General features: G+C 40.7%; 4 protein-coding genes across 6 annotated transcripts; 1 reads left to right on the plus strand and 3 right to left on the minus strand.

The window, feature by feature from the left end:
• The first annotated feature begins 2,212 nt into the window (after positions 1-2,212).
• On the plus strand, positions 2,213-10,311 carry LOC104437801. The gene is made up of 5 exons (XM_010050832.3): positions 2,213-3,256; positions 6,705-7,620; positions 7,759-9,097; positions 9,183-9,266; positions 9,495-10,311. The coding sequence occupies exons 1-5, from the start codon at positions 2,725-2,727 to the stop codon at positions 10,170-10,172; spliced, it is 3,549 nt and encodes a 1,182-aa protein (XP_010049134.2). The 5' UTR covers positions 2,213-2,724; the 3' UTR covers positions 10,173-10,311.
• Positions 10,312-28,757: 18,446 nt separating this feature from the next.
• LOC104437790 (histone-lysine N-methyltransferase ATX4) lies at positions 28,758-38,214 on the minus strand. Of its 2 annotated transcripts, XM_010050822.3 has the most exons (23): positions 36,603-38,213; positions 36,431-36,486; positions 36,126-36,339; positions 35,574-35,702; positions 35,344-35,412; positions 35,180-35,248; positions 34,998-35,089; positions 34,709-34,801; positions 34,418-34,553; positions 33,185-33,290; positions 33,007-33,106; positions 32,578-32,702; positions 32,074-32,219; positions 31,601-31,705; positions 31,317-31,381; positions 30,580-30,790; positions 30,390-30,476; positions 30,228-30,284; positions 30,045-30,134; positions 29,642-29,728; positions 29,436-29,510; positions 29,251-29,351; positions 28,758-29,124 (listed from the first exon to the last, which is right to left on the minus strand). In XM_010050822.3, exons 1-23 carry the CDS (start codon positions 37,563-37,565, stop codon positions 29,034-29,036), a joined length of 3,267 nt encoding a protein of 1,088 aa, XP_010049124.1. In that variant the 5' UTR covers positions 37,566-38,213; the 3' UTR covers positions 28,758-29,033. The 2 variants fall into 2 exon arrangements, with proteins under 2 accessions (XP_010049124.1, XP_039168278.1); XM_039312344.1 differs by having other exon boundaries at positions 33,007-33,290; positions 36,603-38,214.
• Positions 38,215-41,338: 3,124 nt separating this feature from the next.
• Positions 41,339-44,737, minus strand: LOC104437775 (zinc finger protein CONSTANS-LIKE 10). Of its 2 annotated transcripts, none has more exons than XM_010050812.3 (4): positions 44,427-44,737; positions 42,678-43,160; positions 41,942-42,070; positions 41,339-41,693 (listed from the first exon to the last, which is right to left on the minus strand). In XM_010050812.3, the coding sequence occupies exons 1-4, from the start codon at positions 44,529-44,531 to the stop codon at positions 41,601-41,603; spliced, it is 810 nt and encodes a 269-aa protein (XP_010049114.1). In that variant the 5' UTR covers positions 44,532-44,737; the 3' UTR covers positions 41,339-41,600. The 2 variants fall into 2 exon arrangements, with proteins under 2 accessions (XP_010049114.1, XP_010049106.1); XM_010050804.3 differs by having other exon boundaries at positions 42,678-43,175; positions 44,427-44,736.
• A 6,353-nt stretch (positions 44,738-51,090) lies between these two features.
• Positions 51,091-54,022, minus strand: LOC104437764 (protein BOBBER 1). Its single transcript, XM_010050793.3, has 6 exons — positions 53,469-54,022; positions 52,253-52,425; positions 52,124-52,172; positions 51,814-51,980; positions 51,566-51,649; positions 51,091-51,474 (listed from the first exon to the last, which is right to left on the minus strand). Exons 1-6 carry the CDS (start codon positions 53,896-53,898, stop codon positions 51,436-51,438), a joined length of 942 nt encoding a protein of 313 aa, XP_010049095.2. The 5' UTR covers positions 53,899-54,022; the 3' UTR covers positions 51,091-51,435.
• Between the last annotated feature and the right edge of the window lie 6,839 nt (positions 54,023-60,861).

Genomic DNA, 60,861 nt, shown 5'->3' on the forward strand with positions numbered 1-60,861 from the left:
TTCTCGGTTAATGACTTTTCCTTTAAGCCTTAGTGGTGAGCTCCTTCTATCTCAAAATCCTATATCCAACATGTGACTTGTCCTTTAAGTTTTGGTAGTGAACTTCGCTAATCCCAATCTTCATCTTTAGTCGCTAACGTGTCTCTTAGATCTTGATTGTGGTCGTATTCTATCATATATTCACATTTGGCCAATCGACAACCATTCCTACACGCACCTAGCCATAAACATTGCCCAAAAGATTCCTCAATCTCAAAATCACATGCCCCCGCATGCATCAAAGGTTTTTCGCTCACTCACAATAATAAAATTTACCTTTTTGAAAGATTAAATAGCAGATTTAAAAAGCATCATTTCATAAAATTTTCAAATATTTTCGAAAAAGTTATTTTTTTTCGAAAAAGTTATTTTTTTCGGATAACTTGTCATGGCAAAATTAGAATGAAAAACATGGCTTCCTACAATCTCCTTTATGGATTTGTCTAGCTTAATACCATTTTAATAACGTTCATTGCCATTTCAATATTTTTTCTAGTGATAAAAATAAATTTTATGTAGTGATTACTATATTCTATTTTCATCCTACCAAAGAAAAGTGACAAATATGATTTATTTTTTTTTTCGATTTCTTCTATCACGTAGTCATTAAATTTTTAATGTGTCATGGCAACGTTTCGTTGACTAAACATTGAAGTGGAAAAATCTCTGTTTATGCTTTTTTTTCTTGGGGAAGATCGAACAGGAAACTCAATGAAATTAATTAATTTAATCATAACAAAAAGGGCTATAATATGGATTTCTTAATTCATATTTAGGAAGACGGAAATGCAAAGTCACTTTTTCTCATTTCCATATTTCACAACAATAAATAAACCACCGTGAAAATTGTAATGTCCACTTCTTGCTATAATGAATTTTTCTATATAGTGGAAAATAGACACATATTTTCTTTATTCTAAAACATAAATTTATATCACTACAGGAATCTAAGACTAATGTGCAATTAAAATGTGACATCCTGAATTAAAATTTATATCTTAACTTGTTTTCTACTGAATTAATCGGGCATAAGAGGGATTCTTTGATGAGGAAAGTAATCAATAGGAATATCCTCATTCCTAATATGCCCGATTAATTCAATAGAAAATAGGTTGAGAAATTCAGGATATCACATAAAATGTAGAACTGTTGATTCGACATGTCGTGATAGATTAAACCGTATGCTCCACTTTGATGTTTGCAAATGAGTTCATGATCTTGATAATGCAGATTTTATACTAAAACGGAACAAAAAGAAGGTTTTGAAGCCATTATCAATAAGTAATTCGATACGGTGATTGTATATACTCCTTTCAAATATTACCGTAGTTGAGATAATTGCAATTTTTGAAATCCAAAAAAGTAATTATATGTTAAATCAGCCTTGGTTGCAATTATTATAACTCGCGACCATATTATCGTGACAACAAAGTTTACGATGACTCACCCATCACAAATCATTGAAATAATATCCGGCAAAGAAGGAAAATTATATATATGAAGTGCTATTTTTGTTTTGTTTGCTTGAATCGTTAGTAAAATTATAATTATTGCAACTAATAAAGAACGGATATGATAATATTGAATTGCTGTAGAAATTATCCTCCGAAAATGATATTTCACGCACTAGATAAAATCACACTTGCCCCTGACTTTTTTGTTTTTTTTTTTTTGGCTCAATCACTATTTATTTTACTTTTCCAAGATCGATCCTTTTCTTAAAAAGAAAAAAATCCAAAACATGTCGAAACTGGCTCACGAACAGCTGTCTCCCCGCGGTCAACTTTAAGACACAACACAAGAACAGCAACCCCCCGACCCACGCCCCCGACGAGTCTCTCTTGGTCCCAAAAACACAAAACACACACGATCCCCAAGAGTTCCGCCAACGTCAGCATGCCGCGGCGCCCCCCACGTGTCGAGATCTAACTGGACATGCCGCCCCCGGCAGCAATCTCGAATCACCACCGTCGAACCCCTCGAGCCACGATCGACCGTTGCGTCGGCTCGTGCTTCCCCCCTCCCCAAGTCTTTCTAGGTCTTCATTTCCCTCTTATTTTATTTATTCAAATAAAAAACCAAAAAAAAAAACAAAAATAGAAATGAACGCTAATTTCCCGTCGAGCTCCCATAATCCTCAGGAAATCACGAAAATACCTCGCCTATCTTTCAACCCCAATCGAGTTTCAGAACACGCGCACCCCTTCTCTCTCTATCTTTCTCTCTCTCTCTCTCTCTCTTCTCCTCGTGCTGCTTCGACTTTAATCCCTAGAGAACCGCCGTGCCGAACTTCCCCCCCTCGCGGTGGTTCTCTCGCAATCCCGGCCCCCCGTGGTCCCCCGAATCTCCGGCGATCTGTCCGTCTCCGGTCGCCGCCGCCGTCCGTCCGGCTAGGTTTCCGGCCCTCGCATTTGGTCGGGGCCTCGATCTCCTATTCCCCCTACCGCGCGGTTTTGATTCCGTAGTTTTGCTCCGGTCCGCGATTCGGCTAAGCTCGTGTTTCAGTTCGGGACGTTCTGTAGAGTTTAATTATACAGTTCCGGCCGGAGTTTTGTCGGAGCGATTTGAGGAAGTAGGGTTTTTTTTTTTGTTCGGGTTCGGGGGCGGCCGGATCTTAGTCTGTGTCCGGAGTGTTGTTTGGGGATTTGAGGTTAGGGTTAGGGGTTTTTTTGAATCGATTACCAGATGCCGAGGAGTTCGCGACACAAGTCGAGCAAGCACAGCTCGAGGGACGCGAGGGATTATTCCGACTCGGAGGATGACTCGAGCTTGAAGGAGCGGAAGGGGAACGAGGAGGGCAATGCTAGGGTGCTGAAGGATGCGGGCCCGAGCGAGAAGCGGAAGGTCGATTCGAAGGATGGCAAGGAGCTGTACGGTTCCGGGAATGGCGAGTACTTGGATGACTATGGTTCTTCGAAGAGGCGGAAGGAGAAGGTGGTGGATGGAGCGGGTGACAGGTGGAACGGCGGCGGTGGTGGCGAAGCGGATGAAAGAGGCGGTGACAGCTCGAAGAAGGCAAAGGGGGCGAGCGAATCAAAGAGTAGGCGAAGGGACGATGAGATTGAGGAGATGAAGAGGAGTGGTGGAAAGAGTGAAAAGCACAGGGAGACGAGTCGGAAGGAGGGGAGAGAGAGCGAAAGGAGAGGGAGAGAAGCCAAAGGCGAAAAATCAGGTGATAACGAAGAAGGAAGGAGCTCTAAACGTGAAATTACTACTGGTAAGGTAACTTATTCCTTGTAAATTAGTAAGTCTTTGTTTGGCCAAAATGCAGGGATCATATTAAGCATGTGTCCAATATATCCTGGAAGTCATTTTGTGAAAAGCATATGATGGTTGAATCGTGTGTTGATTTGCTTGTTGATACGGTGTAGAAGAGTTTATGGGAAGTGGTGATTAGTTGAATTTTTAAGTGAAAAGATCTTCTTAGTTGAAATGCCTCGGATTTTAATGGGGCTCTGGTCTGCTTGTCTAGGTCCTCAGATGCTAGTTGGTAAAAATAAAAAAGATGTTAGTGCCCTTGTAATTCGAATTTTGTGATGGGCTATTTTTTATGTATAAACAGTTTGTTACTGGCTTAAGGGCTTCTATCTATGCCTTTTGGGGTGTAGATATTGCTTTTTGGAGGCTTTGATAGTCGATGTCAATTTAATTTGAGAGTGCATTATTGAAGATTTTAGGAATACTTGTGTGGGTTGTTAATAGAAGCAGGTGCCCCTTCAGCCTCTCTGGGAAGTTATTTAGAAATGGACCTTATAAGTGTTTTCGATAATTGACTGATCTGAGTTTTATATCACTTGAGGGCTTTTGCTTGCATATTTGTCCTATGACGTTTGTCCTTTTCCACAAGACAATTTTTTTGTTTTTCTGAAAAGTGAAGAATTAGGAGAAAGTAAGGAAGAAAGAATAATTGTAGACAAGGACGTCTGCTGGCCAGGATAAGTCTTCTTGTCAAGTGATTGCTCAAAGCTTAAGCCTTCGATAATTCCTTTTTGTTATCTCAAGGTTATTTTGCTGGTAGTGCTCAAGTCTGAATCTAGTGCTACTAGTAGACCTGATTTAATATAAGTTTTCTTGATCTGATTCGTCCGACTTTCATATTCCTCTGGTAAAACTGAAATTACGTTTATTTTAAAGTTTTTTGTCTGAAAAACTATTTTGCAGAGTAAATACAACAGGTCGCTTAGTGCGACATGCACTTGTTTGTGGTGTTAAGTTCCATCTGAATAATGATAGCGGACCAGTCTCTTTGCATTTTGTTGGGGAAATTTTGACTAAGGGAGTGCAATAAAAAGTTTTCTTAAGAAAAGCCATTCTGGCTGGTTCTTGTAGTGGTACTTCTTCTGTAATGGCTTGCAGCTTTGATTTGTAAGTTTGTTGTTGCAGGCATTCTCTGCTGCTTTTTTGTCTTCTTGTGTCAAAGAGGACGTTGATTGCACCTTTTTCGAGCTTCCTGATTTTAGATATCCCAGGGCCCAACATCCATGACAGTGCAATAGATTCTGTGTGATGCTTAAAATATGAAATATTATGTAATTCTGTTCTTTTGATTCTGCTGACTGAAAATTGGAAAGTGAAGACAATCTAAGTCTTTGGATTTGACTTCCTCTGGAGTCAATTCTGCAACAACTTTGCTATTCAGGTTGTTAGATTAGACATTTTACTCATAATGTCTGAAGGGATCGGATTGCTGGCGTGTAACATCCCACTTAGTCAAATTTGATAGGAATGTAATATACTTGCCGAAATTAATGGCTTAAATTTCCTTTTTCGCGCTCAAGTGATGGGTCAATGTCCCACCACTGTACTTATGCTGGAGCTCAATTGAGGAAAGCTGAGCGTCATTTTAGTAAAGTGTATGTTGGGTGAGAGGCTGTACTTTTACATTATTTGAGCCAAGGTTGGCTGTCATACATTTTATCGGGGAAGTTGGATTTGTTTACTTAAGGGGGCAACTTCCACGTCACCAATAAGCAGAATAAGTACCTCTGATGTAGAGTCTTCTGGGATTTATATTCTCTTGATAATACAGTGGGCATAGAAAAGAATCAGGATATGAAGAATTTCAAAATTTCTAGGCGGCGTCGGAGAGGTCCTCCCTCCCTCCCTCTCTCTCTCTCTCTCTCTGTGTGGGAGTCTGGTTTGCTTTCTCTGTGCCTTGATTTCATAATCTTATTGATATAATTTTACGATCTTGTTGGAAAATCGAATTTGTGATTTCGTGATTTAGATTCTGCAATTTGTGATCTTATCTAATAATTATGCTTCTTCCTTTCATAGCCTTTGCTGCTTTGAGGGGTTCTGTTTGTTGTACATCTGATCTCTTGCTTGTTTAATTTAGTTGATGTAAATGTTGCTTAAGGTTAATAGTAGCAAAACTTGCTTGGGTACAAAGTGTAAAAGCATGTTGTTGAATGTCCTGCTCATAGCAGGGAGCATTTTGATGGTTTAGAATGCCAAATCCCGAAGGCATATAACTTGTCTTGTGCATATTAAAGTTCCCAAATAATTTTCTGGTTTTGTGGCTCTCTATCAGCTTTTGTCTGTGGTTTATATGCAGTAGGGTGTTAAGATTCTTTTCCCTACATTTTAGAATATCTCTTGAACATTTATTATGGGACATTAACCTTCTAGAATACTAATGATCTACTTATGATGATGCCCTATCTGAATAGACTGTTTCTTGTAATATAGCACTTGCAACCATGATTGGGCCTCATCTGCTTCATTTTGGATTTATAGAGCTTGGATCTCCTACTCCTCCCTGTCCTCTTTCCATTTTACATGTATTTGCTTTCAAGGTCCAGCTGAATTTGTCATGACCTTTTAAGTGTTGTGGATTAGCCTATGTGGCTTGGATACTAACTTCAAGCAATCTATTTTTTTGTCTGATTCTCTTGTGACAATAACTTAGATTTTTTAAACCTTTATTTGGTGTCAATCATGCAGTTTTGCTTTTGCCATCTACTGGTACTTTTGCGACACCATACACTTTGTGGCTTGGATACTAGGTTTCAAGCAATTTATTGTTATGTCTTAGTCTCTTGTGATGGTCACTTGGATTTTTTGAGCCTTTATTTGGTGTCAAGCATGCAGTTTTGCTTTTGCCATTTGCTGGTTACTTCTGTGACACTATACAATTTGAACTATTGTAACTACTATTTATTATGTATAAACAGGTATGGTTAATAAATGGAGAAGGGAGGATGGAGTTTTTTTTTCAGTGCGACTTTTCATTTCTTTTTACTTCCTAAGGTTTTAGTGTTCTTCTAGGTGATTCATTGGTGTCAGAGTAATTGCTTTTGCATGTGCATTAATTTGATTTGCCAATTAAGAAGGTTTTTGGTTTTAGCCAAGCTAACAAATATTGTTCAATTCCCTTGCCATCCACAGGCAATATGCAGTCTAAGAGCAAGCGTGGGGACAGGATAGATTATTTAATGCTAGACTAAGCATACCTGTCCACTAAGTACCTATTTTTTGGTTTGTGTGGCTACATCTATCATGTCTTGCAAGCTATGCATGACTTTTAGTGAAATTATTTGTTCCATCCTTCACTTTTATCCTCTTTCTTGAGAGGTTATTTAATCATCTGGTTGTGTTAAACAGGGTGATTCTCTGATTTAGTACCATGAAAAGATTAAGCTTATTGTTTGTCTTACTTTCAGAGTCAAGAGCAGAGGCAGCGGTGCATAATCCTGACTCATTATCGGAAAACCTCCTTGAAGGACGAAGTAAGAGGAGGAGAGATGACTCTGTTGATTGGAGCAAGTATCAAGATGACATTGGCGATGGAAAGAATAGGCATACTTCTTCTGTGGAGGATGCTGCGAAGGATGTGAGACGGAAAGATGAAAAGCAGAGGGATGATAGATACAGGGATCGGTACCGGGAAGAGGTTGACAGGGACAGCAAGAACCGTGTTGAAAAGAAGAAAGATGAGTTTCCTGCAAAAGATCGCACTGGAAGCAAATCCAATGATAAGTACTTGAAGGATGATCGAGATAATACTGAGGCTCGACAGAAGAAATCTAAAGCCCATGATGGACTCCGTGAGCATGACATCGATTCTGCCCGTGATTATGACCATGACAGGGACCAGGACAGGGACAGGGAGAGGGACAGGGACAGGGACAGGGAACATGATCAGGATGGATACCGAAATCGAGATCGAATTCGGAGTGGTGAGCGTGATCGTAATCCTGCTCGGGATAAGGAGAGGGATCGTGATTGGGAGCATGATCATGATCGAGACCGAGACCGAGACCGAGACCGTGACCGTGACCGTGACCGTGAATGGGAGGTTGAGCTTGCTCATCATGATGATAGGAGTATTAAGTACAAAGATCGCAGAGGAAGGAAAAGATCTCCAGATGATCACGATGATTATGGTGATAGTAAACTTAGAGGTAGTAAAGCTCATAATTCTGATTCAGAAAAGAGGTCTTTGAGTGGAAGCAAAGTTGAGGTAGATGGTAGAGTTGGATCTCAATCTCGTCAAGCCCATGCCGAGATCACTGTGAACAGCAGTAGACGCCGAGCCTCCCCGACTTTAAGTTCACATGGCGGCACCGATGAACATAGGTACTAAAGCAGTCTGTTTGCTATCAAGTTGGTTTAGAAGTTTGCGTATCAAATTATTGTCTTTCTATGCCCTTAAGCAACTTTTTTTTTTTTATCTGATTTTGTTGATAGCGACATGTTATGTTTTGTTAAATTCAGGAATGTTAGGCAAGATGACCTAAAGTACAGGGATCCGCCTAACGAGACTCGGCTGAAAGCAACAGAGAGGGGTTCAAAATACAGATCTCTGGAAAAGCCAGGTAAAATGGATGAGGGTCACTATGTGGAGTTGTCAGGTGAAAGATCTTCAAGCTCCAAGGCGTCACCCATGGGTTTGGTGGAAAGATCTCCTTCATCACCTGGTCTAGAGCGTAGACATGTGCATAGAACTGGTGTTAGGAGAAGTCTTGATGTGGAAGAAGGACGAAGTAGCCGTGGTTCTGCTGATGCTAGAGATGTGTCTGTTGGCGAGGGAAGATTCACTCGTGATATACCTTCAGACAAACCAGTATTAGATGAGTCTCCTCAAGCAGATTCGTCTTTCTACAATAGACCTGGTCAGAGGGGTTCTTCAATACCTCCACCACCTTTCAGGGTTGGAGTGGAAAGCCCTACCTTCATGGGATTGGAAGAAGACGGCAGGAATAACCTAAATGCCCGTTACAAGCGTAGTGGGGATCTGAACTTGGGGAGAGGACCCATGAATAATTGGAGGAGTGTTCCAAATTGGCCTTCTCCGGTACCAAATGGTTTCATGCCTTTCCAACATGGACCACCTCATGGAAACTTCCAAGGATTGATGCCACATTTTCCTTCTCCTCCATTATTTGGTGTTAGACCTCCAATAGATATTAATCAGTCTGGAATACCTTATCAAATGCCTGATACTGACAGATTTCCTGGCCATATGCGCCCACTTGGATGGCCAAATATGATCGATGCATCTGGCCCTCCTCGCTTGCCTGGATGGGATGTGAACAGTGGTGCTTTGAGGAATGAACCTCCGATTTATGCTGGACCTGATTGGGATCATAGTAGGCATCCGGTGAATAGTCGAGGATGGGAAAGTAGTGCAGACATGTGGAAGGGGCATTCCGGGGGTGCTAATGTGGACTTGCCATCCACATCCCATAAAGAGTCCGTTCCGGCGCTCGTACCTGTGAATGAAGGTCCTGCCGGGCAGGGAACTCAAAAGGCTAATAATGAGGATATCCATGAGGTTGTTCAGGCAAAAGCTGCTGAAACCAAGGCTAGTGTTGCTTCTTCTGAGAAAGAAACCTTCAAGTCTTCTACAGAGATAGCCGGTGAAAGCAAACCCGATTCTTCCAAGTTATCAGAAAGCAATAAGCCAATAAATATTAGCGGGTTCTATCTTTCTAAGCTTGACATCTCAGCAGAGCTTGTTCATTCGGAGGTGTATCAGTGCTGCTTGAACTTATTGGATGGGGAACCAAATTCTACTGCTGATGAAGACCCCATAACGCGTGTCATTCTTAAGGTAAAAGCTCTCACGCGCGCACCTCTAAGTGCACATACACATCTTATATGCACTCTTTTAATTATTTTTGGTTTTTGTGCAATAGAATCGCCCAAGATTGGAGCCGAAGGCATCTGGTGGTTCATTGAGCAGTTCGCTGTTTCCTGCTATAGATGATTCTGTTTTTCAGGTGAGTCAAAATGGGTGAAGATGTGAATTGCTTGTTTTATGTACATATTCATTTGTTACAGTGCTGTTTGTTGGTTTGATCTCACATGGAACTGCTTATTCAATAAATTACTTGTCATTCATTACTAGTGGTATTCAAGAAATTACTTGTTATTCATTGCCAGTGGTATTGAATGTGATAGGATTTGTGCAGTCATGACTCATGAATACTGAAATTGTTGTCTTGCAGAAAGCAATGGACCTGTACAAAAAGGAGAGGCTGGAAACTAGGGATGTTGCCATGTCTAAAGGTGGATTGCTTGATTTTGTATTGTCAACTACCCTTAATAAGGTAAAAGTGCAAGATGGAGTCTGCCATGAGGTTGAGAAGCAAGAGCCAGCTCACACAGTTGATGAAAGGGTACAATCACCTACTTTGGCTGCTGATCAAATGGGAGTAAAAGCAATGTTAAGTGCTGCGGGGGAGGAAAAGCTTGGGGACTTGGTTGTGATTTCTAGAAAGGATGTTCCAGAACCTATCCTCGTTTCTTCTTCCCAGAAATCAGGACAAGTTTTGAACGGTCAGGATCTGGGGGAAGATCTGAATGGATTATCTCCTGGGGAGGAGGGAGATTTGGTACACAAGTCCGTAATTCTGGATGATGCACGTGCAGATCACATTTTATCGAGTGATCATGCTTCACAAGCTGCTGCTGTTTTGCCCATTGATGACAGTGGCATAGAGTTGGCGGTCAAGACTGCAAGTGATCTTGTTTCTGAGGAAACCGGGCATTTTGGTAATAAAGTAGGTGATTCTTTAGTTGTTGATGGTCCTTCCAGTACCCACGAGGCATCAATGCCTGGGTCAAATGAGTCTCCCCTGGTAAATTTAAGTCGGATACATCATTCTCCTGAAAGTACACATTAGACGATTTCTATATCCATGCATTTGTATGTGCTTTAGTTTCAAAGTTTATCTGCCTTCTCCTTATCATGTTTCTCTCCCCTTTCGGCAAGGAAATAAAAGAAATCTTGTCTCTGGCCCCCCAGAGAGGAGGTTTTTGGCATATCGCCTATGTTTTTCTCTTGACCTCTTTCTTTACCTTCTCTCGTCTTTAGTTTTGGCCGTCCGCTGCTTAGTTTTTTTGCATATCTGAGATATCTCCTAATGACGAGAATTTTGGTTGCCTTTATATATATTCGCACTGCTTGAGGAGAAACAATTTTGCAATTGTGGCATCTCTCAGAGAGAGCCCAAGTGCATTGCGTTGTTGCCTCACGGCACTTTGCATGAACATAATCGATCCCTTGGCTGTTAAACTAGGAGTCTAGTGCACGATTATCTTTGTTTGCTATTATTAGGATTTCGTCGATCATCTTGGTTCATTTCGAAAGGAGTAGGTTCTTGGGTTTTTTTTATTCTTTTTTTTCGGTCATAGTTCTCGGATTTAAGGCGGCCATTTTTTGGAGTCGGGTTCGATCATTGATTGGTCAATTTGGAGGGTTCGAGCACACCGATACCCGGGTCGAGCTTAAGTTTCATTCTGAGTAAAAACGAGTGTCTCATGCTACGTAACTGTCTTACTTGGGTACGCCGGATGTGCAATTTGTGCACTTTAACGAGTTCTGAGCCGATGTAGGAATTGATGGGCCTGTTCCCAAAAGGCCCATTTCTCCCCGCAAGGTTATTTCTTCCCCTTTTTTATGGACTGACTGTAAAAATTAGTATACGACTTCCAAATGCCATCATTAAATTAAAAAAAAACAAAAGACTTCAGTTAACTATCTTATTTATAGATAGCTTGACACGCTTCAACCTTGCTGATAACGTGAGTTTTCCGATACAACCCAGGTGTTTGGAATTTTTTATTGTCAGATCATGAAATTGGGATTAAAATCCAAATAGAGAAAGAGTAAATATAATAAAAAGGGTTGATTGAAACAATAGGATATACATGATGAAGATTATTTTCCATTACTTCAGAATTAATGTAAGTAATATCCAATACCATATACAAACTAGCAAGGCCTTCCTAGCACTCAATGGGAATCATGTTGTAATTTTTATCAAGGTGCGTACTTTGGGTTTTTTTTTATTTATTTATTGATACATGATTTGTTCTTATTGACAAATTCAAAAATTAAAACAGAACCTTTATAACACGTGTTAAGCAGTGCCAGCTAGCGCCATCAAACAAGTTTTGCATAAATCATGTCATATATGAAAGATGACATGAATAATCCCAAAAGTTCAGCCCATTGTGCAGCATCATCCTTCTTTGACTTTTAATTATATGATTCTTGAACTATTCTAAATGTTCAATTTATATAATCTATTCTCTCAATCTTCCGTAACAAAGTCAAATTAGTTAGCATTATTCACAGGTTTTCATAATTACAATACTACCTAGATTTAGATATCTTTTCATTTCAATCTATTTCCCAAATCAACATAAAATTGCCATCCTTTGATTAAATTTTTAATTAATTAAGTATTAAAATATTTGAGTATATTTTAAATATGATCTTTATAATAGTAAAAAGATGAGCTCATTTAGAGTTATATTGAATTTACATTCCTTCTATTTTAGAAACAAGTGTTCCTCATAAGGATATTTGATAATGATATTTAGTTATCAATAGGTTTCTCATAAATATATTAATCTAATTCTTGTGCATAATTTTTTATATAGAAAAACTTTTAATTTTTTTTATGTCCCGTGTTTTCTCGATTAAGTTTAATTAAATATTTGATTTAAAAATTAAAACAGCGGCATATCAACTTCATACTACTTTGACTAAGGTTCTACTTTCAATATTATGAACTACCTTAATATTTATAAAGACCAAAATGGTAAACAAAGTAAGAAAAAGACAATATATTATTTTTATTGATTTAGGAAATGGACCGAAATGAAAAGAAATCGTAAAATCCGGGCACTAGTGTAATTATGAGAACTTTTGACTTTTTCCAATAGAAAGTTAACGGACTAGATTGGATAAATTGAAAGTTTTATAATTGGATTGAACATTTAGGTATAATTCAAGGACCTCATTGAACGAATTAAAAGTTTAAGGATGATATTGCACAGTAGGTCAAAATTTAGGATTTTTCCTTCTCTTAATTGGCTCAACACATTTCCTCGAAGCTATCACATCTTAATTAGCCCTTTCTTTCAAACAAATTTCAATGAAGTAACTATCTTAATGAATAAAGTAAATATTATTCCTAAAATGAGAGAGCACAGGTGGGAAAAAGAAAAGAAATTTAGAATGTAAATATTTTCATTAAAATTTTTTACGAAATGATTTTTTAGACTCACTTATATGGTTCGTTGAAAGTGGATAATCGGCAAAAAATATTTTACGGTCAAGGAAAACCCCTATAGTAAAAGTTGAGGAAAATAATTTCTTAATCTTAAAAATAAGAAATCGTTTTTCCCAGCCTCCAGTTCCACATGAATTCTTACACAATGTAGCATATCATTATCATGTGAAGTTTTAAGAGCAATAAGAGACTAAGTTTGTTAATCATTTGCATATTCTATTTTTCTTGGCATCCGTTCTTTAGTGGCTTCAGTTTGATAATAGAAAAAAATTAAAATATATACTTCATGAATTAGAGACTAGACCAAGATTTTGGTATCATCTTAATATCTTATATCAATAACAAGATTAAATTATAACGGAGAAAATAGTTATGAAAATAAAATCTAAACTTCAAAAAGCTTTTTCCATACATCACCAAACAACTAAAAATTGATTATTTACCTTAAAAATAATTTTCACAAAAAATATTTTCCTGCCTCCAGAAATTTTCTGCGGAAAAAAAAAACAGAATTAATCAACTTTATTTCCACTAGTTACACGAGACTTGCTAATTTTACAATTTTTCCAAGTAGATAAAATTAAAGATAAAAGCTACGGTACTTGCTTGATCCTTATGGCTTGAGTCTAAGCCAAGTTTTCAGGTTTCAAATATTTCCTTTTTCTTTTTTAAATCAGAATGCAACTACATGCTTATTTTCCTAATTTTTTTTTGGGTCGAATTCCATTCTTAAATGGACTAGGGTTGAGCTATAGTGCTTCCCCAAGACTGACATTATCTTCTGTAGATATCCATACATTGAGAGACGGCTCTCTTTAGGAAATTAGTACATGAGAGAGGAAAGATCGTTGCCATGGCGTTTTCCGGGAGTTCTGGGAAATTAGCGATGGATTCAGGAGTTAGGCTCGAAGATTTCAACAGCATCAAGAATGAAGGAGTCCCTGATGAATGCTCTCGGTTCTGGGCATTGTTGGAGGTATGCAAGGTCGCTAGAAAGAATTTCAGAAAGGAGAAAAAGTTGCAGAGGAAGAAAGCCAAGAAAGAGAAGAAGGCGTCACAAGCAGTAGAGGGAAACACGGCGTTGATGAGTGAGGAATCAACGAGAAGTGCTCGCGAAGCTAGTAGGAACAGTACTGGGAAACGTAAATATGATGATGGCCCTGAGTGGGAATCGGAGACTTGTGCATTCACCCAACTAGAAGACGCCAAGGAACCGGGTTTCGCGGGGACGTTGCTGCCGTTGTCGCGAAAGAAGCAGTGTTGTAGCAAGAAAACTGATGATGAAGCGAAGAAGTGCTCGAACAAGGATGATGATCCTGACTGGAACTTGGAGATGCGCACATGCTTTGAATTAGAAGAAGCCGAAGGGTTGGGTTTCACCAGAACGTGGTCGTTAAGAAAGAAGTGGAGTTGCGGAGAGAAAAGCAATAAGAAAGTGAATAAGAAGTGCTCGATTGAGGGCGGCGATCCTGAGTGGGACACAGGGGCATGCTTCGGAGTAGAGGATACCAAGGGGTCGGGTTATGCAGGAACATCGACATCATTATCGTCGTCGTCGTCGTCGAAAAAGAAGGGGCAGGGTCATAGGAAGAAAAGCGAAAATAAAGTGAGTAAGAAGCGTGCGAAGGACGGCGAGGACCGGCCCGACATGCCCCGAGAGTTGAAGGATCATATCACTAGGGTTTTGGGTGGCAAAGAAGTGCGATTGGTCATACAAAAGCAATTGACCCGATCGGACGTGAGCGGGGAGCTTTGTCGCGTATCGATCCCCAAGACTCAGATCATCGACTCTGAATTCTTGAGGGAGGTCGAACAGAAGTCGCTGGAGGCGTCTGTTGATAAAGATGTGAGGGTGCTTTGCTACCGTTCTCCGGAAGAGAAACTAGGTGAGAAGGTTCTCAAGTTGAGACTGTGGGTGATGCACAAAAAACCCAAAGGTCAAAGGGCCGCCGGTGGCGGAGAGGATGACGCCCGCGGCGAGGAGGAGGCTAGATCGTTGAAGAAGGGCAAATCAGGCGGGATGGATGGTGGCGGAGGGCCAAGACCGTCGTGGATGTACATCTTGAGGACCGGCTGGCCCCAGTTTGTAAGGGATAATAAACTCGAGCTTCATAACGTCGTCCAGATTTGGTCGTTTCGAGTCGACTCGGACTTGGCTCGTGATGAATTACGCTTGGCCTTGATCGTACTACCTGGAAAACAAGCAGAGAGAGAGAGTTAGGGAGTCATCTGATTGATTAAGTGTAGTTTCCTAACTAGTTATGAGGATTTATCCAATTAGTGGAACTGAGTTTTGTTTTCTTTGCAATGACAAAGAGTCGCTAAGTTTAGTAGAAGGAAGAATCAAATTCTTCCTTATTCTTGTCCAAAACCTTAATTCTTGTTTTACTTGTGGTATCAACATTCGTTATATATCTTATTTCATTCTGTCTTTTGTTTGGCAAAACCTTTAGATATTGGACTTTGATAATGCTTAATATTGTGGAAACATCATATTGTAGGTTCGAAGATGGGTGGCTTTGTACAAGACTTGTCAAAAGGTGGGGCAAGTTTAGACTACCTAAATAGACTTATTTAATCTTATTTGACCTATCTCCATGTAATATAAATTTAGTGATCCATAGCCAATCCAATTGATATCTAATTTGTATCCAACCCGACTTATATTACTAAAACACTTCCATATTTAACTAAATCTAGGAAAACTTATATCCAAATTGAGGTAAGAGTATGAAATGAGCAAGTGAGGGCGAGAGAGAGTGAAGAAAAACTAAGACTCATAAAAGTGAATTGTATCTAAGTAAATTATAAACCTATTTACCATCCATATTATTTTGGGTTTTATCATCCTAAATACGTTTACGACACATTCATTGAATATAACTAATCTATATAACAACTTAACCTATCAAATATGAATTAAAAAATGGGTTTAGGACCTATTTTGATAGGCCTACTTTATACATATTTAGGATCATATTTGGGAGAATTATATCACCGGAGACCCTCATAATACTTGATTGGGTTAAACTTGTATTAATTATAATATTCAGTTAGTTAAAGTAATAGTCAATTTTTTTCCCCGAAAACCTCTCAGCTAAAAATTTATAGAGGCGGGAACGTGAGAATAGCTCATTTTATAAGGCTAAATGGAGTCACCTGTACAATTTTCAACTGGTTAAGGCAAAGATATATTCGAGGAGCACCGTTAGTCAATTTTCTGTTGACAAAGGTTTGTTCAACCACTCGAAAAATTTTTAAGCGTATAATTAAAATCGTTTACAATTTCTTGTAAGACACAGCTTGAAATGTAAGTATAAGTTCCATGGAGGCTCGAAAGAATAGCATGCATGGCTGCATGCTACATCTAAAAAGAAAATAGTTATGGTAAACCCATCAGCTGCTAAAAATGACATAATGGGAGACGGCTGAGACTGTCTCCAAAAGCCCCAAAAAGCAGTCGCCGATATCATCAGCCACGGTTTACAGGTCGTGCCAATGCGTTGGTGGCAGCTCGTCGATCGGAATCTATAGATTTACCACCAAACATGATAGGGGCCTGCCCGGCGAAGGGATTTCAACAGAGGGCCGCAGCAACGTCCCTAAAGGCGCGCTTCAATGACGGTTCGCCTGTCGTCAACAGCACCTCTAGAATTCACCGGCCTGTCTACAAAGTTTCTGCAGAGCCAGGTGGGCAGTCCATAGAGGAGGACGTTCGGCACGAGACTGGCAATTCCTAGGTTGGGAAGGTTACAGCATTGAAGTCGGGTGGGATTTGTGCTTGGGATTGACCTTCGATAATCCTTGTAAAACATATGTTTCACCATAAATAAACTATATAATCAGTTTCAGAAGTATACAACTTTCATATTTCCCATAATCAGTTACCGGATTTGTTAATCTTTCAGGTGCTTTCCATTGGGTCGTCTTTCTTTCTTCTCGTAACAGAGTTGGACTGTGGTTTCATAGTTAGTTTCTCCACCGGTATATGTGAAGGTGGTATCCCACTTACATTATTCGCGAAAGAAAGAGAAGAAATCAAGAAGAGATCGTAGAGTGAATTTCTTTCTTCTTCGTCCTTTCCTATCGAGAAGATATTGGCTTCGCAGTGGACGAGAGTAAGTGGCCGCAACGTTCTGAAGATTTCGAGGGACGTTCCATGGACCCTTGCCCCCTCAACGAGATGCTCAGGTCTGTAGGCAGGGCCGCGAGGGACAACCACTGGGGAGAAGGATCGTCTCGTGGACAAGAAAATCACGCTTTGCCCATGGAATCGTCAAGCAGTGGTGCGTCGAGAGGAGGCGAACCACCGACGAACGAGGGGCGCAATATGCAGCCTGTAGACACTCATCGAAGATTGCAAATTACCATAGTTAGGGAACAAGATGTTCAAGAAAGAAATTTCCAAGAAGGATATGGTCCAGATATCGACAGTTTGACGAAGCGGATAGAGGAAATATTGTTAGGCGAAGGAGGAAGCTCGGCATCTGAGGGTGGCAAGGACAAGGAATGGAGATCAGGAGAAGACGAGGAGAGGTGCGGCCACGGCGACAGTGCCGAGAGGTCGAAGAGGAAGTCCAGGTGGCTGGACAAAGAAGCTGGAGAGGGCAGCAGCAACAGAAACCTGAGGAGGAGGTTCTCCAAGAAAGACTCGCCACCCCTTCCCGACCCCCCACCTGACATGCCTCGAGAGTTCAGGGACAAGATCAATTGGTTGGGTGGGAAGGAGGTCACTCTGGTCATGCAAAAAGTGATACTAAATTCTGATTTGATTGGGCAAACGTGCCGCCTCTCGCTCCCCAAGAACCAATTCAAAGAAATGGGTTTCCTCAGAGAGGGAGAGAAGAGGAAGTTGGATGCGAGAGGGGAAATACCCGTCAGGGTGATTTTTCCGAACCTGTCGGAGAAGGACCTGATATTTACAGTCTGGGAGACGCGCAAACAGGGTGAAAGCAATGCGAAGAAGGCGGAGCTGATGCATGACAAGGATGGTAAAGACAACAGGGAGAAGAGGGGGAAGAGAGCGCAATCGGCACATGACAGCGATGAAGACAGTGAGATGGGAACTAAGAAAGCAAGGTCGATGGAAGAGCAACGCAAAGAGGGTGCGAAGGAATGGGAATCATCGTTAATGTATATCTTAAGGACTGGCTGGAGAGCCGCGGCTGAGGAAAGCGGGCTAGACGTACACGATAGGATTCAAGTTTGGTCGTTTCGCATTGATTCTGATGCTTGTCAACATCAGCTTGGCTTTGCTTTGATCAGACTACCAAGAGAAGACCGCGGTGGAGATGCAACGGGTCGAAGAAACTTCAAAGATATCGGTGGTTGCTTAACTTCAGAGAAAGGAAGCCATGCCGCTCAGAACCTGGACTAGTTTGCGGGTTCCCCCTAGAACTTCCCCTGATTTCAATCCATTTTTGTCTAGAGTATATTGAGATGGCATTTGACAACACGTTGAGCGCCATGTTTTTGTTTCTCTAGTATTTTCATGTTAACAGTACTGAGTTTTAGTTTGGAGGGACAAATACAGCATAGCATCCCAACTGGGCAGAGTTTTGTTTTTTTCAGCTGGCGTCAATGATTTTTCTCTTTGCATGTGTGAGATCATGTCACTAGAAGTTGAAAATTTTGCCACATAATTATTATTCCGGTTGTGATATTATAGATCAGCACATCCACCCTTATTGATCAGGAGGACGTGGCCCACCTTATCCACCGGAAGCTGGCAAGAGTTTCTCGAACTTCCACCCTAATATTTCGGTATCCGAGTAGCTCCAAGTCTTCAATCTTTGTATTAGATATAGCGGACGCCACGCCTCCCTCGATTGACATGTTTTCATTTGGCATTCCAGAATTTACATGTGGTTCTTAGCAGAGAACTGATGCAGAGTCCGACCAAATTCTAATAGACATCCATTTAGATAGCCCTGGAAAAGCTCTGCAATGATCAACTTCAATTGCTTTCTTGAACTTTCATGAATCTCCGCATCTGTCGAAATTGGTATAGACGGAACAAAAAATATTGTATATTTCCCGCAATTTTGCGTTGGACATTCAGACACACGTGCACAAGCAACCCGAGAAAATTTGGTTGGCAATTGATCAGGGAATATGAAATTTGAGCATGAACAGATATACACAAACACGAGAAGCCGAACATCTCGACAAATCAACAACCTTTTATTAAGCAGCGCGCCCCCCACCATTTGATTCTGAGCTACTCATTTTCACAAGAATTACAATCATAACTCTAAAACCGAAAAGTCACTCATTTCGCGAGATGGGTTAGCTTGACTCGTTGTGTAGAAACATTGACCATGCTGTGCAAACCTAACTCATGAATTGCTGGCAGATTGGAGCTATGCATAAGCAGGGGACTTTGAATTCGTCTGGTTCATTAGGATCGAACAAGTAATTGTACCTGCCACAAACGCCACAGATAATTTTGATACATACTGGTATACATACACATACATATATCTATATGTATGTAGAGAGAGAAAGAGAGAGTGTCACGTGCTGATTCACAAGAATAGGGGCACAACACAGCCGTCCTTTCACCAACAAGACGTAGTCTCAACATAACCAAAATTCAGTTTAAGATCAACATATAGACATCCTCACACACACACGCACGCACGCACGCACGCACGCACGCACAAATATATGACATAGAGCATTTTGTTACAATATATTAGAGTTTTCTATAAACCACCAAACCAAATATATACCTCCACCAAAAACTAACCCACTAACTTAGAAACTATATATAACTTATACCAAAAAGTCCTCACCGGTAACGAACGTTTATGCCTACTTGCGACTCGCTGAAGAACTTGAAAATAAGTAAGTGAGAGAAGTGAGCTATCATGGCTCAATGAGTAACACATTTTTTTTTAGCAGACCTAGAAATTATTATGCACATTTAAAACACAACCATAGCTCATTTTAACATAATATATATTCATAATACAAATACCGAAAATACCAATGATCTATTCCATTGATCAATCTTAATTCGATTGATTAATTTCATCAAACCATACATCGATGGTTTATTCCATTAACCAAACTCAAATCACATGTCAATAATCTATTCCATTGACTAACTCATGCTCAAATGTCTATCAATGGTCACGTATAATGCTTGTGACAAGGCAACCAAGATTCCTCCCTTAGTTAAGTCTCCACCTGTTATTAGTTGATAACTCAGCTCATAAGGATATCCTAAATTAGTATGCACATACCCACACATCCCTAAGGGTTCACAAAGACACCATCAATCACAAATATCTAGTAATCCATCATATTATCTCACAACTCGGGCAATTAATATGTAAATATCAAAGCGTTCTTCAAGAATTTCAAGATTCTTTTATAAATGGTTTTCACAAACCATTTCTAGGCAATCATTCTAACTAAAGTCAAAGGATAATCCTCACTTTGAAACAACAAAATGGTAGTAAAAGCTCAATCATATTTTTTGCAAAAAAAGATGCTATTCATCAACTCATAGTGTTTTACAAAATATGAGTTTAAAATACAAAGAAATGATGTCACTCACCTAGGAAAAACAAAAAATCAACTACGGCACTTACTCAAGCTGACGCCCTCAAATTCCTAACAATTAACTGAAAAACAATATTAGAAGACCTAGTAAAATGATATTCTAATGAATGACTTGACTATAGTACATTTATTTGTCAATAAAACGACACCTACAACTTCAATGAAAAGCCTGCCTCTAGCGACAACCTATTGTTGTTCGCTAGGCATGGCCTACGCACTAAACTTCATCGCCCCATAACTTCCTCCACAAAATTTCATTTTGAGTCATCTTCTAGTTCTTAAAAAGATCTCTTGATGGATTACAACAACCCCAACTCAGCCGCCCCAAAACCTCAATGAAAATGGCTAAAATTCAGACCCAAATTTATTGTTCAAGTATAGTGTCTAGAACGGGCGTCAAACTTTCGGCCAAACTGTAAGCTTAAATCAAGATCCATAAAATTTGATAGTTTCACCACATCCTAAACTATTATTTTCATGAAAATATGCAGCTCAACGACTCAAAAATTGAACTTCGCTGCACAAATTTATAATAATTCCGAATTTCAAGCCCTAATTGCGACTATTCATTCAAATGGATGATTAGAGACTTTGATCACTTACCGCCATTACAAACAAAAGTTAAGTTGGCTTGATGAGTTGTTCAGATCATGAGCACGCCGAATTTTTTCCCTTTTTCCTTTTTTCCTTTCTCCTCTTTCTCTCCTCTCTCTTGTTTCTTTCTTTTTCTAGATGGAGGCTCTCAGCCTCTCTCTCTCTTTTTTAAAAACAAGCCGAAGCTTCCACTATTCTCCTTTTTTTTTTGTTGGTTGACTTTTCAAACTCTCTTTCTTTTCTTTTCTTTTTCTTTTTCAAAAGCTCATATTTTAGAGAGAGAGATTGCTTCGTTGCTTTGCACTCTATGATTGTGTTTGGAAGCGAGATAAAATTTAGGATAGAATAAAATTTATCATATCCTAGATTCGATGCTTGCTCAAGACGAAATAAAGTTAGACATAAAGGAAATATAGACCAGGATGAAATTATCCCATGGAAGGAGGTGAGATAAAGGTGGATGGGATTTCTAACATCCATAATAAGAAAGTTATTTTCCTTGAATGATAATATCCTTAAATTAGCAAAATTAAAATCATATTTCAATATAAATAATATTTAAATTCTAATATAAGAAATTCAAAATAAAAAAATTTAAATTTTTTAATTTAACCTTTTTTTATTTAGATATTTGAATTTAATTCTATAATATATATTTACATTTATTACATATTTTAGTATTTTAATATTTTAGGTATCTTAATATTGTTTATTATTTAATAAATTTTTATTATAGAATGATGGAAGGGGAAGAAAGAAATAAAAAAAAAGAAATTAATTTAAAAGGGAAAATATAATAATAAGGTAAAATAAAAAAATAAAGTAGGCAAGAGGGTGCAGGAGATTTTTACCTCTTAGTTTGTAAATTGTTTGGTTCATTTATATTAATATGTCATTCATACCAAGCAATGTACATGATGTGATATGAATATATCCGACTTTATTATTGCAATAATCATATATTGGATAAGATATAGTAAAATCCATATATTTCATATTTTATTTTATCCAGTCCTATCTTGGTCTGGACGACCAAATGTAGTCTATGTGTTTACTCCAAAACTCAACTGTTGCTTGAGAGGCAAAAAGGTAAAACAAAATAAGAAAATGATAGAACTATCTTAAATAAATTATTCTTAAATAGAACTATTTTAATATTTACAAAGATTAAAAGGGTAAGACAAAGAAAGAAAAAGATAGCATATTCTTTTTGTTGATTTAGGAAACAAACTTAAATGGAAATATATTGTAAAATCTGCGCTACAGTGTAATGATGAGAACTTTTGACTTTTTTTTTTTTTATTAAAAGTTAAGGGACTAGTTTGAATAAATTAAAAATTTTAAGAACTAGATTGAATATTTATGAATAATTCAAAGACCTCATTAAAACAAATTATAAGATTGAGGGTGACATTGCACATTAGGGCAAATTTTATAGACTATTTGCATCATTTGACCTTCTCTTAACTAATCGGCTTACTACATTTCCTTGAAGCCCTCACATCTTATTTAGCTGTTTTTTTTATAATTTTTTTTTCAATAAAGTCACGACCTTAATAAATAAGTTATTATTCCTAAAATGAGAGAGCACGTGATTTCGGTGGGAAAAAAAGAAACTTACAATGTATTTGTTTTCATAAAAAATATTTGTATGAAATGATTTTCTAGACATTCATCTATTTAAAAGCAGATAATCAACATAAAATAATTTACCGTAAAAGAAAATCACTGTAATTAAGTCGAGGAAAATAATTTCTCTATCCTAAAAATAAGGAATCATCTTCCCAATCTCCTTTCTACATAAATTCTTACACAGAATAGCAAGTCATTATGATGTGAAGTTTTATAGGAATAAGAGATTAAGTTTGTTAATTAATTGCATTTTTTCTATTTTTTTTTTGGCATCCTTTCTTTAGTGGCTACATTTTGATAGATTTATACTTCATAAATTAGTGATTGGACAAAGATTTTGGTGTCATTTTAGTATTTTATATCAGGGAAAAAAATTATAGCCGAGATAATAGTTTGAAAGATAAGACCTAAGCTTTGATTTTTTTTTTTCCATACATCACAAAACAACTAAAAACTAATTATTTATCTTCAAAATAATTTTCACAAGAAGTATTTTCCCACTTCCTGAAATTTTCCGTGAAAGATAAACACAACATTGTTTCCTTTTTTAGCATATTGCGTATATTGCTAATTTTATGCTTTCCTAGTTCTCCTAGTAGTATTAATAAAATTAAGAATAAAAGCTAGGGTATTTGCTTGATCCTCATGGCTTGATTCGAAGCAAATTACCTTCGGGTTTCAAAATATTTCCTTTTTAAATCAGAATTGAATGACATGCTTACGTTCCTAATTTGACTAGGGTTGGACTGCTATGCTTCCTGAAAGCTAATATTATATTCTATACATATCCATGCATCGAAAGACAGCTCCATTTAGGATATTATTATTGAGAGATGAAAGCTTGTTGCCATGGTGACTCCCGGGAGTTCTGGGAAATTAGGGATGGATTTAGGAGTTTGGCTGGAAGATTTAAATAGCGTCAAGAATGAAGCAGTCCCCGATGGATGCTCTCGGTTTTGGGCATTGTTGGAGGCATGCAAGGTCGCTAGAAAGAATTATAGTAAAGAGAAAAAGTTGCAGAGGAAGAAAGCTAAGAAAGAGAAGAAAGAATCACAAGCAGAAGAGGGAAAGATGGCGTTGGTGAATGAGGAATCGATGAGAAGTGTAAGCAAAGCTAGTAGGAAGAGTACTAGGAAACGTAAATGTGATGACGGTCATGAGTGGGAACCAGAGACTTGTGCATTCACCGAACTAGATGACGCCAAGGAGCTGGTTTCCGCCAGGATGTCGTGGTCGTCGTCGTCAAGAAAGAAGCAGTGTTGTAGCAAGAAAACCGATGATGCAGCGAATAAATGCTCAAACAAGGATGATGATCCTGATTGAACTTGGAGACGCGCATATATGCTCTGAATTAGAAAAAGCCGAGGGGTTGGGTTTCGTCAGCACGTGGTTGTCGAGAAAGAAGTGGAGTTGCAGAGAGAAAAGCAGTAGGAAAGTGAATAAGAAGTGCTTGATGAAGGATGGCGATCCTGAGTTGGACTTGGAGACGCGTGCATGCTTCGGAATAGAGGACGCCAATGGGTCGGGTTTTGAAGGAATGTTGTCGTCATTGTCGTTGTCGTTGCCGAGAAAGAAGGGCAGGGTTCTAGGAAGAAAAGCGAGAATAAAGTGAATAAGAAGCGCGCGAAGGAAGGCAAGGACCGGGCCGACATGCCTCGCCAGTTGAAGGGTCATATCTCTAGGGTTTTGGGGGGCAAAGAAGTGCGATTGGTCATACAAAAACACTTGACCCGATCGGACATGAGCGGCGGAGCTTTGCCGCGTGTCGATCCCCAAGTGTCAGATCATCGACTTTAAATTCTTGAGGGAGGACGAACAGAAGTCGCTGGAGGCGTCTGTTGATAAAGATGTGAAGGTGCTTTGCTACCGTTCCCCTGAAGAGAAACTAGGGGAGAAGGTTCTCAAGTTGAGACTCTGGGTGATGCACAAAAAACCCAAAGGTCAAAGGGCCGCCAGCGGCCAGGAGGAGGCCAGATCGTCGAAGAAGGGCAAATCAGGAGGAGTGGAGGGCGGTGAAGGGCCGAGACTGTCGTGGATGTACGTCCTGAGGACCAGCTGGTCCCAGTTTGCAAGGGATAATAAGCTCGAGCTTCACAACGCCGTCCAGATTTAGTCGTTTCAGGTCAACTCGGACTTGGCTCGCGACAAGTTGCGCTCGGCGTTGATCGTACTACCTGGAAAACAAGCAAAGAGAGAGTTAGGGAGTCACCTGATTGATTAAGCATGGCCTCCAAATTAGTTAAGAGGATTTACCCAATAATTAGTGGCACTGAGCTTTGTATTCTTGTTAATCATAAGGAGTCGTTAAGTTTAGTAAAAGGAAAGAATGAAATTCTTCCTTATTTTTGGCCATAACCTTTTCTTGTTTTCCTCATCATATCAATTTTCATTCTGCCTATTGTTTGACAAAACCCTAGAGATTGTACTTTGATAACGTCTAGTATTGTGGAAACATCATATTGTAGGTTTGACGATGGGTGGATTTATATTAGATCCGCCAAATGGGTGGATCAGGTTGAGTTTAGGTTAAGTCGAAAATGGTTCAACCAAAATTGACTTGTTAAATCTATTTTGATTCATTGGGAGAATTATCAAAATAGTCCTAAATCTATTGTAATTTTTCTAATTCAATCCTAAATTTTTTGTAATTGTGATAATTGGATGTACTTAGTTGGTATAATTGCAAATGGTTTAGAACTAAATTGACAAAAAAAGAGTTTAGAATTAAATAGGAAAAATTGCAATAGGTTTGGACTATTTTGGTAATTTTCTGACTCATACTCGACCTAACTCATACTCAACTTAACCCGATTGAATCTATATTATTAAAATACTTTCATATTCAACTCAATCTAGGAAAACTCAATAAACGAGTCATATACCCATTTTATAGGCCTACTTTATACATGTTTAGGATCATATTTGGGAGAATTATATCATGGGACACCCTCGTAATACTCATCGGGTTAAACTTGTGTTCATTACAACATTCAATCAATTAAAGTAGTAGTCAATTTTGTTACCCATAAACCTCTCAGCTAAAAATTTATAGAGGCGGGAATGTGAGTATAGCTCATTTTAAAAGCCTAAATGGAGTCACTTGTTCAACTTTCAGCTAGTTGAGGCAACATATATTCGAGGACCACTGTATAACTAGTCAATTTTCTTTTGACAAAGGTTTGTTTAGAAAATAATATATTGTCATCCTCGAAAGCATTTCCAGCGTATCGTTAAAATCTCTCATAATTTCTCTTAAAGCACAACTTGAAATGTATAGTAGAAATTCCATGGAGGTCCGAAAAAGAAAAGCATGCAGCAAAAAAGAAAAGCATGCATGGCTGCATGCTACATTTTAAAAAAGAAAATAGTTTATGGTAAACCATCAACTGCTAAATATGACGTGATGGCAGACGGATAAGACTGTCTCCAAAAGCCCCAAAAAGCAGTCGATGTCATCAGCCACGGTTTACAGGTCGAGCTAATGCCATTAGCGGCGGCTCGTCGTCCGGCATCTATAGACTTGCCGCCAAACATGATGGGGGACTGCACGGCTCAGGGGTTTCTACAAAGGGCTGCAGCAACCGTCCCCAGAGGCGTGCTTTGACGACGGTTTGCCTGTCTTCAATAGCATCTCTCGAATTCGCCAGCCGGTTACGAAGTTTCTGCGGAGGCAGGTGGGCAGTCCCCAGAGAAGGACGTTCAGCACGAGACTGGCAATTCCTAGTGTGAGGAGAAGGTTACGGCATTGAAGCGGGGTGGGGTATGAGCGTGACATGGGATTTATATGGGATTTACCTTCAACAGTCCTTGTAAAAACATAAGCTTTCATAAGAAATAAACTATATTAATCAGTTCCAGAAATATACAACTTTCATATTTCGTATAATCAGTTACCAGATTCGTTAATCTTTCAGGTGCTTTCCGTTGGGTCACCTTTCTTCGTATTTGTAACAGAGTCGGACCGGGGTTTCGTAGTTAGTTTCTCCACTGGTATATATAGAGGTCGCACTGAAGATTATATGGGTGCATACCGCTTACATTACTCGCAAAAGAAAGAGAGGAAATCAAGAAGAGATTGGTTTCACAGTGGACGAGAGCAAGTGGCCGCTACGTTCTGAAGATTTCGAGGGACATCCCATGGACCGTCGCCCACTCAATGAGATGCTCCGGTCGGTAGGCGGAACCGCGAAGGCCAAGCACCGGGGAGAAGGATCGTCTCATGGACAAGAAAATCGCACTTTTCCCGTGGCATCCTCGAGCAGTGATGTGTTGAGAGGAGGTGAACCACCAACGAACGCGGGGCGCAATCAGCAGCCCGTAGACACTCGTCAAAGAGTGGGAAATAGCGTAGTTAGGGAGCAAGATGTTCAAGAAAGAAACTTCCGAGAAGAATGTGATCGTGGTGACGACCGTATTGTGAAGTTGGCGGAGGAAGAAAACTTGGTATCTACCAGCGATGAGGACGAGGAATGGCGATTAGGAGGAGACGAGGAGAGGTACGGCCACGGCGACCGTGGGGAAGATTTTGAGGGACGTCCCATGGACCGTCACCGACTCAACGAGTTGCTCGGGTCGGTAGGCAGGGCTGCGGAGGCCATGCACTGGGGAAAAGGATCGTCTCGCGGACAAGAAAATTGCCCTTTCGCAGTGAAATCCTCGAGCAGTGATGCGCCGAGAGGAGGCGAACCACCGACGAACGCAGGGTGCAATAAGCAGCCTGTAGATACTCGTCGAAGAGTGGGAAATAGCGTAGTTAGGGAACAAGATGTTCAAGAAAGAAACTCCCAAGAAGAATGTGATCGTGGTGACGACCGTATTGTGAAGTTGGCGGATGAAGAATTATTATCCGATGGAGGAAACTTGGAATCTACCAGCGATGAGGACGAGGAATGGCGATTAGGAGGAGACGACGAGAGGCGCGGCCACGGCGACCGTGGCGGCAGGTCGAAGGGGAAATCCGGGTGGCTGGACAAAGAACCTGGAGAGGGCAGCAGCAACAGAAACCAGAGGAGGAAGCTCTCCAAGAAAGACTTGCCACCTCTTCCCGACCCCCCGCCTGACATGCCTCGAGAATTCAAGGACAAGATCAATGGGTTGGGTGGGAAGGAGGTCACACTGGTCATGCAAAAAGTGATACTGACCTCGGATTTGAGTAATCTGTGCCGCCTCTCGCTCCCCAAGAGCCAATTCAAAGAAATGGGTTTCCTCAGAGAGGAAGAGAGGAGGAAGTTGGATGCGAGAGGGGAAATACCCGTCAGGGTGATTCTTCCGGATCTCTCGGAGAAGAACCTAATCTTTACAGTCTGGGAGATGCGCAAAAAGGGCAAAAGCGTTGTGAAGAAGGCGGAGCTGACGCACAACAAGGATGGTAAAGACCACGGGCAGAAGAGGGCAACGAAAGCGCAAACGGTGCATGACAGCGACGAAGACAGCGAGACAGAAACTGGGAAAGCAAGGTCGACGAAAGAGCCAGGCAAAGACGGTACAGAGAAATCGAAATCATCGTTAATGTATATCTTAAGGACTGGCTGGAGAGCTGCGGCTGTTGAAAGCGGGCTAGATGTACACGATAGGATTCAAGTTTGGTCGTTTCGCGTCGATTCTGATGCTTGTCGAGACCAGCTTGGCTTCGCTTTGATCAGACTACAGAGAGAAGACCGTGGTCGAGATGAAACGGGTTGAAGCAACTTCAGAGAAGTCGGTGGTTGCTCAGAGCGAAAGGAAGCCATGCCGCTCAGAACCTGGACTGGTTCGTGTGTCCCCTAGCACTTCCCCTGACATCTGACAACATGTTGAGTGCCATGTTTTTGCTTCTCGAGTATTTTCTGGTTCATAATTGGGCAGAGTTTTTGTTTGAAGGGACATATACAGCATCCCAACTGTGCAGAGTTTTGCTTTTTCAGCTGGCGTCAATGATCTTCCTCTTTTCATGTGTGAGATCATGTCACGAGAAGTTGAAAATTTTGCCACATGATTGCATGCTCCGGGCGTGATATTATAGATCAGCACATCCACCCTTATTGATCAGGCAGAAGCAGGCAAGAGTTTTCCGAACTTCCACCCTTAATAGTTCAATTTCCAAGTAGCTCGAACGTCTTCGATCTTTGTATTAGGTACAGCGACGCCATGCCTCCCCCGATTGACATGTTTTCATTTGGCATTCAATAATTTACAAGCGGTTATTAGCGGACAAATTGATGCGGAGTTTGCACAAAATCTGATATACACGCATGCAGATAGCCGTGGAAAAGCTCTGCTATGATCAAAGTTCAATTGCTCTCTTTAAGTTTCCTAAATATCCGCATCTGCCGAAATTGGTACCAATGAAACAACAAATATCACGTATTTCTGGCAATTTTCCGTGGAACATTCAGACACAAGTGCACATAAAACCCGAGAAAATTTGGTTAGCATTTGATCAGGGAATATGAAATATGAGTATGAACAAATATACACAAACCTGAGAAGCCGAACATCCTGACGAATCAACAACTTTTTATTGAGCCGAAAAAAAAAAATTGTCAAAAAGAACCAGATTTGATTCTGAGCTACTCCTTTTCACAAGAATTACAATCATAACTCTGAAACCTAGAAGTCACTCGTTTTGCGAGATGGGTTAGTTTGCCTCCTTGTGGAGAAACAAATTGACTGTGCTGTGCAAACCTAATTCATGAATTGCCGGCAGTTTGGAGCTTTGCATAAGCAGGGGACTTTGAATTCATCTGGCTCATCAGGATCGAACAAGTAATCATACCTGCCACAAACGCCACAGATAATTCAGAGACACACACACACATATAACCTGTATATACATCCATATATCAATATACATGCAACGAGAGAGAGAGAGAGAGAGAGAGAGAGAGAGAGAGAGAGATACGTTAGCTCATCCCCGGCTGATACGTTGGTCTTTGCAATGAGGACTATTCTGCTCTCATCATGGCCTACACTCATGATCCGTGCATAGCAATTGGGCATACACTGCATGGCAGAGAAACCGAGAGATCATGAGAAGAGTGCTACATTTGAGTACAGAGATGAGGGTCCATATTTGAAGAAACCTACCGAATGGTTGATGAGACGCGCTATATTTCCTTTATCAGTAGCATCCACCACTACTTCTTCGCTGATCTTAAATAACTGCAATCAAAATTAGCTCAAATTCAATTTCTTGTGAAAGAAACAGAGAATTAATTGAAAACAGCAAATATCCAAGGGAAAACAGGAATGGAGTTCAGAAGATCTCTGCACTCCAATGCTTAAAAACTTACATAACAGTCCTTGCCTTCCAGTCGGTACCTTGCCTCCCTAAGATCTGCAACACTGCGTCTCACCTGCTCCCCTCGATATTCAATAACCTGCAGAGAATGGCATGATATTCACAATGCATGAATGGAAGTATCAAATGGTGAATCCAACAATTACTGGATGGAGATCTCCCACTTTTTCCTTAACATTTCCAAACCAAAAAGGTCAAAAGAGAATGCACCATACATCAGTCCCAGGCTGTCTGCTCAAAAATATGACAGTGCACCAAGAAAATAAACCAGCATTCTTCGTTATGATACAATTTCTCATGCGAATTTTTATTGCTATGCCATATGAAAATATGCTCAATGTGCAAGTTCCACCCAAGGAAAGCACACATAAAATGGCCAAGGGCACAGCGCTTACCATCTCTCCCTCTTGGATATTCCTCCTTGCAAATAGTCCCCACCCATGTATTCCAGATCTACCAAAGCAAGCTCGATCATGTTCAGTTCTCTGTAGTCATATCAGTACCAGGATGTGGAATTAGAAAGCAAGGGATAACAAAAGGACAAAACAGCAAAAGAGCTAAAAGTGGCAAGTATTTGCCTGCAAGTGTTGTAGTCTTTCACGGAATGATGAGAATGTATTGGGCTCGTCTACTTCCTATAGATGAAATGACAGAAAATTTTAATCATGAGCTGCACAGGTCTCAACTTTTGATTTGCTGATAAAAAACGCAACAGCAACTAGAAAAGGATAAGGGTTTACTCTAAATTTGTTCAAACTGTCGATTATGCCTAGAGAATGATGGCAAGATCCTCTGACTCTGTGAGGAATAGCTTCTTCCTCAGATCTCTAGCAAGATGAAAAGTCAAAGGAAGATAAGTACAAGATTATCCTTGTCATGTTATGCATGCAACAAAACAATAGAATAGATTGAGAAAGTTGTGAGACAAACCTTCCGGTTATTTTTCAATCTTCTAAAGACCCGGCATCTTGCAGCAGAGAGTGGATCCAATTCACTGATTTCTGCTGTTGGAACATTGCCAAGCACTGGTCTAGATGAGATGAGCCTTGAACCACCCCTCCGTTTGTTTTGTATGAGGCTTTTAGCGGATATAACCCCTGCAGGAGTTTGTATGATGAGAACAGTATCCGGATTTGGGGCCCTGAATCAAAAGAAAAAAATCATTAAGTCTAAACCGACAGTGATGATGAATTATGAAGACATGGGCAGTGTTTGGTGATGTAGGCAATTCGCTGAAAGAAATTGTAGAGACATGAGTTTGGTTCAAGTTTCCCTGGGTAGATATGGCTGGAAGGGTTCTCATAATTGGAGGAGGGGGGGTGCTAAAGCTTTCCTTCTCTAAGGAAAGAGAACATATTCTTGCAGTTGTAAATTGAATACAGATTGCACGGACATGTACCACGCTCTATGGCTGGCACGGTGACTAAATTTGCAAAAGAATGAAGAGTGCTTATCCAAAAGTGGGCATTCGCGGAGGAAAGCAGAGATACAATGGAGATGGCTTAACTATTTGGTAAGATATCCAGACTACCCATTGAAGGAGGTAAATAATCCATAATAAGGAAAAAACAATGAGGAGGAAAGAACAAGGAATAACATGCTGGGGGTGGACAGAGAAGTTAAGTAGCGTCCGCCATTATTGTGAAAACACAAAAGTGAGTCCATACCGGTGATAAGCGCAATAAGAAACCATCCTCGTGATCTGTTTCCCATTTTTCTCCAAGCTATGCAACTGACAGCCAAAAAAGAAATATATTTTTAGAAGAGACATGCATGTTACCAATGTCTTTTCTAAACAAAACCAGACAGATACATTACTCATACTAACCCAAATGTACCTACTAACTTTGTTGGCTCCAGTTATATTGTCAAGCAACTAGCATTGGAGTTTAGTCATATGAAAATAGTAAACTTGACGACTACCCAAGTTCTGAAGGTTGTAATGACTCACCTCCATCCGATACCCTGCCCTTGATGCACACATTGCATGGTAATATGTTGAGCATTTGCAGCATTGTGTACAGGAGCCATGAATTTGCTTACAAATAACGCATATCTGAAGTTTAATTAGCATTTTAATTGTCAGCAACATATTCAAGTGAAATAGAGCCAAACACACCAACTAGATACACACCAGACTAGACAGCAATGGTGAGTTAGGAAGGATAATTGCAGAAATGATAAAAGACAAGACTAAACACAAAACTCCTGACGTAAAGACAAGAAAAATTAAAGAAAAAATAACACAATAGAATCATAAAATATGGAATATACTTGACGTTTCTATCATTGAGGCAAATATTAAATTTGGAACATTATGCCATGGATATTAAAAGCTTCACATTACTAAAACGCGTTAACATCTCTTGATTCATAAAAATTAAGATGCTGAAGAAGGATTTTTTTTTTGACGGAATGCTTAACCTTAACAAAAGAATTTGACGGGATGCTTAAGATCCCAATAGCAGGCTCCATCTTCTCATCACTAGCAAAGGCAACTTCAGGTCGAAACCACGCACATGTAACATGAACCCACAATGGCTCCACATCAGTTGGCTTCAGTGCACCACCTAAAGAGAAAAGGTTCAGCCACCAAGCTCAAGTAAATATGAAGAGACAGGAACTAAACCTATTGAGCAAGTTCTTCCAACAACATACAACCAGAATATTTTCAAACATGAATTGAATAGAAATAGCACAGGTGCAAAGACCCAAAAGTACTTAAAACATTAGGAAGCTGTTTCCAAAATGATGTCTGAGGAGTAGATTAGAAAGCGCCAGATATCTGACCAAAAAAATATATAAGGGGATTTCATATGAGCAGATAAAAATTCAATAGTCCTCTTCAGACTAGTTCCCAATAAGTTACATCATGGCACTACCCTAACAAATTAGATACCACAAAGATAAAAAGCACCAATGAAGTACCTTTTACAGGACAAAGACAGCATTCCCTCTCGATGTCAGGTGTTTCACAAGCTTTGCATACCCATGATGTTATATCTCGCACATTTCTTGCCCCATAGCACTCTTGATGAACCGCTATTTGACATCTAATAAGTACACAGTGACATAATTATGATTGCAGAATAACCTAGGTGGCAAAAACAAGTGAAGGAAGGGAGGAAAAGAAAAATCATAACGCATTAACAGGTCATGGGAACAAAGTAATGTGCTAATTCTTAGCTCCAGGGGGAAAAAAATGTCCCATAGTAATATCTCCTGCAACAGGACTTTGTCAGAACCTAAAGACGTGCAATATATAAGGTGGGTACAAGATGCTGTGCTCCTCCTCCAATCCTAGAGAATAATCTTAATAGGTGGAACTTATTTAACCACAATTTTCATGATGATTACCTGTTGCAGATGATAATCTTGTTGTAGTCCCAATCTTCAACCCATCTACAGACAGCACATCGCTCGGTCGTCCATTTAGCATATACTGGTTCATACCTCTCTGTCTCAACGATGAAGATTGGCAAGTAAGAATTGGCTCTTTCAGTCAGAAGAGTATATGCTATGAGGGTAAGCAAACCTTGTAAAAATGCGAGCAGCTTCTGTTTCCTTTCTTTCATAGGAGGCCGTTTAGGTGGCTTCCCAGAAACTAGAGCTTTTTCATGGTATTCAGCCAATTGCAGCATCTGCAGATCCAAAAAAGATTTCAATATACATCTCTCATGGAACTAGCCAATAGCCATGCTATTACCGACCATGGAAGACAAGTCATATTAAGGTTTCAAAATTCAGACTAAATAGATCTCTGTTCAGCATATAAAAAACCCAACACGGGCACATCATCCAACAGAAACACAAGAAAAGATAAAAGTCCTAAGAAAGATGATCAAGACATATAAGAGGAAGCAACCGAAAACAATGTCAAATCTCTCTCAAAAGGTTGAGACTGCTCCAGATTTAGACTGATTTATAGATGGTCCATCTCAGAGATAGGGAAACTGCCTCACTGAATCAGGAATAAAGGAATCCAGAAACTTGGGCTTTATCAACCAATCAAATGAAATTAAAATGAGTCAACCACAAAAGGTGCACTTCTTCAAAGAAAGATCAGTAAGGTTATGTAAAATTAAAATGTGCAAAAATCTGCACAAGGGCACAAATTGGAGAAGGAGCTTTTGTCCCTCATCTTCGTGGCTTTTTCCTGTCTTTCAACTCAAGGTTTAGCAAGGATCAGCAAAAGAAGGAAAAATTGCATTGAAAATGGCTAGTAACAAAAATTAGTGGCACATTATATTGCCTTGAAACAAGGGTAAGAGGAGTTATTCTGGCTCCAACTACATGGACCTTTACTTCCCTCAGGCTCAGATCTTGCCACTGCTGACTTATCTTCATCATTGCAGTAGATTCAACATAATATTCTACATTAGAGGTGCTGACCACCTACGCATTTCTAAATTAGTGGTTGTATTTGCACTGGTAGTCAGACACTACCTTTACCAAGATATGAAGGGTTCAGGCAAGGAAAAGGCTCCTTCTCAACTTTATATCTCTGCCAGTGACATATTATTCTGCACTTCTAGAGAAACTACTACTAGTACCTCATCCCAATGCATTGCTACAAGGAGGTTCCCTCCTTGAGTTACATCTAAGACCAGACACTACTAGCTACAGGAAAGGTATGTCTCAATTGCTTGATGCTGACTAATACCAAAAAAAAAAAAAAAAAAAAAAAAAAAAACCCACAAAAACCAGCATTGTTTGACACATCATAAAAGTAATGAGTATAATGCAAAAATTCGGCTTAGGCACGTACCCATTTCTCCAGTGGTAACATGGAACCTTTCACCCTTATGCTTGTTCTCCAATTCCTTAACTTGGAATTTGTATGTCGTTCCCAGTCACTCAGTGCTTGTTTTTTTGTTCCACAAAGCCCACACTTGCAAATAACTCTGAGAAGACAAGGAAAAGAAATTAAAAAGCAATTCATTGAATTAACCAATAGGTGTACTTCTAAGGATTGTAACAGAACCAGATTTCGGACTGTTACATAAATGCAGAAAGTCAGAGACCACGGAAAAGCAGGACACTGTTAAGTTAAACTTACAGATGAAGGCTTGGAAAGTAGATGCCCTCAACACCAGCACAAATGACTGTAACTTTGTTAGGCAGCATCAACTGACCACTACTCTTACTCATCCTGCAGAAAAGGTAGAACAACTATTTAGCAAGTGAGAACTAGATGAAGTTACAATGCTAAATATATAAAAGCAGTACAACTCATACTCTCTCAGTAGCAGGCAAGGAATTCCCACAAGTGAAAATGTTTATTTCTGAATCTGGCACAGAGAGAAGAGAGAGAGAAAGAGAGAGAGAGAGAGATGGTGTGCAATTACTTTATTTTAGGTTGGCCCTTTTCTGAATCAGATAATTCAAAATTGAACTTCGCTCTACAGGCAGGGCAATAATAATCAGTGCCACCCATCTCCTTCAAAAATAGTTAAATACAAAAGAATAGTCAGAGGTTGGGCCATTTGCCAATGCAAAAGAGAACTGATGCAAATGATAGTAACTGCACCTTAAAACGGTTACTTGAGATTTTATCACACTCTGCATGAATCCAAACTTTACAGCCATCGCAACGTACCTAATGCCATGAGAATATAAAAAATTTCACGATAAGAAGGATTTACGGAAAAAAGTATATCAGATTAAATCCCTAAAAAGGTCAATTCTTCTTACCCAACTTCCACTGTCCGATTGATTCCATATCTTCTTGCATATGCCGCAGTAGTGATTTGATTTTATCATCTGCAAACAGAAAAAGTTCAGGTTTAATTTCAGCATTTTATGTCTGTCTTAAATGCTGTATATGGATTTGCAACCCCTCAGTGCCATATAGTTGGTTTATTTCAACCTATCATATGAAATAATAAGTCATTGCCACTACAAGAAAAATGGGTTTTACAGACCCTAGAACATAATCTGCACAGTGATTGCCCTCCAGGAGTTGAAACTTTCTCTTTCTTTGTCATTCTCACTGGAAGGATAGATCCACAGCCTTCACAGCACCGTGGTTCTTTCTTTGTCCCAACTGCATCCTGTAGGAGAAAAGTTCAACCACGTAAGGATGATCATGAACATCATCTGATATAGTTATTCCAATCATACTACTGACCAAGGTAAGAGCAAGATAGGCATGGATGATGGCTCCTCAAGCTTTGGTCCCCCACACTCCCTCCCCCCCCAAAAAAAAACCGAAACAAAAAAGGAAAAAAAAGAAGAAGGAAATCTATCCTAGCTCCATTGTCATGCAAAGAAGAACCTCTGCCGGCCAACTAATTCCATAAAAACCAAACCCAAGAAAACCCAGAGATGATATAACTATCAACTAGACTTGAGTGCCATTAGCACTTAACACGAATTCTAAGAGATGAGTACTAAATCTAATCAATACGTCAATAATATTCTCTAATGAATAAAAATTATTTATGTAAAGAGAGAGGCGCCTTAAGGAAACCCACAAAGTTAAGAGAGTTAAACTCTTGATCTTGATTTGAACCAGTAGCCTCCTCAATCCCTCTATAAACAAAATCAGCAGCCGTCGTATTTCCAGCAGCCAAATTAATGTCATGTGTCAACTTTTCTGTATAACCATTTTCTGCTAAGAATGCCTCCTCCATTGCAATTTGGAAGTCACTGGGTTTGCAGTCCTTCAATTCAGGCTGCTCCTGAAACCTGCAAAAAAGAAGCACACTTTGACCTCAGGACAATTGAGCCTTTTCCTAAAGATCGGATATCTGAGTGAAATGAAGCACCAATCACAGACCTGTCCACAAAGTCCATAAATGGGAAAATTCTCCCTCGTCTTACCCACGCAAAATCCTGATCATAGACACTCGAACGTTCAGAACAAGATGCCAATTATTTTCACAACAGATAATGATATATTTCAGTAAATAGAAGCTAGCACAAGTAAAGAAAATGCTTCCTATGCGTACCCTATGATCCTCACTTCCTGCATAACCAAAGAACATCACACAAGCTGCATCTGCTATACAAGCTCTCAAGACCAGTTCTGGAGCTTGAGTCATTGGATCAATGACGATGGCAGGCCAAAAAGGCTCGAATTCCCCAGATTTCGCCCACACAATATCACCCGAGTAGAAGTCCTCTGGCCCGTACAATCCATCATTCCTTTCCTCACGCCATTCCACCAAGTTCTCCTTCTTGTTGGTCTCCTCTACAGCGTACCTGCTGTACTCACCCAGATGGTCCTGTATAGACGTCAGCGAACTGCGGGAGCTTGAATACTTCCTTATGTCGATATTCCCATGCCCAACTTTTTCTCCCTCTGCTTCTTCACACAATGTACCATATCCGAGATACCTGAAACCAATTTCATCCTCCTTTCTCCTAATTTTCAAGCCATTACTCAAAGTTCTAGCCACTTTATTACCGAATTTCGGCTTTTTACATTCCACGATCTCGTACTCCTCGACATCACTGTCTAACAATCCACCTTTAGTAGTACTCTCTTTCCTCCAGTTATCAATAACAGAGTCATTGAACCGAGAAGGCAATACCTGGACTCTTCCTCTGGAGGTCCTCACCAGAGGGGGCCGCGAAATCTCCACCCCCCGGCTCGCCACCCTCCCCGAATCTTGAGCCTGGGAGTCCAACTCAGCCTCTTCCGTGGAGCAAGACAATTCCGTGCACCACGAGGCCGCGAATTGCTTCTCGCCGAGGATCCCGGGGATCACCCCCGCGGCCACCTCACCAAGGATATTCAACGGATAGTAACCATTGCCCAATTTACTCTTCTTCCGCGCCCCCGCCGCCGCCGCCCCGGCCTCGCCTTCCCCATTGTGCTCCGCCGCCGCCGCCGCCGCCGAGGAGTCCCCTCCGGGCTTCCTCCGCTTCAGCCTCAGCACTCGCGATTTCAATTTCCGCTTGATTATCATCTCTCCCGTCCCGCGAAACGATCGGAACCCACGCAATTCTCAATGCGCCATGCCCGCGCCCAATCCTTGCATCGAGGCGGGAGCCCCCGGAGCTGACCCGAAAACCCTAATCGGACGGAACCGGTAAGAAGGACTTAAATAACGACGGCACAGAGGGGAATCCGAATCGCCCCCCCGCAGCGATTCGAGACAGAGAGAGACGAAAAGGGTAGAGAGAGATGGAACAGGAGATTTCGAAGAGAGAGAAAAGCGAGGAGCTTGATGAGGAGAAGGAGAGCGAGGAGGAGAGAGGATCGAGAAGCGAATAGGGGATCTGCGAGATGCAGAGCTGCTGCAATTCCAACTGCTTCTCCAGAGAGTATTAGAGAGAGAAAGCGAGGAGAGAGGAGAGAGAAGTAGGGGATGTGCACGGAATTTAAAAAAAAAAAAATTTTGGTTTTTTTAGATAATATAGAGAAATCGCTCTCGCGCTCGGGCGGATTTGGTTTCCGAGAATTGTTGGGAGTGAGGAAAAGGAGGCCGAGTCCTTTTTCTTAGCAGTCTCCCCCCCGCTTGCCGATGTTTTTCAAGAAGAGAGGAAAGAAAAAAAGAGGAGAAATTCTAGAGAGAGAAAGTGAGGTGACACAGAAGAGAGAGAGAGAGAGAGATGGCGTTATCTTGTGCAAGAGAGAAGCATATAATGCCACAATGTTGGCGGTGAAGAGGAAGGAGTCGATGGACTCAACTCGAGCGACTTGCGAATTACGCGAGATTTGCTTAGAGCAATTTTTCCTTGGCCCATGCAAATTATTTGCCCGACGGACCGATCGATTGATCTAAATGTGCTGCTTCCGAATTCACTGGTTCTTTCGTCGCAGGAGCTTCAAAGATTTCAAATTTCTCCTTCCTTTTGTTCTCCTCTTAGCAGAGGTCAAAGGTTTGGTGTCGGAAAATTGTTCGTGGGTTCCCCAATTGGCGGCGACGCTCGAGCAGAGGAGTTCCCGTGGCCAGCCGGCATGGCTTTCTGGACTCCCATTTGATCGCCCTCGGTTCGTCGTGCTCGTGATCTCGGAGCCAAATGTGAATTTTCTTTCTCCTCTGTTCGCGGACCATGGTTATGCAAAACGTGCCCGTACCGTATGATGTTGGATTTCGAATATTTTCGGAATGTTTCATGGATAACGTCGAAATCCCCGAAGGGGTCCTTGCGCGGGTGGTGTGTAGCACGCACGAAGTCACGGAGGTACAATTTGCGTGATGGGTCCGTCATCCTATGCGCGTCCTCTCTTCCAGGGCTTCGTGGGTCGGTCGATTTCGGGTCTTCTTCAAGAGAATGCGGCGTTTTTCCGGCGTTTCTTGGGCAGCGGCCGGTGGTGCTGCGACGTCTGGTCACGGCGGCGGTCGGGGGCTCTTCTTCATGTTCACGAGGTTTGCTACTCGTCTGTTTTTGGCGGTTGGGTTCGTTGGTGGGTCCTCAAAATTTCGTTTCTCTTTTCTTTTCCCCGAAATGTTACTGGGGTCGTTGGTCTCCGTTATTCATTAATGGTAGTGTCCGAATCTCATATATTCTCTTCCCACTTTCGTGGAAGGGCAGAACACGAACGGCGGAGGTTTCCTGAGTTTCGATTCGACGGAGCTACCACGGAGACTCCTTAATGATTCCCGAAAAATTCGTTTCCTCGTCTTCCACGGCGCATGCAGATGTAATTCGAAGATCTCAAACTCGGGACGCGATGAGTCGCGAGGCGCGGGTTTACTGAATTCGTGCGATTTTTCCTCAGCAAACGGATAAAGTCGCGAGGTGGGTCGTCCTTCTTCTTCTTCTTCTTCTTCTCTCTCTCTCTCTCTCTCTCTCTCTCTTTCTTTATATTTTAGAATATTATTGAGTTGCATTTGGAATAGAGGGTGCTAGCGGAGTCAAAGCTTGCGCCTTTTTTGCTCCAATGGCATCGTCCGCTGTAACCCACAAGCCGGAATTTACGAAAGCTTAGTCGTTTGTTGCCAAATTTAACAGGGCTTGACGCTTCGTCATCGTGGGTCGTTTCATAGGATCGTAGATGCAAAGAGGGAAGAGAGAGAGAGAGAGAGAGAGGGTTTTTGGCCGTGATAATGACCTTGGAGGAAGGGGAGAATAGGGGCTGACGAAAGCAAAGAGTTTTCTTTTCTTACTGTGGATGTCTGGGGACCAGATCGTAAGCCACTCCGTACCGCGAGATCGATTACGAGGCCGACGGACCGATCGTGGGGATCCTCGAACTGTTGTTGTCGGTTGGGTAGGAGGAGACGAGGAGTTTTCCATGGTTAATCATTGGTCGCTTTCGGTTTATAAGAAGCAAAGCCTGACAAGTTGCACCCAAGAGGGGAGGGTCAAGGTCAACTTGGGTGGGGAGTAGGTGTTGGACGGAGGAAACTATATATTATGTATGTATGTATGAATGAGAACTGGTCATCTTATGTTACAGGGGCGGTTCGGGAAGTGGAGATTTCGAGGGAAAAAGGTCACGGGAAGAGAGAGAATGTTCTCGATGTAAAATACATTGACAGACTTGTCTCTCTCTGCGCTTGCTTCTTGATACAAGGCAATTTGTGTTGGCGTGCGCGACGATGGCGATGTGTCGGCGGTCTTTAGGATGCCCCTGCAATGGTTCCGGCCTCCGTGCTCCCCTGTTGAATCAACGAGAGCCATTGGGTAGTGATCGGAACAAGTTCGGCTTGTGTCGTCGGAGGACATATTCCCGCTCTGCAGCGCTTGAAACTGTAATTCGTCGACCAAATGACGCGAGCATCGGAGCGCCAATTTGATCCTGTTATCAACCCGGCAAACGGTTGGGTAGCCGAAGAGAAGAAGAGAACAGCCGAGAGAGAGAGAGAGAGAAAAGGGGGATTACGTCCCGTCAATCTCATGATCAGTTTTCTGTCACTGGTCTTTTTTCATTTTCCTCTGCATTGCCAGGAGGTGATGGTTGGATTGGCTTTTCGGTACTAAATTGAAAGTCATATTACTAGTTTAGGCCAAGACAAACCGGTCATGCTGCTTAGAAGATTTCGAGAGTCATTGGTTGTCCATGGTTTGACTTTCAAAGTAAGCCTCGTGGGAGAATCGAACTTAAAAAGGCACAAAATTTTAAATCGCTTTATGACGATCAGATTTCACGCATACGATTTCTTTCAGCGATTTTCTCTTTTCTTGGAACAACGAGTACGATACATAGTGAAATTGACTCGAATCAAGACTTCAGGTAACACAGCAAAGGCTCACTGAGGTTACGTGGAGAGATATGGCCTAAACGGAGGCGCAGGTACATGGTTTTCAGGATTCGCCCTTTTATTTTTTCTTGAGCCTTGGAATGGGCATCCACGTCGCGGTTACAACTTCATTCCCGTTCCCGAGCAGACAATCGTACATGAAAATCTAAAACTCACCTTCCCCTGTTTTTGCTCCTAGGATTTGCTAATGCACTATTCTGACATTCCTTAATCTAGGAGCACTGTTGAAAAGTTGGTGATGAATTCCAATTTTATTCCCGCTTCGACGCTTTGAAGGTTTAAGTGCCGCCCTGGGTTAATCACGATTACAAAGTCGAGACTTATTCGACTTGTATGCATTACTTTCATGACTTCAGCTGCCATATGCCTCGACATTCTGTCAAATTAGCTTTTGCTAATCGTTCGAGGAACTTACGGCCCTATCAGGAGGGACATGCATTCCATCAAAAGCACGGCAACGCTATGCAATCACTAATGCAGATGAACTTCAGAAAACTTCAGTCCGACATCACCAAACCCTCCAAAGCTTGGAAACCAAATAACACTGCTCTAATTAACATTATTAAACATGTCAAATACATTCTTCTGGGCTTTACCTTTTATTCAACACTCATGTACAAATCTAACCTGGCCATTTAAGTCTACCAACAAGTCACAACGATTAATAAGAAATTAAACCTAAATCTCCAGTAGTTGTTTCGAGCCTTTAACGGAGTCAGCCTCTGAGAGGGTGGCCACTGAGATCTTGATCTGTTATTTTCATCTATCTATCTTAGATGGTCGCGACTTCTAAGTCCGACTTGAGGTGTCTGACTCTTCCATCTTCGCAAATCTTCCTCGGATCCTCGGTTGATTATCAGCAAGAGCCTTTCTGCAAGCATACTGTAAAGTAGCATCTTATGATCAGTGACTGGGTCGCCTGCCCAAAAGGTTAGGAATAGACAAAATACATTACAGTGCCTAGTCACTTAACACTAAGATGACACAGATTTTTGTCTCAACATGTTCTTAATAAAGCAGATAATGATGATGACAAGAATCATGCAAAATGAAGTGATGTCTTCGCCTTATTCTTAGGCATGAAAAAGCAGTAGATTGTTCGAAAATGAGCCTTGCGAACAACACATTACCTTGATCTTCCTGCCAAAGTTCCTCTTGCTCTTCTTGGTCCTGTATCTAGAAAGCTTTTCCCAGCGTCCTTCGGAGGTGTAGTTGCTGAAAAGTATCGGCTGCTGAAGTGGATTACCACCATCAAGAGTCTGTCATTAAAATCCCAAGCGTCAGTGACGAGGCCTCATATGCTTGTAGCATCCACGAAAGTTGACACTTTTATAGCTTTTAGAATTGCATAATGCATCACAGAAAATGCAGTCTTACTGGCAGATGACTGATAAGATTTGGCAGCTTTAAGCTACTGAGACGCGATGAGGTAAAAACTAAAACAGACATTTATATTGACTTGACTTCACTGAAAGGTTAACTATGATGTTAGCGACAATGATAAACTGAGAACTATCTGTGTTGCTAGGTACGATGTCCACCGGTCTGCACAAACAAAAGGCCCGAAAATAGACAGTGATCACTATGTTTCTAGTAAGATGATACACCAGTTCACAGGAAGAGTGAAGCCGACCCCACCTTTACTAAGAAGTGAGAATCTCATATTATTCGAAGAATTCAATGTCTATTCTTTTCATTAAAGTAAAAATGCTAGTTGTTATGATGAGAGCAGACCTTTTCGAGTTCCCCCAAATAGAAATGCATAAAAAACATATAATGTGAAATAGTCACATCAATAACTAAGGAATAGATGAGGGTATTCCACTGAGAAAAGCTCATAAATACTACAAAAAAATCGAACTCGACCTTTATGTCTCCTTCACTATATGCCCTCCGCATTCCACAGAGCGTTCCATCTCTGAAGTCCACCTCAGCAAAATCGAGGAAACTTGGCTTCAGTCCGCTAATGGAACTCAGACTTCCTGAGCTAACACACTTGGGGAATGGTAGCTGTGCAGTCAAATTGTTCTCTTGAGATTGGTTCTCATCGATACTCATCAGAGGAACTTTCATTTCCATGACTTCGGCAATTGAGGCACCGATTGCGCCGTTTGCTAAGAGATCCTTCTTACACTCATAGAAAACCTCACTCAAGAGCGGCTCGCCCTGAAGTGATACAATATCACTGGCTTTGAGGCCTTGAGAGGAGATGACATCTTCTGGGCCAGAGATCATTGAGATGGCTGCTGTCATGGGATCGAGCCTCGCGATTGGCTCCTCAATTACTGGCTCTGGAGCTTTGAATAGATCCCCAGCCCCACCGAGGTCATATTCTGATATGGTAGAAACCTGAACCACGTTGTCCTATGAGGGGTGTCGAAAAGGATAAAATCAGAAAAGAATTCAGAGGATATGGAAATCAGAGGAATTGAGCAAGCAGATTAACAATGTATAGACAAAAGGCCTCTAAAAAAGAACTACTAATTATTTGTATGAGAAATGACTTACAGTTACAGATTGAGTCAGGAAAAGAAATACGTTAACACTAGAGCATGGGAATCTGTATGCAGCAACAACAAAGTACATGCAAAGTAACAGAAGGCTAACTACTCACAAGTAGTCATGAATTAGCAGCCTCTAACTTTGACTGAACTATCATATAAGCAAGCCAATCTGTAGTATTAAACTAGGAGTTGTGATGCAGCCACAACGTGATATATGTGAGCCAACGACTTGTAGATCTTGCCGTAAGCCGTAAGCCATATTCTTATACAGGATCCCAACATACTGCATATCCCGAACAACAGTATGATCATGTCACAGACCTCAATATTGATTTGTTCGGTTATCTATGCAAGATTAACAGAGACTAGAAAGATTTCAAAATCCCAAAATTGAATTTAACATTCCTTGCTGTGAACATAAATCAGCAGTTTCTCATTGACAAGAAAGAGCGCACAAGTGTAAAATTCAGAAATCACTCAATCAGAATATAAATTTTATTGAGATAAGTGATAGGAAGCATCTATTCAGAAATAAAAATTGTTACCGTGCTTCAAATTCTCTACTTAAATTCGCTTCCCATAGTTATGTTATGTGCCACCGAAATTAGGAAGACCAAGGATTTGCCATCATACCATTTCTTTGAGTTCAAACAGTTGTATTAACTAAGTTCGTTCAACACGGATATCCAGCAAGGCATCCGCTTCATGATTGCAATCATCAAGTTAGCCTACTACTTTCTTGATCTCCAGTATAGGGCTAAGTATGTGAAGGTATACTACAGGATTAATTAACTGCGGTTCATCTTTGCTTTGTTCAGCGTCCAGAGATCATCAAGAAATCATGCAAAGCAACCCATCTCCTCTGTTTTCTATTTCCACCAAAGCTTCTCGTCCCTCAATCTCTCTACCACTACCTCTTTTAGTAAGATGGCATTAGTCATAGTACAAAACAACCAGCAAGGGAAACAGATTCAAGAGGAAAGGAATGAGAAGCCCATCTAACCCTATCACTAGTAGCGGGCCAGAACATCAAGAACTTCATTTTTATAGACATACATATACATGGAGAGAAAAGAGAGAGAGAGAGAGAGAGAGAGAGAGAGATTAGTACCAGAGAATAAGGTGATTTCTGAGCTTTGTAGAACTCTTCAAGCGGCTGAACCTCCGGGTAGAAATTCTGGAAGCAAGGAAACGACAGTCCAGTCTCTGCATACATTCTCTCTCTCTCTCTCTCTCTCTCTCCCGTCGCACACTACACAAACAAGAACACAGCTCCAACAATCAAGGAGTGACTTCTTCTTCTTCTCCTTCTACTTCTTGATGTGCTGTGGGTACTGTCAGAGTGATTGACAGCAACAACACAACAGACCAAGCTCTTATAAATATGCCATGATGAGCAGGACTTTGATGGGTTTTTGATGGTTGCTTAGTGATGTATAAAATAGGGTTTTATAGGATGTGGACAAAAACAGGGGAAAAGGGACAGGAACAGTTTTAATAATGCAATTGTCCCCCTGTCCTTCTCTCTCTCTCTCGTCACGCAATTTCTTTTTTTGTTTTGACATTAAATATTTGCTCCACGGTGTACCTCTGGACTTTGTGATATTTTACTGCAACTTGTCCAGATGAATGCGTCGGCATGAGGTGAGGACTGATCGGGACATGTTGGGTGCGATGACTATTCTTTTTTCTTTTTTTTTTTGGTCGGGTCAGTCAATCTTTTTCTACTTTTTTCTCTCTGTCTCATTGCTTAGAATTTCCTTTTGTATTGGCATAAGAATATCAACATCAACACGTAGAATTACGGGAGGCGTTTGCTACCACAGCCGAATCAAGACACCCCATCAAATGAGGCACAGCCGCTGCTTCAGCCTTTACAGATAAGTCGTAAGAGCTTGGAATGCTTGCGGCATCACCATGTCAATTCTTGCTTCCAGAAAGCACGTCCATTCCTGGCTACTTTTCCGCTTGCCAACCTGAAAATCATGGAAAGCCCAGCTGGCCTTCTTGCTCAAGAGATCGACACAGAAAGAAGCAAAAGAAAACATAGAAAAACCAGAGCGAGATGATAGAAAGAATGATTCTGCTTTCCACATTGGCGAAAAAGAAAAGAGATTATTCAAATTCCCATTGGAGGTGGAGTGAGCTGTTCCTCCACAATGCAGTTTGGATTCAAGCGCCAATGTCTATTATTTTATGGCGTCTCAAGCGCATGTCTTTTGTCCCTTTCTCCATCTCAAAAGTCATAAAGCAAGAGAACAGAATTCAAGTCGGACAAGCAATTATAATCAACAAAAATGGAGACGAAATTACAGTTCACACGATGGAGCCAAAAGATGCTCTTCTCTTGTTGCAGGCGTATGGCCATTATGATCAAAGTGAAGACTTTCGAGTTCTTGGTCCATTTTCTTCATTGTAACTGGTGTTCCGCTCTAAATCTAATGCATAGAGGATTGGCTTAGATTATACAAGGCTTGTCCTGACCCAAAATGACTCAAATCATTGCCTTAAAGAAAGACATTTCATGTTGGCCGCCCTATCTCATTCTTTTCTTTTTTTTGTTAATTTCTGACACGTGGTGTTCGTGTATTGGGCATTCCGAACATGAGCTCTAGAGAAAGGTCCTTTTGTAATGTTGTCGAGAATGGCTACATTTGATTGGCTGCTTTTATGTGTGGCATCCTTGCTTTAATGCCACTTTAGGGTTGTCCATGGCATTGTTAAAAGCACATTAACATCGAAAAATCACAAAAACGGGGAAAGGCCAATTGGGAATATTTCGATCAAAAACTAATTCCGTCAAAATAGATTCTTTCCAATATTGAAAAAGAGAAGTCTTGGGAGGAATATTGGGCCAGCTGGGTTGGTAAAGCAATTGGGAAAGAACAAGCTCAAATCGAATTTCAACGTAAATGCGACGTTCCGTAAATAAACAAAGCCAAAGAAAGGAGGGAAAAGCAACGATTCTTCTTTTGGGTAAGTATGAAGGGATAAACGCACACTTCGGGATGGCTCGGGGGACAAGATTGAACTTCGCAATAAGGGAAAGCTCCTTAGAATCTTTCATTTTTATAAAATGCATGTAATTTCCTATCCATAAATACATTGAATTTATGCGTATGACCAAGTTCAATTTTCCCACATCCATCACGAGGGGACACCAACTGCATTACAGATGGCTTTAGCCAGCATCGCTGACACTTGGCTGCCACCAAGAAGTGTTGGGAACTTCATAAGCCGGCAAAAGAACAGAAACGACACGCTCTCAAGAAAAGCATAGCGCTGCGCCATCTTCTCTGGACATTATTCATGTCGAAGGTAATTTTGTCCTTACAAGATATGAGGTTCTACTTCACTTGGACTAATTAGTATTCTGATGATGGAAAACGTTAGCGCCTTTTGGCACGGGTTTTGTTTCGTTTCATCGATGCCGGACTCTCTTGTCTCTAACCATTTATTGGCCTTTTTCCAAGAGCATACCACTCCATATCGTTTCTTTGGAGAGATGTTGGCGTTCCACGTTCGGGGTTGCGAACGTTCGACACGTATGTCGAGTCGGGAACGTGCTATCTCGACGGGTCTCGACTAGTGCGATGCTCTTTTTGTTCCCGTGTTCATTTTTGGGGGGGTGGGATGAACGGAAACGACAAGGAGGGAGATGCCAAGGGAAGAAGGTTGCCCAAGTTGGGAAAAAGTCCAATCGCGAGTGGGTGAAGTTGACCACCAGCTGAGCTAGTGGTGGAGGAGGAACGAACGGACCCAATCATCATCATCATCCTTCTCCAACGCTTTCCTAGAGGATGGCCCCTTTTCTCTTGTCCCTATTCCTGGCTTCTTTTATGCTAAAAGTGTTCCCCCACTGAGCCGCTGCTCCATGCTCTGCGCGGTGGGAAGTGGGAACGGTTTTTGCAAAAGAGGGAAAATTACTACATTGACAGTTTGGCTCAAAAATGGATGAAGTAGCTATTTTGGGCTGAGGAGAAATGAGCGAGGCTAGCGATTCTCTTGATTGGAGCGGGTGGGTTTTCAAATAGAGCGTTTTCGCTTTAATATATTAAAGACATATCTTCTTTTAAAGACTACTAATATCATAGATCGGAATTAAAGTAAGAATCGCATCTGTGTTTCATTTAGCGGCATATGCAGCGTGCGATTCTCATTTGTCTGACTCTTGATTTCAGCGCTCCACTTGATTATTCATTATGGCCAAAACTAGACTTGTCGATTGAGAAGAATAAGAAGAACTACCCAAATAACATCGCCTGTGCGTGAGCATGAATCCCTTATGATCTTTATGTAGATTTCCTTTTTTCGTTTTCTAAGGGATAAAACAATCTCATGCGGTCGAATAGGATTTGCATAGGAAGGCACGAATAGCAAGAGCAGCACTTCGATCCCTCTATATCCTACGGGACAAATTAAATTAAATGAGAGGGTTCGACTTGAGCATTTTCACTTAAATATATTGAAGACATATCTTTTTTTAAAGCCTACTAATATGATAGATTAGAATTAAAGTACGAATTACATCCCCGCTCCATTTAGCGGCATACTCGGCATGCGATTCTTGTTTGTCTTACTCCTGATTTCAACACTCCACTTGATTATTCATTTCTGGCCAAAACTAGGCTTGTCGATTGAGAAGAATTAGAGGAACTACCCAAATAAGATCGCTGGTGTGCGAGCATGTTTCTCTTATGATCTTAATGTAGATTTCCTTTTTCGTTTTCAAGTTTCATTTTCTGGGGGCTAAAACAATATTGTGCGGTCGAGTAGGATTTGCATAGGAAGGCACGAACAGCAAGAGTAACACTTTGATCCCTCTATATCCCACGGGACGAATTAAAATTAAATGAGAGTGTCCAACTTGAGCGTTTTCGCTTTAATATATTGAAGACGTATCTTCTTTTACCAAAAACTTAGGGCTTTTTCATGGGTGCTCAAATTGAGCAGCACTTCGATCCCTCCATATTAGGGGTGAGCGATTTTAGATTCTATACAAATCCCACCCGGAACCTAAAACTTATATGTTGAAATAGGTTCCTCATTTTTTAGAACCTAAAATCTACCCTGCATAACTTAGAACTTAGAATTTATCTTGTCACAGATTTCAAGGTGGATTCCAATCTCTACCCAAGTTTCATCTATATTTTTTTTTTGGTCGGTAGGTTTCATTTATATTATTAATTAAACGATATAGTGAATTAAAACTTTTAATGATTACGACTTGTTGTTACAATTCACTAACTATAAAAACGCACGAAAAATATGAACATTAATAAAGTAAAAATCTCGGTCATAAATTTGAAGTTTAGATGAGTACTTTCAGATTATACATTCATCATCAATGACGTGCAATATCACAAGATTGCGTGAACAAAGAAAAACATTAAAACTTGTTCAAGGTTCTAGGTTTTACGTTCCTTCAGCTAAGAACTTGAAACCTATCCATCAAAACAGATTCCTCATTTTTTGGAATCTAGAATCTATCCTACATACTTTGGAATCTAAAACCTATAGGTATCTACTAGTCCGATTCTCAAGTTCCAGGTTATATCTTGGAACTATGTTCACCCCTACTCTATATCTCATGAGTGCTCGACTTGAGCATTTTCGCTTTAATATATTGAAAACATATCTTCTTTTATCGAAAACTTAAGGCTTTTTTTTTTTAAAGCCTACCAATATGATAGATCGGAATTAAAATAAGGGTAGAATCCACGCTCCATTTAGCAGCACACTCGGCGTGCGATTCTTGTTTGTCTTACTTTCAATTTCAACACTCTACTTGATTATTCATTTCTGGCCAAAACTAGGCTTGTCAATCGAGAAGAACAAAGGAACTACCCAAATAAGATCGCTGGTGTGTGAGCGTGTTTCCCTTATGATCTTCATGGAGATTTCCTTCTTCGTTTTCTGGGGGCTAAAACAATCTTGTGTGGTCTAGTAGGATTTGCATCGGAGGCACGAATAGTAGGAGCAACACTTCAATCCCTCTATATCCCACAGGATGAATTAAAATTAAATGAGAGGGTCCGAATTGAGCGTTTTCATTTTAATATATTGAAGACATATCTTCTTTTACTGAAAATTCTTTTACTGAAAACTTAAGGACTTTTTTAAAAGCCCTTAAGATATCATGAGTACTTGAATTGAGCAGCACTTCAATCCCTCTATATCTCATGAGTGCTCGAATTGAGCGTTTTTGCTTTAATATATTGAAGACATATCTTCTTTTACTAAAAACTTTAGGGCTTTTTCTAAAGCCTGTTAATATGATAGATTGGAATTAAAATAAGGATCGCATCCGCACTTCATTTAGCAGCATACTTGGCGTGTGATTCTTATTTGTCTTACTCTCATTTCAGCACTCTACTTGATTATTCATTTCTGGCCAAAACTAAGCTTATCGATCTAGAATAATTAGAGGAACTACCCAAATAAGATTGCTGATGCATGAGCGTGTTTGCTTTATGATCTTCATGTAGATTTCCTTTTCGTTTTCTTAGGGCTAAAGCAATCTCGTGCGGTCAAGGAGGATTTGCATGGGAAGGCACGAACAGCAAGAGCAGCACTTTGATTCCTCTATATCCCACGGGACGAATTAAAATTAAATGAGAGGGTCCGTCGTCTTGCGTTCCAGAGCATTGCTTTTGCTAGAGGAGATTCCACTGGATGCAAACCGAGTGGAACGCTCCCGAAAGTGACAAACTCTGGTGGGGCCAAATGCCTACCTAAAAACTGAAAAGACAAGCGCACGCATTTCGCCCCGCTCTCATCATGCTCTTGATCGAGCAACATGTGAGTTGAGTAAGCAGAATGATGGGTCCATGGACCGGCTCTTGTTATTCGTAAAATATTTCCCTAATCAAGTGCCGTAGGCGACTTTGCTTAATTTTTTTTATTCCATCCTTGCGTATTCATACTGTAGGCATGCTACTTATCGAGTACGCACGAGTAATTAATCTTAGTGCTGGTCTTAAATGATTTCATCTGTCGATAAAGAATTATCTATCGCTTAGTTCTTTATTCGACAGACCTACGTGCGATTAAAGTGATTCAAACACGAAATGTGTGGGGTCAGGCACATTGACTTGTGCTGGACCATAGGATCGACCAGGACACACTGCATAGAATTCAGGCGGGACGGCATGGCCCTAATTATAGTTGGTCCGAGAGCAGGGAATATTTCCTAAGTTAGAAGCGAATATTCAAGAGCTTATGAAGAGGCATGAAGGACCTACGTAATCACTAGCTATACCGCTGGGACTCTTAAAAGGAATTTCCACTAGAATCCACGAAATATCCTGGGGAGCCGACAACACAAAAGTCTTGCTGTCGGGGTAGTTAGGTGAACTGTGGACATTAGATCAAGTCTGCATATTCCGAGCACATTATACGGACCACTTGACCTTTCTCCCACTTGGGAAGTACATGCTCGGATCAAAACACTTGAAATCCTCCCATCATATGATTTGCAAACATTTTGAACGTCAAAGTGCGACTACTAACTCATGCAATACAACATCTCAGTCGCTAATGCTCCGGTAAGCTCACGAACCGAATCCAAATAAAATTTAACGGGGTGGTCTACAGACAGACCATGTATTTACTTGCTGTAATATCTAGAGAGCTATTTGAAAACTGTGATCGCATTCTTTTTGACCAATCTGCCCTCCGAGGGCACTGAACGATCTCTCTAGTCATGGGAGAATCGAGGACACGAAATTGGGCTAAGACGCTGCACTTAATCGCAACCATTGGCCCAACTGCAATTTCACAACCTAACCTGTTTGTAAGGACCATGTTGCAATTTTGTCTACATTGTGCTCAACCAAGACTGATTCTCCGATAGTCTTTTCATAGTAGCAACTTCTTTCAGCAGTCATCAGGAAGAAAGGAAATAGTAAACCAAGAGCAGATCGCTCCTAAAAGAGAAGATGGAGTCCTGGAAAAACAAACCACAAACCCTCATTGAAACCACCAAAAAAAAATTTAACAAGCTCGGCCATCTGCGCCCAATGTAAACATCCAAAGATTTCCGGATTTGAGAAGTTAAAAGCCACACATCCTTGGTCATGGTATAGTCAAGCTACAGAAGAAGCAGTTAACAACCCCCCTCATGCAATCTTTGCTCTTGAGAAGTCCATCTCTGGATGCTGCAAGAGAGTTCGCCAGAAACAAGAAATCAGCAACGTTAATTTACATATACAAGAACACTCATTCTTAAGAAAAGCAACCAATATCCACCTCTGCCATGAACTTCTTTAGAACCTCCTGTTTCTGCATCTCATCGCTGGTAGGAAGACCCATTGCCTTCTGTCTCTGATCAAACTGATAAGTTAAAAGCAAAATGTCAGTATTGCATTCGCAAGGAGACATGCAAACACTCTTAAGGCCACTAGCATTTGCTCATCTACACGCACACAATAAAATGCATGCAGTGTGCATCTGTTATGTTAATAACCCGGAGAAGCTCAAGAAAGAGAGCTAGTTACCATCATCTTTTCGACTGTCTGCCGAGTTTCTGGGTCCAGGTCAGACAATTTGCTATTCTCTGGTTCTACCTTCTGGGTATCAATTTCAGGATCCCCCTTCACCAAAGATTTCCACCACTCCATTTGATTGTGCTTGGTAAGGAGAATGGAGACTTCGCTCTGGTCCTCTGTAGATTCACGAGGTTAAGATGATCATGTGACATGGAAATAACTCATATTACAATCAACGTAACAACAGAAGGCAGATCATTCTTGTTTTGTGTCTGAATTCATGTGGTCTCTGATATTCTCGACTCAATCCACTACGTACCTAAACTCCAGTAACAATCATCAGGCTTGACAGTTTGGAAAAGCTCCCCCTGAAAGTAGTTGGACATGGTCAAGAGAGATATCTGAATAAAGCAAGCTGATTAAATAAACTCAAAGTAAGCACACTCACTTCTATTACAGGAGGTTGACCCTTGAGTCCAACTTTCAAGTGGTTTTTCTTTATGTCACATACCACAAACCTTCCTTTAGTACCCTTAGGAACTGGAACACGGACAGTAACCTCCTGCAGAGTCTGAGTCCAGGAATACTTCTCAAGATCAAGACCATTGCCTTTGTTTGGCACTGTTCAACCAGAAACAATGTCAGAGCAGCAACGGAGGCAACATGGTATATTTTACACATCCACCTTGTAAAAGGAATCATAACAAGGCAGTCCCTTATAAAGTTGCAATTTCCAAAGCACACTGTATAACCTAACTGGTCATCTCAGCTAAGCTATCTGAATTATACTCAATGCAAGAGCTAGAGGCTCCATTCACAATTCAGGCATGGGGATCGTCAAAGTCATAACTATTATTCCACATCACACGTTGATGCCGAGGTGGTCAAGTTATCACTTTTAATTGGTCTTAAGCAATTTTATTACGAGTCCTAAATTTTTTTGTCCCGCAGTTTGCTAAATCCCAAAAGCTGAAAGGCATTACTTAATGATGAAGTGCCACAAAACAATGAGACGTTCTATGATTACAATTGTACCATAATCAGATCTTCTTGTTTTCCAGCTCATGTGAGAAGAAAAACAAGATAACACTCACAAATTAGCTTCTTTTCCTAATTCCCAAGGAAAAAAGGGAGATCCAATCAAAAGCATGAGCACGCAAGACAACTTGCAAGAACCAAACACTGCAATAAGAAGACATCTCTAAAACCAAAAGCAAGAAGCTTACAGCAGACCTTCCATCACTAGAATATTTGCCTAAGCCAATGCACGCTTAAACACATTATAGTAGAGATCAACACGAGAGAAAATTAATTATTCAGGAGCACAGCCCCATAAAAAAAATCCACACTTTAGCAAAATTGACAGCATTATAAGAATGAAACGGTTTCCCTGCCCATCGCCATTAAATAGCCAACCAGAGAAAACGTACAAGCTAAATAGATGACAACGGCTGTGAAAACATCACACGAGCATCACAGCCATACTAGAGCGGGAGAAATGAGACACATCACGAGCGATCACTATGCAAATCATTCTACCATTTTACTTGTCATCCAATCTCCCAGCTATCTCAACTGCAGTAGCGTCTCCACAGCCACTCATCGCGCTCTTACGTATCAAGCAACAGAATCAGCACAATCACGAGAAAGATAAAAGCTCTTACCTATCGCCCCACTCTTCTTCTCTTCCTCCGCATCCTTCATCTCCACCTCCTCCACCTTCCTCTCTTCATCCACCTTCTTCTTCTTCGCCGCCGCCGCCGCCGCCGCCGCCTCCGCCTCAGCCCTAGCCCTCTCCCTCTCCTTCTCGACCTGCATCGCCTTCTGCTTCTGCTTCTCCCTCGAGGCCCTCACCACCGCCGCGACGTCCCCCTCCGCCGCCTCGTGCGCGAGGAAATCGCTCCGCTCCGCCACGAACTCGAACACCTTCTCGAGGAACCCCAGCGGGCTGGACGGATCGAACCTCGCGCTGAACTCCGCCGCGGCGGAGGCGGAGGCGGAGGACGACGAGGAGGCGGCCGACGCCGCCGCGGGCTTCTTGGCCCCCGGCTGCCGCTGCTCCTCTTCCTCCTGGTAGTCGGAGATGATCGCCATGGACGGTGAGCTCTCGCCGGAAAATCGAATCGAAATCGCTCTTTCTCTCTCTCTTTTGCCTCCGCGAGAGCGAGAGCGAGAGCGAGAAATGATTTCTTTTCTTTTTTTGTCTTTTTTTCTTTTTGGGGTTTTTAAAGGGTTTGGGCGAAGGAACTGAAGGGGGGGGCTTCGAGCTTTCGACGACGACTTTGTATTGACGACTTCGTGGAATCGCTTGCTCGCTCGTCCCTCCGTGGAGAACTCCAGAAGGTTGTGGTTTCGCTGGGGGGCCCCCCGGCTTTGCCGGAATTCCGAAAGAGTCCCGCCTGAGTTTCCCAAAAATTGGCAATTGCATCGACTTGGCCCTCTAGTTCTAATCTACGTCCCCTAAAGTATTCTTATAGGCCTGCTAATGAATTAATCTTGAAAAGAGCGGGGTTTGAATTCGAAAAGCTATGGTTACGCGTAGTGTAGAAAAGTAGGTCCATTGAAATAAGGGCAAATACATGGACGGCCTCGGTTTGGCCAGGTGCGGCCCTGAATATCCAAGTAGATAGATTGAGATTACCTCGAATCGATTAATGATTGGCTAGATTGAAAGAAAAGCTAAGAATAACACTAGTTTTTGAGCTTGGTACGACAACACTATGGTCAATTTGGAAAGCTCGAAATACTCACATTTTTAGAAAGCACACCCCCAAAAGCTCACTATCAATATAGCCATAGCCATGTATGAGAATATGGTAAGGTGGATTGGCAATTTGAAGAAGAAAGAAACATGGAATTCTCTTGGATTGGGAATCTTGAAGATCAACATAGATGGCTCTTTCATAGCTGATCTAGTAAGAGAAGTCATTGTGTGTGTTTGTTGCAATACCCATGGCAGATTGGTGGACGATTTTGCCAAGGTGGTGGAGGAGAACTTAGCCAAATAGGTTGAAGTGGTGACCCTCAATGAAATCCTACAGTTTCTCTCTTCTCATTTGTCTCTCAAAATGTGTGTGGAATTTGATTTTTAAAAAGTAGTGAGGGGTGTTCAATCTCTTGTTCAGCCTAATTGGGAAGTACAAGTACTCTACTCCAGGAGGACATGTATGTTGCTGTCCCGATTTTCAGATCTCTCTTTGATCCATTGTAGTAGGAACACAATAGAGTAGCCAACTGGGATGCCAAGGCCCAAAGGACTAGTAGACTTCTTTTAATTAGACCTTGTACCCTTCCTCACCCTTTTTAGATTTGATTTGTTTTGAAGCTCTTGATATATACTCACTAAACTTTTCCTACGTATTTCTGACAAAAAAAGGATAGATATCACAAAAAAAATCTCAAATTATGGTCACTACAACACAATTAAGTTAAACTTTTTTTTTTCATTGAAAATCCTAAACTTTCATGCTATGACACAAATACCCCTAATTATTTTGTGTCACAAAAAAAACCAAAGTTATATATGTGTAATGGATATACTTTGACTACAATTCCATCTTAAGTATATTTGTCACCCGATATAAGTTGAAGATTTTTTATTACACCCAAAAAAAAAGAAGAAAAAATCGAGATCTTTTGTTACCAAAGGCAAATTTAGGGTTTTTAGTGACATATTTTTTAATTTTGCATTTGTGTCACAATAAACATAGCTTAGGATTTTTTTTTATGGTAATAAACATATAAAAAAATTTATCAATTGATTGTTTAGGCTTGTTTGGGTTGACTTTTACTATTTTGCCTAATTTGAATCTTGTTGCTCACATACTTTGACACCTTTTTTTTACAACAAAAATCTTGAAACTTTCGTAACACTCAAGTGTTGACATGTAAATATATATATGTTCTTTTTATAAATCCTGAAATTCGAATAATGATTTATATTTTGGTGAGAAAGCAAGAAATGCATTTTTGATTTTGTTTAATGCAAAAAAAAAAATGCCCTTATTTAGTGTCTCTAAAATAATTGAAGTACTATAATTCTATATCACACATTATATATTAATCTATATATTAATATGCTTAAATCAAAATTAGATTTTGCCTCACTTTTTGGTTTCCCATTTAACCATTATGTACTTGTTACTCCAATTGTTAAGAAGTTTCAGCTTTCGAGGAGTTAACCATCCACTTTCCATTGAGAAATTGCACTTGCTAAAATTCGTTAATTGTCCTAATAAAGCAACAAGTAACTTCATCTAGTTTAGAATATTTCCCCCTCTCCATCCAATTAACATTATGATCCAATTAACATTATGAATTTTATTATCGATATATTGCAGCTCTGAAGAACTGAAAACTAACTGTGCACAAAAGTAGTCATTGACATCCAAATTTCAGTCGACAAAGAGGAAAATGAAGAAGGGTTAGAGAGAGGAGAGAGAGAGATGTTTTAAAATAAGGGCTAATTGAAGAAACAGAGAGAGAGAGAGTTGTTAATTTCTACTCAAATGAGTTACTGCCTATTCAACTTAGTACTTTTATGGTTAAAGTTGATGGAAGCTAAATGAGGGTAAAGCGTATACATGTTTGGGTTTTGATAACTCAGAATTAGTTCATGATAATTTATCACATGCGTAGCAATTTGCAGTTGTTCGTGATATTTATCTAAATAATAATTGAACCTCGAATCAAAACCAATAGCCGAAAAGGGCTTCTTCATTTGACTCAGGCCTCACTTAATTGTAGCCTAAAAAATTTGTAACCACACAAGCTTGCTCACCAATGAAGCCACGAGATGATCATAAAGCCTATTTATTGCAAACCTCAGCCCCTGAGTAATAGGAACTCGGAAGCCCACGAAGAGCAAAAGAGGCCCACATTCCGAGAAGCCCATTCCGCTCCCTCCTCTCTCGCTCGCTCGTCGTTGCCGGTAGGCGTGAACCATCGATTTCGGGAAGTGCACGGAGTCGGCTCTGTTTCCCCCTGTTTTCATGTCCAGAAATCTCGAAGTGGCGAGACCCCATTCAAGGCTTATTCCTCGGCTATAATTCTAGACCCTCGGCAGTAACCACGACTCTTGCCATCGATTCAGCCATCCATCGATGCTCTGTCTTCGTCCGTTGAAGAAGTAATTTAATTTCTCTCTCTCTCTCTCCTTTTCCTTTCCTTTCCTACTGTTTCGGAAAAATATAAAACCAAGCTGAATTCATGTAGCCAATGTTAAAATCACCGAATCTAGATCCTTTGTAGTCCTGATGCTGATTTTAGACGGAAACAGAGCCAGGCCCTTTGGTGGACGTCGATCGTTTGACGAAATGCCTCTGAGAAATGTCAATGAAATGATTGCTGAGCCAGTTCAATCTGAAGAGTTCCTCAACATGGATTACTTGTTACCCAGTCAGTCCATTGTTATTCAGATTCGATTCCTGTCATGGTTCGTCATCATCAAGACCAAATCTTCACACCAATTATCTGTGTTCTCGCTCCACGCCTAGCTTACGTTCCTGAGAAATCACTGTGGTGCTTGTCGGTGAAGAAATGATTGGAGTCCACGATCGGTGGTCAATCTCGTGAAGCATTCACGTCAGCTCGTCTCTCCAATTCGTGTTCTGAACAGTTTTTTTCTTCTTCTTTTTTACCATTTTTGCTGCCGGGAATGCTGGATGGCCGGTCGCCCGAGGCAACCAACAGTCGAGGTTTGGTGCCGGACGTATGTGATCAACGGTGATGCATTAGTTAGTCTTGATTTGAATTGAGAGCGCTGATTATTGGTCAAGCTGTGCATGTTTCGGAGTTGATGTTAAGTTTGAGGAGTGCTTAAACCGCAACGGGAAGAAAAACGTCTGTAATACGAAGAAGATAGGAAGGCCCAGCATTTGGAATGTTCTTTGGGGCTCTAAAGGGATTTGGCTAAATGCTATAGTGTTGTTTGGTTCAACTTTTTGAAAACTTTGGAAATATGCAATTACATCTTCGAGGGGCTTCAAAGGCCTTTGGAGGAATGGAGGGGTAGAGGTTCATTAGGAAATTGTATTTTCGAAATGCAATTTTCAGTACTGTTCATCAATGTTCATCTCTCCGATGGAGAAGTCGATTGGAGGTCGACAACCGCCGCCAAGGGTTGCCCGACCCTCGCAACTATCGCCGAACCTCAGGCAACGGCAGTTTGGTGGCAAGATTTCAAAAAAATATATGATTTTTTTTTGTTTTTTTAATTTAATAAAAATCATTTACAAATGCAAATTTTTTCAAACGATATTTATATTTCTGAAACCCCATTCACCTAAAGGTATTTCGATTTTGGCAAATGTATTCTTCAAAAGTTCTAACCAAACGGACTCGAAGTGGGATAGCCAGGCTAAAAAGAAATACTAGGATGGGCTTTATTTGGTTTAATGAGCTTGGGCTTAGCTAGTTTTGATAAATTTGGGTTTACTCCAGCTTTAGAAAATTTGGGTTTGCTTGGTCTAGGTGAATCTGGGCTAGGTTTGATCTATATGAATTTGAGCTCAATTCAATTTTGACAGATTGAGTTTCATTTACACTTTTCAAGAAAAATGAATGATTTGAAAAACATATTTCTAAAAATGATCGCTTATAAAAATGATTAAACGTAACATATTTTCATCGTTCACGAAAATATTTAAATGTAAATAGTTATCAATAATGAAAATATTTTTCATTGATTAATTATTTTAAGTGATACAAATAATCATTTTTAAGAAAATATTTTCCAAATCATCTATTTTCTATTAAACAAATGGAGTCTTGATTTTGTTTTTGAATAGGCTAAGATAAGAGCTTGTTTGTGTTCAGGGCCAAAGCTCGTTAGACTAGAGTTGGCCCACGTTTGGATCTGGCCCAAAGCCTCAGCCCAAGTTCCTATTTTCAGATAACAATAAAAAATAAATTTAATTATAATATGAAAGTAGAAAAATTCGAAAAATATAAATGGAAAAATTGTTAGAAATAGAGACCTTGATTAGGTTGCTAAGTTTCAACACTAGACTTAGCTTAGTTTAATTTTGTTAATATACATCTAGGTTGGGACGTTTCGATATGAGATGAAAACTGCTAAAAAATGGAGCAATCAACCAAGATGCGAAAGGTCGAAATGATCGAATAGAGATGGGCTTGGTCCACAAGGTCTATGAATCATACAATATCTCGTCGAATCTGATGATGTTTATCTTTGTGTCAGAAGGAAACATGTTTGGTATCTTTGATTTAGTGGGTGGTATTCTTAAGCTCACGTAATGTGTTGCCTAGAGAAGTATATCTCTGCGAAGGCTGTCCTTCTTCGCTGATGCACTAACAACTTCCTCGTCCTCTCCTGCTGATGTATGTGTGAAGGGATTAACAGCAGCTGGTAGATCGAGATACATCTTACATCCCACAAGAACAATGTGTAATATATGTGATCCAGACTATGTGCTGATAACCCAAATTAAGATTAACCGATATGGTGGAAGAAATTCTTCAAAACGAATGTTGCATGTTCAGCATCAACCGGACCTGTCAGCAGACTCAGCACTAAAGGGGAAAGTGAGAGAGACCAACCATATCTTCTGTTGAGGTAGCGAGAAAGACCGGCTTCTGTTATTCCAAGCAAAACTTCCCTTCATGGTCTGATTGGCGCATATCATCCATGAGCAGAAAAGCGCGAAATGTGGCCAACCAGTTTGCACGGAAAAAGGTTCTAAAGCATGAGATTTTTGCATGACTGAATCGATGCATTTAGCATTGGAAACACAGAGAAAAGCACATGTCTACACGTACCACGTTCATGGCATTTTTCACTAGCTTTATGTCATCTAAAGCGAACGTCTTAGGTCTGAGTTCCACCCTCAAGCCTCCTTTGATTGGCGTCTTCGTGTCTTTCAGAAAGAGTGCCGTCGCCAGCCACAAATGAACACCGATGAATGTATTCCAAATCATTTGTAAACGTGATCGCACCATGTCGAGGAACTGTGGCCAAAACCCCATCCTTTTGCGAAAACCAACTTTCTTGATTTCTTTCTCATTCTCAACTGATGACTTATGAAGTTGAGATGGTTTACAGCGAGAGCCGGCAAGGAGATAGGACATGAGAGACGCGCTGTCGCCAATGGAGTGATGCGAGCGGAGGATGATGACGGCCTTGGCATCGGAGTTCGGTAGGTTGAGGAGGTGAAGCTCCCAAAGTGGCTTGGACAGGTCCATGGGGGTCATTGTGTGGTTCATAACCTATATAGTATCGATATGAACATGCGACACGCAACAGGACACGATACGATACAACACAACACGTCGACAAATCATTTTTAAAAAATAAAGAATTCCGGTACGTTATATATTAAATATATTTATGTACTTAAATAAATAAATAACAATAAAAAGAGTCAAATTAATTTACACTAAAAATATTAATTCAACATTTGTTAATATAATTCATTATTTTAATTTGACAAATTCAACTACATTTCATTACAATAATACATAAAAATTAGGGGGAAAACATTGTTTAAAGGAAAATGCTGAAATGGTATTTTTAAATTTATTTATTTATCCTTTGTGGCATTTTTATTACTTTTTCATAGTAAAAAATTTTAAAAAGCTAAAATAATTCTAAAAAACCAAAACTGAAAAAAAAAAAAAAGAAGAAAAAGAAAGAGAGGCACAGTTGTAGTTGGGTATGCGCGCTACCTCGCCGTTGCCTCCATCAACGGCGTGCCTAGCCACCGTCGGAGGGGGGGGAACCCTTGCCGACCTAGGTGAGGCTCAGGCAAGGCTTGCCCAAATCTAGGTGACACGTCGTTGGGGGTCGATGAGGCTCGCCTTGATCTGGGTGATGCCGGCCCTCACCTCTAGCCGACAAGCCTCCCTAATCGTAGGCAAGGCCTTGCCAGCCCTAGGTGAGGGTTGGTGACCCTTGCTAGGATCGAGTGAGAGCGTGACGTTGCATAGATTGAGGCAAGCCTCGCCTAAGCCTCAACTGAGGCATTGCCCAGACTTGAGTGAGGGTTGCCCCACTTCGTTGCCTAGGGCTAGCGAGGTCACTATTCCCCTCCAACGGTG

This window comes from Eucalyptus grandis, chromosome 1 (assembly GCF_016545825.1).
Source record: "Eucalyptus grandis isolate ANBG69807.140 chromosome 1, ASM1654582v1, whole genome shotgun sequence".
In the NCBI taxonomy this organism is placed as follows: Eukaryota; Viridiplantae; Streptophyta; class Magnoliopsida; order Myrtales; family Myrtaceae; genus Eucalyptus; species Eucalyptus grandis.

Bases quoted from the DNA above. Each gene is read 5' to 3' on its own strand.
- LOC104437801 (XM_010050832.3), top strand. From the start codon at position 2,725: ATGCCGAGGAGTTCGCGACACAAGTCGAGCAAGCACAGCTCGAGGGAC. The intron at 7,621-7,758 runs GTACTAAAGCAG...TGTTAAATTCAG, and splicing joins GGCGGCACCGATGAACATAG to GAATGTTAGGCAAGATGACC. The intron at 9,267-9,494 runs GTGAGTCAAAAT...GTTGTCTTGCAG, and splicing joins TAGATGATTCTGTTTTTCAG to AAAGCAATGGACCTGTACAA.
- LOC104437790 (XM_039312344.1), bottom strand. From the start codon at position 37,565: ATGATAATCAAGCGGAAATTGAAATCGCGAGTGCTGAGGCTGAAGCGG. The intron at 30,285-30,389 runs GTAAACCCTTAT...TTTCATCTATAG, and splicing joins ACAGTTTGAACAAATTTAGA to GAAGTAGACGAGCCCAATAC. The intron at 29,352-29,435 runs GTAGGTTTCTTC...TCTGCCATGCAG, and splicing joins CGCGTCTCATCAACCATTCG to TGTATGCCCAATTGCTATGC.
- LOC104437775 (XM_010050804.3), bottom strand. From the start codon at position 44,531: ATGTATGCAGAGACTGGACTGTCGTTTCCTTGCTTCCAGAATTTCTAC. The intron at 43,176-44,426 runs GTACTAATCTCT...CACCCCTCATAG, and splicing joins AGAAATCACCTTATTCTCTG to GACAACGTGGTTCAGGTTTC. The intron at 42,071-42,677 runs GTCGAGTTCGAT...TTTTAATGACAG, and splicing joins ATAGTGAAGGAGACATAAAG to ACTCTTGATGGTGGTAATCC.
- LOC104437764 (XM_010050793.3), bottom strand. From the start codon at position 53,898: ATGGCGATCATCTCCGACTACCAGGAGGAAGAGGAGCAGCGGCAGCCG. The intron at 51,981-52,123 runs GTACGTAGTGGA...GTGAATCTACAG, and splicing joins TGATTGTTACTGGAGTTTAG to AGGACCAGAGCGAAGTCTCC. The intron at 51,475-51,565 runs GTGGATATTGGT...ACTCTCTTGCAG, and splicing joins TAAAGAAGTTCATGGCAGAG to CATCCAGAGATGGACTTCTC.